Here is a 71842-nt window from a genome sequence, read left to right as displayed (position 1 = left end):
TGGATTTTGAGAAGCTTTTGAAAAGGATGTGTCTTTCAGCAGGTGAACACTGGATTCTTGCAGCATGAGTCCAACAGTCAGGTGTGTTTGGGAAAGAAGCTTTCCCTTCTTTCTCTGGTGCCACGTGCACACCTGAATGCCTTTATCAGAAAGGTGAGTAAGTGACACTCTTCTATTTTCTAGTAACAGAAGTTTAATTTTGCAGCCACATGAAGGCAGTTGGATCACAGCCACTGCCTGCCCATGTCAGAAATTCCTCTGAAGTCCCCAGTGTAATGCAGAGTGGTTCACAATGTGAAGAATGCACACAAAAGCTCTCACTGAGAGCTGAGAGAGCTGCAGCTGGGGAAGGTTTTGGCCCCCCTATATCTTTCTCCTCCTTCCCTCTGCTGAGCTAAAGCACCAGGCATTAAGATGCTGAGCCAAAATGTAGCATTTCCTGCAGGGCTCTGGTTTAAAGGCATTTGAAATATGCCAGAGCAAACTAAAACTCCTGTTTTCTTGATGGCAAATAGAGGAGGAAAAAAATATTGTCAAGGACACAGCATTGCTTGGGTTATCTGGTCAGCAGCAGAAACTTGTTAACAGGACAATGAACACTGAATATACCAATATTCAGGTATTCCTCAATATTTATGGATGGTGTTTTCCCTTTTGAGCCTTAAAGAAAGCTTATGACCTTGTAGTTGCACATCCCTATGGCAGAGAATCTTTTCCACTAATTCTTGCATTAAACCTGCATCTTATCACATTAAATGGCAGGGCAGGGACTAGGAAAGGTGCAGGTTAGTATCTTGCCAATTTAGCAATAGTTGAACAAAAGTTTAATCCTGGGTGTGTCAGCCCATCACATTCTGGGCTGGGAAATGTTCTCTTTAATATGTTTTCTATTGTTTCCCCAACAGCACTTGAAACCTTACTGAGGCGGCATTTGCTTTTTTTACAGTTCATTTCTCTGCTACAAGTATCTTTAAAATCAGGCAGTTCAGCAGTGTAACACCACAGATGGACACCACTAATCTTTGCAAAAACGAGCAGAACCCCCTTGTTTTCCCTCAGTGGTGCAGCCATATCAAATGTGGGTGTGAGCAGGTCAGCACAAGGCACACATTGCCAATGTTCCCAGCTTTAGTGCTCACCTGCCCTTCACCAGCCCATCAGAAAGAGGAAAGTGGAATTTGCCATCCTCTCTGGACGACAATTGCAATTCTGAACTTTCACACCTAGAGCTGAGAACTTGATTTGGAGGAGAACCACAATAATGAACGAGGCAAACACTGCCATGCTGAAAAGAAAGCTCTGTCCAGCACAAAACACTTTGTCTAGTCTAGTGTGATACATGAGACTCCTTTTGGACTTTACATGTTGACTGTTAATTGTTGACTGATTTAATTTCAGTTTCAAAAAGCTGATGGAGATCACACCTCAGGGTGAGGTGTGTTCAGGATAGTTAACTTTGCTATTATGTCACTTAACATTAAGACAGGAAAAAATAGCTTTTAAAATGAAAATACAAATATTATCCAGCAAAGCAAGCAGCTGTTCAAGCTTGGCTTTTTTCTTGACGTATATTTAGTCAAATGCACTGAGCCTGCAAGGGACCAAAAATAAAGTATCATTACTATGGCTTTCTGCACCTCCAGTCCCCCAAACTCCCAGCAGCTCACAGATACACAAAACCAGCCTCAAATCTAAGCAGCATCCACTAGCATATACTCGCCTAGCTCAGTAGCTGGACTTTTTTTTAACACAAACCAATAACCAAAACCTGGAGAAAGCTGCTACAGTTCTCTCTGTGCACTGCTAGCTCCACCAGGGTGTAGAACAAGCCTGCAAGTCCAAGTGTTCTCAGATGGCCACAGTTTCTAGTATTTAATCATGCCAAAACTCACTTAGCCCTTGAAATCAGACAAGATCAAGCTTATGAAGTGTGGGAAGCTCCTCCAGCATTCACTCAGTGGCAATTTACTGTAACTCCAGTAATGAGTTCCTCCCATGAGGCACTTGCATATCTGAAGTACCATTTCCTGAGGCTGTCATGTCATTAATTTCCAGTGTTTATAGGCCAGTGGAGCTCTTGGATTTGCTCTGTGTAAAGGCTGTGAGATTCTAATACATCTGCTGCAGTGCAGAGCATGTGTGTCAAATCTCCAACACAACCTCTTCGGAAGGAGGAGTTCAAGCAGCATTTAGGAAAAGATGGGGAAAGGGGAATGGGAAAAGGAAGGACAAGGGGAGAAGGACAGTGTTGCACTGCACCCTCAGGATACAAACCAAGGGCCTTTGTCAGAATCTGCAGCATCTCCTATTTGCATTCTCAGAGGTGTCATTTTTGTGACTAACACACACCTGGTGCACTTGATACCAGGCCTGTTGAGCTGAAGCTTTCCTCCAAATGATGATGGGAACTGGAAGGGCTGGGCAGCCCACAAAGCTGACTGTGCTCATGCAAGAATTTAGTTTCACTGGAAGAGTGAAACTGAGAGAGGACAGCAGAACACCAGCTGGGGACTGTGAACTAGAGCCCCAAAGCCCTGCAGTCACTGGCGATCAGAGTGACAGGAAAGCCACTTTGAGATGCCCTGGATGCATTCCCTGATCACACTGAAGTTTGTTATGTGTGGAGGTGTTGGTTCAAACACAGATACTTGAAGACCTTTTTCTTTGTGCCATCTTTTCCTGCTCTCCTCTAGGATGTAGCACTAAAATATTTCCAAATTTCTTATCAGTTTTTCCTTGGCATATATTTCATGTATGATGCAGAGACAAAAGGCTCCAAATGCTGGCTTTTTAGTAAGGTTCTGAGCCTTTTACAGAGGGCTTAGAAATAATTTGTGTCAGATCCAAGTCATTCTAAAGGGTCCTGCTGACCAGAAACTGAATGGATTTAATCCCTTAATCCTGTGGTTGTAAATTCTTATCATCCAGCAGACTAAGGAAGTCCTGAGGAAACAAGAAAGGAACCAAATCCCTCAGTTTGTTGTGACACAGAACAGAAAATAATTTTTAAATATTCTATTAAAATGACCATTTGACCATAATGCACCCATTTTAATGTCCAAAGCAACTCTCTTCAGTTGGATAAAGGAGAATTACTTGAATTTCAGTCAAGCAGGGACTACACCAACCCAAGGACTGGCTGTTCTGTTGCAGACCAGGTCTGAAAATGACTCAGGTCTGTGCATTCAAAAATTTTAATTATCAGCTTAAATTCAAATATTTCAAAACAGAATACACCCCTAGAGTTGGGAATACAAGTATCGTGAAGAAATTTGCTTTCAAATTATCTTTTAAGCAGAAAGCTAAAAACTTTCTTATCAAAATTAGGTCTTTCAAACCCCCTCTAAGACAAATCAGATGGAGTAAATTTTCTTATATTCACCCAACCTGAGTTCAAAATTTTCATTGTGAACCATTTCAATCTGAGTAACACTGAAAAAAACCTGCTATTTGTTGGTACTGTAATGAAACATTTTGTTTCAGCTTAGAGCAATATCTCTCTTTCTTCTTCTTCTTTTTTTTTTTCATTTAAAATCAATTGTCAAGCCTGAGTAGATTTTTTTCTTTACCTTAAAAGTTTTTAATCAACCAAGTAAACCAGGAATGCAGTACTCCATCACCTTTTCTATGAGGAACTACAAAGGGATTTTAAGGCATCAGCAATCTGCCTGTAAAGCTGTGGATTCTGACCAGAGGAGGGAAGATGCTGAAGGCAAGGCAGAAGGTTAAACAGTAGAGTAAGCAGCATGTCAGGAAATGCAGAGAACAGTGTCATTTATCCTTATCCAGAAGCCTTTTCGCTTGAGAGAACTGAAGAATCCCATTTTATAGGAGGGACCCATAGGACTTGCAGACTTCAAGTAATTCCATCTAAATTTTCAGCCAGAATAAACACTATTTCCATTTAGGTGTGTGTATTTGGTGGAGGGGTGGCACCCATGGGGTTTTCAAACCCCCTTTAAAACAAATCAGATGGAGTAACTTTTCTTATAGTCACCCAACCTGAGTTCGAAGTTTTCATTGCAAACCATTTCAATATGAGTTACACTGAAAAAAACAGTGCTATTTGTTGGTACTGTAACGAAACATTTTGTTTCAGCTTAGAGCAGTATCTCTTTTTTCTTTTTTTTTTTTTTTTATTTTAAATCAATTGTTAAGCCTGAGTAGATTTTTTTTTTTCTATCCCAAAAGTTTTTTAATCAACCAACAGAGCAGTCCTACCTTGGCAGGATGATCTCCACAGGTCCCTTCCAACCCACACAGTTCTGTGATTCTGTGACCATAAACCATGGCATAGGATTTGGAGCACAGCAGGAATTTATCACCAGAAAATTCCCCAAGAAGTCTAAGAAGTCCTCAGAGAACATGTGATGATGTAACTGCTGTTTGATTGCTTACTTCTTGTTCTTCCCTGTATTCCTCTCTTTGCAAATCACATTTTTAGTTTTTGAAGGTCCTATTTTTTGTTTTAGAGTTCTCTTTGAAATTACCTTTTTTTCTCACCAAAAACAACCCCCCAAAATCTGTGATTTATACCTACTTCTCCTCTCATGAAGTTTTGACTTTTACAGCCTAGAATTTTTGTGCCTTTCCATAAAGTTAAGGATACAGATCATTTATCTGTTGATTTCTAACATTGAAGGTAGTGAACTTTTAATGTATTGGTTTGTGATACCAACCAGGCAGTCCAGATGAGTCCCTGCTTAAATATCCTACAATCCTACAAAGAGAGGATGTTTTATGGGAAAATGAGACATGGATTGATCACACACAACATGTGATACACACCTGAATGCTGGACACATCAGCCTGTCTCTGCCTTGGCTGAGTGGGATTTGCTTCTGCTTTCCTTGCACAAATGGAAAAAGAAGTGCCAATGCTAGAATCCTGCAGCTGTTCTAAAATAACTTCCCAAGTTAAAAAATAAAAAGTAAAAAGAAAAAAAAAATAGACAGTGTTGTCTGGAAACTAACTGGAAAGACACAGGAGACTTGTGAAATACAATTTTTTAACAACATACGGCTTTCCTGATACCTGCAGCTCTCCTTTCAGCCTCTGAAAGCCTCTGAGCCTCAGGAATGTCTGCTTTTCAGGGAGATTGGACAATGCACAACTTTCACTGGTCCCCTTTGCCATCTTCCACAGGCACTGTGCCAGACAAATGAAAGTCATTAGCCTCCTTTCAGTCATGCTCACTCGGAGGCTGAGCTCAACCGCCCACCTACTCCCCAGTCCTTGTCAGCTGCTGATTTTTCACCTCTTCTCCCATCCTCCTGCCATCCCCAACATTCCATGGAACCCATGTGTCTGCTGCCTTGCCTTTGCCCAAGAAAGCTCAGCACTGCAAGCCTCGATAAGTGGATTTAACCTTCAGCACGAATATCAAGTCTCACATGACTCAGGCACACAGTTAAGCTTTGCAAGATAAGGGGCTAATTAATTTAATTGCCAAACAGAAAGAGGGAACTCCTACTCAGGCTTGCCTGAAATCATGTTGTTAATTAATTAATAATTTATTTTTCCATTTTACTTTCAAACCAGAAGGTAATGGAAATGTGAACAATAGCTCCTCTCCCCCCCCTTTAAATTTTGATTTTCCAGGTCAAATGTAAGCCTCTCTTTTAATGCATGTGGGAGGAAAAAAAAGGCCCAACTTTCTGATGTTTCAGATAGAATTTTAAAGACTCTACTTTTACTTTAATCAAGAAGTAGTGAGATAAACAACAATTAATACATTATCCTCTATAATGAGACCTTTGCACTAAATGTGAACATAGAACAAATTGTTCTATGGAAAATGTTCTGAAATTGGGTGGATTTGGCTAATGTTTATTAGTGATTGACTCAGGATTCTGATAACCAAGATGATTTAGAACATACCTGATTGTAAGTGGAACTGTTCAATTAATTTATGTAATATCTGCTCAAATGGTTAAGCTTAAAAATTGCATGATAAGCATTTGAGTAAACCACAGCTTCAAATCTAAATCTGGTTTTCAGAAGACATGTTTCTATGTTTTTCCCCCCAGTTTTCCCTAGAAATTTATTCAGGCTTTTTGCAAAATTTGTGTGTTGGAATAAATGTTGTTAGTACTTTTCAGCCACAGGGTATAGAAGGGTAGACAAGAGCAGGCCAGCGGGCAGTGCTCCTCCTCAGCTGGTTTTCCCCAGTAAGGGAATCTGTGGCCTCTCCCTCTCCAGGAAATGCCTAAACACTGTCCCAGGAGGAGAAAGGAGAGGCTGGAATCACTCTTGTGCACTGGGTTTCTGTGGGAGATGGAGCAGCCATTAAGATCCTGAGTGGCAATTTGAACAAGGCTCTGCAGCAGGATACAGGACAGGGATAAGTTAGTCATGAGCACAGATGAAGAGTAATCCTGCATTAGTCACACCACAGATAATAAGAGCTGGAAAATGATGACATGTGAACCTCATGTTAAACCCACTTATGCTTAATTCTCTGTGCTGAATATAAATTGTTCTAAAGAACAACGCATTCCTACAGAACAATTCTTCACATCATGCCACTAACATCTCTGTCATCTTGATTCAGGCCATTTAAATGTCAGTAAGACAAGTTAACACTGCCTAAAGGCAGCTCTGTCCCATGCACCAGGAATCTTGTTCTATCATATTTTGTTTTCCTGCAGTGCTTCATGAAAAGGTACAACTTTGGCACGCAGGGGTAGATTTGCAGTGGGGTCACAGGGCATAGGGGGGTGAATCCCCTTTCCCCCCCAGTACTCCTCCCAGTGCAATGTGTAATATAAAGAATTAAGATCTAATGTGACTTGTCTACTACCCTGCCCTTGCTGTACCCACCCTGGAAATGCTTCCCTTCTACTCATTTCAGCCCTGAATGCCTTAATTCTCCAGGGATCTGTTTACATGTCCCAAAAAACACCCAGCTGAAAAGCCATAGATGATGAGGGAGCACAAGTCAAGTTTTCCACACGAATACCAGGTGTCCATCTGCCCTGCAGCAGCTTTGAACGCCGAAAGATCCACAATTTCTACCATCAGACAGGATTATTAGACATTGAAAACACAGAAAAAACTATAAGCCACAGAATCACAGAATCACATCACAGGTTGGAAAAGACTTCTAAGGTCATCGAGTCCAACCTTTGACCAATCCAACCTTTGACCATGCTGGTCACAGAGAAACTGAGTTTTGAAGGGCAGAATATTCCTGAGGGAAAGGGGAGTTGCTCTGTTGATTTCTGAGGATGTAAGTTCAACACAAAAAGCTATAATGAATTCTTCTTTTGGCAAAAGTGGGTGTAGATCCTGACAGCATGAAAACCTCCAAGGTGAAATTTGAAAATGTTAGCAGATTATTAGCAGTGTGAAAAAAAAAAAAGTGCAGAAAGCTGCAGTGTTGAATTAATAAAGTGCTGCCCTCTCAACCATGTGCAGCCTGTTTGAAGAGAGGCTTTGAACCCCTTGCAACAAGGTCCTCTCACCTGAAGCCATAGGGTAGCATGGTGCAGACAACACTCAACCAGGTGCCTTCCACCTGCTGAGGTTCCAGCTTTGTCCCACCTGCAGGAGAATTTCAGAGCAGGTACTCAAAGGCACACTTGAAGGAGAGTTAAAACTAATTTTATAAACAAACAACCTTTGGGTCCTGGGAGAGCTGTACCTGCTCCTGCAGCTTTCTCTAAAGGTAACGTGTAGTCCAAGCCTCACAGGAAATACACTTTGCCCACCCTTCTGGAGCCTGAACTTTTGAAGCACTGTCACAGCATTTTTTTCCTTTGTGTATTTGTCCTTGAAGAACAACAACAGCTTTGGGGGGGGGGGGGGCAGGGAAGAGAAAAATGTTCTCTGAAGATGCTGTTTCTGGAGGTTACTTTCAGGAAGCCTGGAGTCTGCGCCCACTAATATCAGCAAGAAAGTTATCACTGGCATCAGTGGGAATGAGACAGTGGTTTTACATTTGGACTGGGTCAGGAATTCTTTTGTTCTTGTCCCTGGTTTGCATGTCTTGTTTACACAGGGCAGTTAATGCCAATAAAAGGACAAACCACCATTAACAAGCAGCTGTAACAGATAACCCAGTGAGTATGGGATGGATTGTGTTACAGCAGGAAAGGGGAGATTTGTAGCTCTGTGTTCTACTAGGATGCTGTTTTCCCCATAAGGAGAGCAAATTCTCCAGTGGTTGAATTGATGCAGAGATCTAATTTATTTGTACTGAATCACCCCTTCTGTCCCCAGCCCAGAGCACACTCCCTGGGAACAAAGCAGCCTGAAGGTATCCATCTCCTAGCACCAATGCCTGGGTGGAGAATACACCAAGCACCTTAGCAGGAGGTTTCAAAGGCATTTCCCTACAGCAGAGAACTGATAATGCTTCTGTGTCTTGGCTTTTTATCATTCTCATGGAAATAAAAGTACTGTGACTGACACAGTAGCATCCACCCATTCCCTGCAACCACCCCCCACACACACATGCTTCAGCATTGCCATTTTTCCTTTGCCACACCCTGGATTTCTCTCTGGGCTCTTTCTCTTTCCCAGGCTCTTCATTTAACCATACAAAGGTCTGCTCTCTTGTCTGCTCCCTTCTCTCTCAATCTGTTCTCAAACTCAGCCCTTCCTTTCCCCTTTCCAGTGTCTTTATTTACCCAAATTCACATTCCTCCATAACCCATCCTGCTGCAGACCCTCTTTCACTGTCTTCTGGCTTCCCCTTTCTGTTTCCATCAGCTTGCACTCTCAGCATCCCTTCCTTTGTCCTTCTCTCTCAGGGTCATCCTCAGTATGCCCTGTATCCCCTTTTGCCATGACCTTTTAGCTTTCCCACACCAATATCCAACAGGTGGCCTCCCTGCCACCTCCAGCCATGACTAACATCAGGTTGTGCAAAGCATCCCTGTGAAGGTTTTTAACCTCCAAGCAGGAAACCCAAGGCAATACTATATGAACTGAGTTCTCTCCAAGGGTATGTCTGGTCCCTTGGGGCCTGGGCTCTGTTTTGTTCCTACAAAGACTTGTGACTCCAACCTGGAGCACAGGGCATCCCTGCCCTCAGAAGCACCTTCAAGCTTTGCCATCAACCCACAACAAGGGTAATTCTGCATTTTTCTTGCAGTGTCTGCTTGGTGCCAACAGGGTCTCCTTGATTTGCAGTAAGGAGTCCAGATTCTACATTCATCTGAGGCCTGGCCACAAGATTGGAACATGCCCTATGCTGCTGCATAACTTTCAGTGTCTTCTGAAGGAAAAGCTATAAAAGAGTTTAGCTTTTGTTGCAAAAGGGTTCCTGTTCTTTTCTCACATCTGTCTGTGCCACTAGTGTGTCTTTCATTAATATCTTCTCTCACTAATATCTCCTTTTCATTTCCTCACTTCCATCTCTTCCTTCTAGTCAATTCACAAACCCTATGGCGATGGCAGAGCCTTTGGGGAAATGGATGCACACAGACAGAAGGTTTAGAGTGGATATGAGGAAGAAATTCTTCCCTGTGAGGGTGGTGAGGCCCTGGTTGCCCAGAGAAGCTGTGGCTGCATCATTCCTGGTAGTGTTCCAGGATGGGTTGGATGGGGCTTGGAGCAACCTGGGATAGTGGAAGATGTCCCTGCCCATGGCAGGGGAGTGGAACAGGATGAGCTTCAAAGCCCCTTCCAACCCAAACCATTCCATGACTCTACAAAGGGGTCAGGGAGGCAGCACCCAGCTTTGCACATGAGGTCATTACAGGCAAAGCTGGAAACTTAACCCAGTCCCCATAAGGACTGGGCTGACTCCCACTAGGTTGGTTTCTCAGGATACACCCAGTCTGGGTTTGGTCACTCTGTCTGTAAACACTGCTTTAACTCTTAAGCTTTTAAACCCTGCTCTTCTTCCCCACACAGACATGAAATCCAACAGATAAAAACTGGGATCCTCTCCCTGTGCTTTCTCCAAGAAAGGAGGAATGTCTGTTTCCTGAAGAAGGCTTGTGCAGAAGATGACTGGTCTATGTGTGCTGCTTGCTGCTCATTCAGCCAGAGTGCCAGGCTGCAACAAGCTACAAGCAAAAAAGTTTGTGTCATTTTTTAAGGAGTTTTCAGCAAATTTTCTGCTATAAAATTTGGCCATGACAAAAAAGAAACCTTTCATGGCAATGTTTTCATTCAATGAAAACCCTGGGGAGACAGATTCCTGGGTCCAGGAGGACAACCCTGATAAAAAGCAATGTGGAAGACTCTATTTTCCTTGTGTATAAAAACTAGGTTTATTTCTCAACACCTGGATTAGGCAGAGATCTTCATCCTGAGTCTCCTGTCTCTCCTGTACTCAAACAAAGCTACATCCAAAGGTATCCTTCTACCCCAGGGCAGGTCTTTCACAGTTTTCCCTGCTAGAGCCTATCTAACCTGCATAAATATTTAAACATTTGCTGAGAGAGGAGAGCGTTTTGCAACAGATTGATTTGACAGTGCTGTTGTTCAGGCGTTCACACAGGATGTGGGAAACTGAGGTTCAGGTCCCTGCCTCAATGAATATTTAATTATTTATGGAAAGTGGAGCAGCTGCAGTAGGAAGAAGTGAGAGACAGTAATGCCTGTCGAATTGGGGCACTTACAGGGGATGCTGGAGAAGGCAGAGCAAGATCTCAGCCCCAGGTCTCCCACATTCCTGGGGACTGTCCCAGCCATGGCTGGTAATTGCTCTGGTAATTGAGGGGAAACTTTCAGAGCTTGCTCCTGTCCCACTGCAAAAGTCTTAAAACCTCTGTGTAGCACAAATTCCTCCAGTTCTGGCATTTTTCAACTTCTCAGGCCTCTGATTGTTCAGTGTTAATGCTCTTTTATGCTGTAAAAATATTTAAAATGTACATTATAAGATTTCTGTCTTCCTTGTGACCTGTCAGGGAAGCAGTCTGAATAGTTTGCTGTATTTTTGGCCTGAATTCCAGGGTCTATTGGTCTGGGCTCCTGTGGGTGAGCAAAAAATAATAATTTTTAAAAATTAATGGTTTTTAATTTTGGTTTGGACAGTCGTAAGGCTTGAGGTCAGGCTTGCAGGAGCCATTTCCGTAGACTAACACTCCCAAGCTGTGTCTTATAATGTCCTTAAGGATAGGGAAAGGAGGTTGTAAAAATAAAATACCCACTCTGGAGAAACATGAATATATGTTCTCAGGCCTCACCACAGAGATGTGGGTTTATCACCTACAGGCACTGCTCATGGAGTCCAAGAGGTTTGGCTCAGTGTCCCACAAGAAGTCCAGAGGCAGGGGAAGAAGTGGCCATTGTGTGGCAGGTGGGGTGAACTTTTGTATTTCAGGGTATCTCTGGACTTCCATCCCAATCCTCTACTCTCCTGCAGTTTGTCACCCCCCTATTTATGCTTGCTGCTTACACCAGGTCAGAGAATTCCTTCCTTTATAGTATCTCATGATGTGAAATCCCAAAGTTTCATCCTTGCTCGTTTTCCCATAGTCATTCCAAGCCGTTTTCACTTGGCTGCTGTAGTCCTCAGTGTGGAATTTAAGCCTGTCAGATCTAACTTTGCTGCTCCTCCCCTCAAATACAGGTGTCTCTGGCTGCCTGACTTCAGCAAACACTGTTTTTCTTCAAAGCTTCCACCAGCTAAATGCCTTCAAACCATAAAATTCTCCTCAGAGCAAATAGGTTGTACAAACTCCCCCAGCTTTCTGAACTACCTGGGAGCTCACATTCAGAAAACCTCTCACTGGTGGGGAAGGATAGGATATGTCCTATTGTGCTGCTTTGTGAAAGGCCATTTAGCAATAAACATGTAGCAGAGGAGGTAAAATTTGTTGCACAATCCATCACCCTGACCTTTGCAGGAAACAAAGCTCTGCTTCAGAGCTCATCAACAACAACTCATGGCTTGATTTACTGCTGGGGCTCCCTAATTTTATGCTAATGTAACTCTATTGATTTCTGTAGATTTGCAGTGGTATTACATGGGAGTAACATGAAAATAAACTGAGCAGTGTGACGAGGGGACTGTGTGACAGAATGCTTGCCTGTATTTTACAGTTTTATCAGCTGGCCTAATGAAAGCCACTACTTCTCTCTGCAGTCCTCAATGCCATCAGTCCACGTATGGTGTTAGTTTAAAAAAGTGATAAATTACCTTCTCAGGATCTAAAGCTATTTGTGAATTACTGCCAGGAGGTATTTCAAGAGAAAAATATAAGAAGAAATTAAAATCAATTCAGCAAATGCCGCTAAGTAGTACAAACAGAGGAAGATTTGTAAATGACCTGTGCTCAGCATATCTGTCACCAACAGGGATGACAATGTTTGGCTGTATTTTTCCAGTTGATTTATAACCACCCTGGAGAACAGCGAAAGTTGGCTGAAATTCTTGTGCTGCCACTTATTTCTCTATTTGTTTGTTGAGTTTTTTTGCCTCTGTACTGAACACAAAGATTTTCCTTTGGGCTGCTCCTCTGACTTTTGGTTCATGCTGCAGAAGGAAAAACACGAATCCCTTGACAGCTGCTATTCTGGCTTATCAAAGACTTGCTTAAAACACATTAGAGTCAAAGAAAGGCTGTTTTCAGTGCAGCAAACAAGCACAGGGCAACAGGGTGAAAAGATGCAAAAACAACTCCTTTGCCAAGCAAAGTTTAGAAAGCAGAGTTTAGTGTGAAGCAGAAGACATGCACATTCATTTGATCATATGACTGGGAATAAGAAGCACAGAGATTCTTCTTGCTGAGGAAAAATAAATCCATGTCCTCAGCTGGAAGAACATACTCATTAAATTTCTTGCAGTGGATTCTCAGTAAGATAGAGAAGGGGTGTCTCATTTTTTGACAGAACAAGCTTTGTACCTCACACTTTTTCCAGAAGCCTGCTTTGGACTCAGTGTCTGGCAGCTGAGATCTTCATGGATTCGTTTCCTCCACAAGGTCCTGTGTACACCTTTTTTCAGGACAATGCCTGTCCAAACAAAGCCACGAATTCAACCACTGGCACTTCCCTCACACCATGACATTATCCCTAATGCAAACTAGGAATGAAAGCTGTGCATTTTTTCAAAGGAAGTTTCTGGATTTTGGCAGAATATGGAATATGATTAGGGCAAAATTATTCTCCACTGAGCAGAAGAGGAGCTAATTTAATACTATGGGGGTAGAATAAGGGAAGTACTAAATTTCTAGGGAATAGTAGGCAATCAGCAACACCATCTCTGTGAAAGTTCAGGTGACCAAACAGGAAAATGATCTAGAGTTACTGAGTTTCACTGACCAAGGCCAAAACTGGGGACTCCAATGGGAGGATGTTAGTTCAGGGTGGTAAGGGATGGACCTGCAGTACCAGAAGCTTTTTGGATTCAGCTGACAGCAGCTCTGATTTACAGATTAGGTGGTGGTCATAAAATGGATGGAGAACTGACATTCATTTATTACCAGGGTCACAAAGGAATCTTTTCCTAACCCTGCATCCATCAGCTCAGTCTCTAACAGCTGGTAAGACCAGTGAACACAGGCATGGCTACCCAGAAGCAGGGAAGAGTTCAGGGAACAAAGGAGAAGAGCTTTACTTTGGTTCCCACCCTAGCTCCCACTTAGCCTTAGAACCTGCTGTAAAGGCTCTTGTCTCTTGCCTTTCACCCAAGACTTTAGATGCTGCCTGTGGAATATTTAGTTCCACAGATTGGTTGGTCCTCTGATACATACACACACTCTTGGTGCATTTCCAAAGGTTTTCTGGTCTGCCAGACCATGAAAGGGAAGTAAATAGCACACACAGGCTGCCTTCCCACTGCAAGCAGATAGGATCAGACCCTCAGACCACAACAGCAGAGTGTGGTCAGTCCCTTACAGCCAAACATCCCCTCGGCCAAGCTGGGCTCGTTGCTGGCTGCTCTCCAGCATTATCAGGGAATATTATCACTTGTATCAGCCCTCAAATCCTTCAAATTCCACTGCAAGATGTGGCAGACTGTAAGACGTCACCCACCAAAGTAAAGTGAACCCCATATCTCTGGGGGCTGTGACAAGAGTAAGGGTGTGGGAGCTGCCCTTTTTCTCAGGCTGGGAGGGAGGTAGTGATGAGCACAGGGGAGCAGCTGCAGGAATCCCAGGCCGTGCTTCCCATTTCTCATTCTGCCTGGGAAACCAGGAGATGGTCAGGAGTGAGCGTCAGGGGTGGGAGCAGGAGGATTAGGGACAGGAGGTGTAGGTGTGGGAAGCACAGGCACGGCAGGACTGTCACGTTCCCCACTCTGCCTGGAATTACCTCACTGCCAGCATCTCTTCCACAAAAGCTCTTTCACACCTTCTACAAATGTGTAACAGTAAACAAACTCCCACTACGGGTAAAAAAACTCTGCCAAGTGAAAGAAACCTCAAGCAGTTTTGTTTTCTTTTCCTAAGCTGAGGAAAGATGCACAAAGATTGTGGTAGCTTGTTAAGCTGTATGTGCATGAGGATTTTGTGACCTGCTCCCACTTTTCACAGGACTTATCCTGGCTTCCCATAAGTTTACACAGGTATTTTGCAAAATATCCCTTTCCCTCCCTTCAAAGGGATATATTTTTTCTTCAACAGTATTTGCTCTACAGTGAGTCAAGCTCATCCTTCATATTCCACTTACAGTTTCTGCAAAACTGAATGGAGAATTACATGGGATCATGTTTGGGTGTCTGCTGAGATTTGGTGGGTAAAATGGCATATCCACAGGGTGAACCAAATTGCACTGTTCCTTTGATTTGTTCCGAGCCACCCAGAGTGAGGCAGTTAAACATGTGGCCACAATTGGGATTTTAATCCAAGTTTTCCACTGAAAAGTTTCAGGGCTTAAAATCATGTCTTTCTTAAAACAGCAACATACAAGAAAGTACAATAAACACCCCCTGCCACTAAGCAAAAACCAAAGTCTACAAAAACTTCTGTGTTTTCAACAACTCAAACACTGGGAGCCCTTGGGCCCAATGCAAGCAAAATGCACTTTGGTTTGCCTCGATTCTTCAGGGTATTTCTGTCTGAGTGCTCAGGGGGAATTAGAATATGAAATTACCTGAGAAAAAGCTCAGAGCATCAAGGCCTACATATACACCAAAAAGTGGTAGAGAAACTGTTGCCATAAGAAAGTTCATCAGCCTTGCAGCTGGAGTAGAAAACAAGGGAAAAAGATTTTCTCATAACTCTGAGAAGGACCTTTACTATATAAACAGCTCAGGCTGATGCTGAGCAGAGGAGGGTTAAAGGGTTTGGTGAAGGCATGCACAGGAACACCACCTGCAGCACATGACTGTTGTATCACCTCTGCTTTGCACTGCAGAAAATCATAAAATCACAGAATAGTTTGGGTTGAAAGGGACCTTGAAGATCATCTTGTCCTATGCCCTGCCACAGGCAGGGACACCTTCCACTATCCCTGGCTGCTCACAGCCACATCCAACCTGGTGTGGAACACTGCCAGGGATGGAGCAGCCACAGCTGCTCTGGACAACCTGGGCCAGGGTCTCAACACTCCCAAAGGAAACATTTTCTTCCCAATATCCCCTCTAACCCTGCCCCCTTTCATTTTGAAGCCATTGCCCCTTGTCCTGTCACTCCAGGCCCTTGTCAAGAGTCTCTCTCCATCTCTCCTGCAGGCTCCCTTCAGGCACTGCAAGGCCACAGTGAGGTCACCCCAAAGCTTCTCTTCTCCAGGTGAACAATCCCAATTCCCTCAGCCTTTCCTCCCAGCAGAGCTGCTCCATCCCTGTGATGCCCTTGATGTCCTTGCTGTGCTGATGGCAGCTCTGCAGGGATAACTCAGCAGAGCAGAAGGGCAGAATCCCCTCCCTCACTCAGAATATCTGCACATTACTCCTACTGATGGTCTTTGTAGTGGTAACTGCAGGCTTGGGAGTCATCTCCATGAGCTCCTCAGAGCTGCGTAGCAGCAGAAGTCTCACAAGAAAGAATCAGCCATTGCTCTGTGAGAGCTGGTTGCCAATACAGACCTGGCACGATGGGTGCTGACAAAGGCACTCCTTGGAGCCCAGGCCTTGCTTCTCCAACAAACTGTCAAGCTAAGGGAAAGATACATAAAATCACTGCTTCTAAAAGGAGATCTAAGCCTCCAGAAACGGAAAGTGGGGCCACGCTCCTGGAGACTTTGGCAATCCTCTCTGGGAGCAATCCTGATACAATCCCGCTCACCAGTACAAAGAGTAAGAACTGCCTGTTTTACATTGGAAAAGACACATTCATTTGTCAGAGAGGAGCAGAAAGGATAGAAACTAATCAAGAAAATATTGCATTTCAGGGAAAGGGGAACACTGGAGCTGTGGCAGTGTTTCAGGTCTTGAAATGTAGGTGACAGAAAGAAAAGGAAAGTTTGTTTCATCTAGATGTGGAGTGTAGAATAATTACCTGGATATTCTATGAAACTTTTCCCAGCAAATCTGCAGCAGGTTACAACATAGAATGAGTCCTCGATTTCCATTTATAGCCTGATTTCCTTGATTTTTCTAGCACTAAGTGGTTACCACTGTGTCATGCAGGTCCAGATTACAGCAGCTCTTCCAGGCAAGAGAAAGATGATGTCAGAATAGTGAGAAGACTTTGGTTTCTCCGAAGGCTACAATGAGTTCAGCAGGTGCAGCATTCCCATTTCCACACACAGATGGGAAGATGGAGCCAATTCCATGCAGATGGTGAGCTGTGTGAACAAGAAGTTCCTGTTCTGCATCAGCCTGCTGATGTGCCTCCTGCCAAAGGGTATCTGCAGGCTGAGCACAGCCAATTTACAGCCTGACCGCTTCCCCCATTCCACCAGCACTGCTTGTACAAACAGGGAAAAGGCACCACATCCCACCAGCCTCCTCTGCTCCTTCAGACCCAGGGAAGCAGGAAATCTACACATTTATCACTCAGAAAGGCACTTTGGTGACAGTGGAAAATATTATACACAGCCATAAAAATAGTCGTGTCTCCTACCCAACAATAGCATTATTTCAATGTGATGGATGGCTTAAACCAAATAAAGTTACTTTCAGAGGCAAACCTCGACCTTCAGGGCTCTTTATTAGATATGTAAAGCTTCATCCACCAGGGCTCTCAAGCAGCTGTTTAAACATGCAGAGTCTTAATGAAGTCAGCAATGCTCCTGATGTGCTTAAAGCGCCCTTTGCTGGATCCATGCCCATAAAACAGCAACTCTGCTGCCCTTAACCACACAGGTGTTCAATGGCCCAGGTGCTACACAGTGGAAATGGTCACCATTCCTGTCCCCCAAAGGGTGATGAGGGCATGTTATGGGCCAGGTTCAAATGGAACTGGTTTTTCAGCAGTTTCAGCAGGGTTACTTCCACTCCAAATATTAAGAGGCATCACAGAGTTGTGCCTCTTCCCAAAAGCTTAGTTAGTGTTGATGTATTATTCACATATTCAGCCAAGAGAAATTCACAATGTAGAGTCTATTTTAGCCCTAGTCTTGGAAGGGGTCTGCTATAGCTGACTCTATGAATACATGAAATTCCAGGTGCACATCTGACCAAAGTCCCAATGAGTATTTTTAATCTCCATGGAATGCCTATCAATGATGTTCCAAAACATCTTCCTCAGACTGTCTACAGATCTCATTCTTCTTTCTGTTCATTCTTCCATCTCGTACCAATGAAAACACAGGCACGTTCCTATTTCCCAACCCCATTTGCCATCTCAGCTGGGGAGAGGCTGATCTCAAGCTGCCAGCCAGGCCTGTGGCAGTGTCTGTATTGCAGGCTGGTTGTTCAAGTTGGGTCTGCAGATGCAGGAAATCCAGGCAGTGCTGGCTCCTGGAGCCCAGTGACACAGCTGATCACCAGCCAATGCTGCTTCAGAAAAGCAGGAGCTCTCTCTTGGCTCCACGGGCCATCAACAGGATCTCCATGGCTCAGAGCAGTTGCTTAATCACAGACATCTGATACCATCTGAGGCTGATGAGGATGTCCCTGCTCTGGCTTTCGGCTTCTGCTGCAGGAGAGTGCCATGCTCCATGCTTGTAATTCCCCAGGGATATATCTGGGATACCCTAGGAAGCTCGCTGCTTATTTATTTCAAACCTTTTTGCTCTAGAAGAGTTGGTTGTGTAAGGACCAGAGTGTTTTGCTCTGTCCTTTCAAGAGACAGGGGGCCAGAGGAACACATTTACCACTGACATTGACACAAGTAGGAGTGGTGTTTGCTTTGAAACCAAAAATCCTGTACCAAGAGTAACACTGCTTATGAGAGTCAAGCTTCAGTTTTAAACCTTGTGAATATAGTAATCTGTTATTAAATTTAAAAAAAAAAAATTAGTGGTCAGAAAGTTGAAAGAAGCAGAATATTCAAAGTCAGTTATTCAAAATATCCAAAGGAAGTCCATTTTAAAGGTATTGATGATACTATTTCTTCCAGACCACCAAGAGTCTGAAACATGCAGATATCCAGAAGCAGAATAGACTGTGCAATTTATTTACCTGATCTACTCAGGCTAACGTAACAAGGGTTTTAAATAATAATTTATTGATAGCCACCTATTTGTGAGCACTATATAATCCCCTGAGACTGGGGCTTTTTTTTTTCAGACACAATGGGTCAGACAGTTAAGACAATCTGAGAGCAGAGGGGATGCAAACACAACGATTTTTTCACATTATTTTTGCAAAGCAATATAGAAGACACCAAAATAACAAGATCATCACTTCTATACAACAGTACAGCCACTGTTCATGGGTGTAGGACTGACCTCTGCAAAGCATTTTGATTTGCTGTAGCTCAGTTTGTCCAGTCAAAAATGGCCACTCTGCTGCCACAAACAAGAAATGCTGTGTGAATTAAGCTGCTGATGCATTATCTCTGATTCTGTTTACAGCTGGTGAGGGTTGTTGGCACAGCAGACTTGTGTGGGTCGGGCAGGCATCCTGTTTTCCACACGGTGCTGGAATGCTGGTGTGCAGAGGTGGCTGCGTGGGTTTGCAATTATGGTGCTGTTGACTCTAATCCATCCACAATGGCTTCATTTGTACACAGCTCTGAAGAGAGTCCTTGCCAGGCTTGCTACCATCTGGGCAGAGAGTCATTCCCTGAGCAGAGCCAGCCTGGATGTACTGACAAACTGGGGGAGCAGATGCTGGGGAGCAGTGCTGTGGAAAGGGACTAGGGGCCCTGGTCAATGGCCAGATGGACATGAGCCAGCAGTGCCCTGGGGAATATCCCTGTCTTGGGGGCACCAGGACCAGCATGGCCAGCCAGGCCAGGGAGGGATTGTCTCACTCTGCTCTGGGCTGGGGTGGCCTCACCTCAAGTGCTGGGGCAGTTTTGGGTACCACAACGTAAGAAAGATCTAAACATGTTAGAGAGTGTCCAAAGGCAGTATATGAAGAGGGTGAAAGGTCTGGAGGTGAAGCCACATGAGGAGCGGCTGAGGGCACTTGGTCTGTTCAGCCTGGAGAAGAGGAGACTGAGGTCAGAGCTCCCAGCAGTTCTGCAGCTTCCTCCCGAGGGGAAGAGGAGGGCAGGCACTGATCTCTGCTCTCTGTGACAGGGACAGGACCCAGGGACAGCTGGAGCTGTGTCAGGGAGGGTTAGGGTGGATATCAGGAAAAGGTTCTTCCCCAGATGGTGCTGGGCACTGAACAGCTCCCCAGGGAATGGTCACAGCACTGAGCCTGCCAGAGCTCCAGGAGTGTTTGGACAACTCTCTCAGGGATGCACAGGGTGGGATTGTTGTGGTGTCTGTGCAGGGCCAGGGGTTGGGCTGGATCATCCTTATGGGTCCCTTCCAGCTCTGTGAGTTCTGTAATTCTGTGGCCATGTCAGCTGCAGGGAGCACTAACCCAGAATAAGTTGATTTTAGGACAACAAAGCACAAACAGGTGGGTTACAAACTCTAGGACAAGGAGGCTGATCGTATATCCTGAGAAGCTAATGATGATATGCAAGGAGATAGCCAGATATCCCACTGCCTGGTGAAGGTGAAGACAGGTAGGAAGGTGGGCACCTTCTTACTTGAAACTAAAACCCAGGCAAAACTGATCTCTGCTTAGGTTTGATTACAAGCACGAATCTCAGGTTGGGTTCATCAAAGTTCCAGAACAGGAGCTGAGTATTGAGTGAAATGAGCACTCAGATTTCCAGCAGGTCCAAGTCATGTTTAGACTTAAGCTCAGCTCTCAGGCTGAGGATCTATAGCTGCAGAAAGGAAGGTGAGGAACCTAAGAGATTTTAACTGGAAACCACTCCAAATGATGACCTGTAAAAGTGCTGCTTCCTATTCTCTGCTTATATCAAGAATAAAATGGTGTCAAAGTGAAAAAAAAAAAAGGTTTTCTAATAGAGCTGCTTAAAAGTGGGGTCCTACACAATTTTGCTCTGCCTTTCCTCAGATTCTGGATCCATGTTAAAGCTTTTGGTAACATACACTGGAAAATGGAGGAGAATTCTGATTTGGTTTGGTTTGGGCATTGTTATGTTGGCATTTGTTTGGCTTGGGTCCGCTTTCCAAACTGGGAAATTACATCAACATCTGCACTTTTTATTCTAGTTTTCACTGATTCTCAGGCTCACCTTCAAGACAAGGGCTTGAGACCCTACATGTATTTCAAATCTAATCTTTTTTTCTTCTTCCCATTCTCCCAGAGCTTCCAGGCAGCTTCCTGCTCCCTATCTGGTGGGTGGGCCTGCTGCTGTGCCAGCACTGTGTTCTCCACATCTGCCAACCCATTTCTGTGCACACCAGACCAAGAAGGTTCTCCAGTGCCACACCTGCATGGACAGAGCCACCCCATGTGCCCCACTCTGCAGATTTGGGATGGTGCTCCCTGCCAGAACAAGGCCAACTGTGGTACAGGAGAACACCTGAATCACAGAATCACATAATCATTCACATTGGAAAAGACCTCTGAGATCAAGTCCAACCTGTGACTGAAGAGCATCCTGTCAACCAGACGATGGTACCCAGTACCACATACAGTCTTTCCTTAAACACTTCCAAGGATGCCAACTCCACCACCTCCCTGGACAGCCCATTCCAGTATTTAATGTATTTAATCACCTTTACAGTGAACAAATTCCTCGTGATGTCCAACCTGAACCTCTCCTGGCACAGCTTGAGGTCATTTCTTCTCATCCTGTCCCTGTTCCCTGGGAGCACAGCCTGACCCCCTGGCTGTCCCCTCCTGTCAGGAGCTGTGCAGAGCCACAAGGTCCCCCTGAGCCTCCTTTGCTCCAGGCTGAGCTCCTTTCCCATCTCCCTCAGCCCCTCCTGGCTCTCCAGACCCTTCCCCAGCTCTGTTCCCTTCTCTGGACACTCTCCAGCCCCTCAATGTCCATCTTGCAGTGAGTGGCCCAGAACTGGACACAGCACTCAAGGTGTGGCCTCAGCAGTGCCACCACAGGAAACAGTCACTGCCCTGGCCCTGCTGGCCACACTGGTGTGGCTCCAAGCCAGCTGCCCCTGGCCTGCTTGCCCACATGGTGGTTCACATTCAGCCCCTGTCGCCAGCACCCCCAGCCCCGCACCCCTTTCCCTTTCCAGCCATTCTGCCCCAGCCTGTGGCACTGCAGGGAGTTTTTGGGGCCGATTTGTAGGGACCAGCTCTTGGCTTTGTTCAACCTCAAATCCCCCCAATGACCACAGCAGCCTAATTGTCCCCTATTTTTGAGGCCTTTCCCTCCTGGAAACAGTCGATGAAGAAAGACCTCTTGCTAAGGCAACACCTCTGGCCACATGGGGAGCCCTCTCTGAGTATCCATCATCTGTGAGGACAGCCAGCACTGCTCTGGAAGGCAGCCTGCAAAAGGTTGTGTCCTCTGGGAACAGACTCCATGCACTGAGACCACCCCCAGCCAGTCAGTCCTGTTATCCTCAGCTGGCATCCTTTTGTCATGCAACCTAGGGGCTTTTCTTCGATGCCCCCAAATCCAGGGCTGGCTATAATTGATGTGATGCTGCTCCAATTTCTTTTCCTAATTCCTGTTTTCTCTAGGGGTTGCTCCCTGTAAATAGGCTTCCTTGAGCAATGATAGAACAAGGTGTAAATTTCCCACCTCCTTTATGAGCCCCTCCTGCCTTGCCATATTTTTTTAAATGCTGTTCTGGCCTTCCTGTGCTTGCCTAGGTAATACTTTATCAGAACATATACCCCTTCAGCTCTAAATTGCTTCCCCTTTCCTTGTGCCTCCCCTTTTGCACTTATTTTTTTGGCTTTTTAATTAATCTCCCTGCAATGCTGAGATCCTAATAAAATCAGAGGGAGAAAGGATTTTGTGGGACCCAGAGCTTGCTTGAAAGCTAATAACCTTGCTAAAGCAGATTTAAGAGATGCTAGGTGCAGCCTTGCTCTGTGTGCAAACCTTGACTCAGCACATATGCAAACAGGCTCCAAAAATAGCTTGCACTTTCCCAATTCACATGTGATACATGTGCCATAATTCTGCACTGTGCTTTCCAAAAATAGCACTCACACACCATTGGCTGGGCTAAATCCGTGGACATTTAGCATTCTCAACCCAGGCATCAAAGCACGGGGCTGCACAGCCTTTTCATAGAGGGATTTGTCTCATGGGTGCCTCCCCCTCTATTCACAAAAATAAAGAGATTAATCCCCTCCCCTGTGCAATTGCTTAAAATCCCCGTGGCAACTGCACAAACCCCTCGTGCAGAGAAGTGACATTAGGTGTTGGCTGGGAGGTATTTTTAGTTTCTCACCGTGCTCTCTAGCAGCTGGAAGCAAAGAGGTAACCCATTACCTTGAAGCCAACCAATTCCCCTGGAACAGCAGCAAGGGCTCTGCAGAGCAGCAACCCAGAAGGCACAGCCTGACAAGCAGGGCTTGTGTGCACAGGAACCTGAACGAGGAGCTCGGGGAGAGGCTGAATGAAAAGCTTCTCTCCTGTATTTCAGGGGATCAGGTGAGTTTCTGGGAGAGCACTGAAAAGGCAGAGTGCTGGGAAAGGCATCACTAGGATCAAGGCAAGGTTGGATGGGACTCTGAGCAACCTGGGCTAATGGGAGCTGGCCCTGCCCATGGCAGGGGAGTGGAACAAGGTGAACTTTAATGCCTTTCCAACTCAGACCATTCTGTGATTCTGTGATGATCATTCCTTTAGAACAAAGCAGCTAGGGAGCTGGGCAGTAACAGCTATGCCAGTGCCATCCCTTAAGGATGGCCCTGAACCCACACCCTGGCTCTGGCATGTTTGCCTGGTCCAGCACAACTCCAGGGCACTGTGGATCCAGGGATGCCTCACAGGTTTCCACCCACACCTCAGATCTTGATTGCACACCCACTGTGGCACAGGCACAAGAACATGACACAGCAGGAGTCTACCCCCTGTGAAGGGACACTGCAAATTCCTTTGAGGACTTCTGTTCCACATAGCAAAAGCACATAAAGTGTCCATTCAAATGCAGCCCAAAGTGTATGGGAATAACTATCCCACCAGGCCTTATATCAGAGCAGGTGCTGCAATTCCTCCAGCTGTAGTCAGCAACTCCCTCGTGTGCTATCAGTAGCGCAGCAGAAACGTGAGGAACATCCATACCTTTTTCCCAGGGGTCCTGCTAGATGATCCAACACTTCAGTGATCCCATAGCAGTGGTCATTAGCTGTGCAACTGCAGCCAGAGGGGAAGAGAAGACAGATGTGATACACGAGTCTTATCATGCAGCAGATAAAGTCTTCAAATGCCTGTAGTGGCAAGAACAGATCTGAAGCAAAGGACAGTGTATCTTCTTGGGGCTGTGCTGTGCAGGGTGAAGAGGTGAACATGATGATCCTTGTGGGTCCCTTCCAGCCCAGGAGGTTTTACAATTCTGTGATTTAACTCTGCCTCCCATCAGGCAGGTATCACTGATATGTCCTCCAAGCCTGAGGAAAGGAAGTTCACCTGCAGAAAATCCAGGGACTGAGAGACAGCCAGGGCCAAACTCATTTGGGAGCAATACTGCAAGGTGCCAAGTACTTACTGACAGCATATCACACCTCCTTTCCCTTATCTAAACAGCCTGCTCGTACCACTACCTCACTTATCAAGTCCTGCTTTATACTTCTTGAACTCCAGCAGCTTTGCTCCTAAAATATAGCAGCACACAAAATATGCTGGAATGACTCAGAGATGGTAACATCAGTAGGGTTTTTTTGCATAGCAGGAATCTTTAAAGATAAAAATTAATGCAGCTACTCTAGGGGCAGAGAGAGAAGTCAAGGAACTGCCAGCTCAAATTCCATTACCTGTGGGTATCTTTGCAAGCAGTCACAGCCTCTGACCAAGGGCTCTTCACATCTGCTTCACCTCATGGTGGAGATGCTTAACCCATACAAACAGGCATTGAAAGGGAAACTTCTTGAGGGTTTGCAGCTTTCCTTCTGTTCAGCCATCTTCACTGCAACACCAGGGTCTAAGATAGCATTATTTCCCAGGAAAATAGAGGGAATTTTTTTGCCAGAAATAACTTGGGGGTGTTGTGGGTGAGAGCTGGCCCTGCCCTGGCTGTGTGTGCTAGGACCCAGAACCCTCCTGTGCTGGGCTGAGCCCCCAGCGTGGGCAGCAGGAGAGGGAAGGATTCTGCCCCTCTGCTAAGCCCCACCCCTGCAGAGCTGCCTCCAGCCCTGGGGCTCAGCACAGCAGGGACATGGAGCTGCTGGAGCCACAGCAGAGACACCAAGGGCATCCCAGGGATGGAGCAGCTCTGCTGGGAGGAAAGGCTGAGGGAATTGGGATTGTTCACCTGGAGAAGAGAAGCTTTGGGGTGACCTCATTGTGGCCTTGCAGTGCCTGCAGGGAGCCTGCAGGAGAGATGGAGAGACAAGGGACAATGGCTTCACACCGACAGACAGTAGGTTTAGATTGGATATTAGAAATTCCTCCCTGTGAGGGTGCTGAGGCCCTGGCACAGGTTGCCCAGAGAAGCTGTAGCTGCCCCTGGATCCCTGGCAGTGTCCAAGGCCAGGCTGGATGTGGCTCTGAGCAGCCTAGGACAGTGGGAGGTGTCCCTGCCCATGGCAGCGGGGCTGGGACAAGATGATCTTTAAGGTCCTTTTTCTCACCCAGCCATTCTATGATTTTATGTTTCCAATGCCTCCTGTCCCAACCCTTCAACCCCCATCAGATTTTCAGATCCCCACAAGCCACTCCTTTGGAAAAGCAGTGCTACAAACTGCTGACACCCAGTTCACAGTGGAAGCACAGCAGTGACCTAGGGCTGCTGACTGGGCACTAAGGGTGTCCAAAAGGATGATATCCCTGGGATGGAGCCTCTGCACCACGCCAGCCCTGCTCCCCCGTGAGCAGAGTGGGTTCAGCTATTGCTGAAACACCTCCGCGGCTCAGCGGTGCAGACGGAGCCCACAGCCCTGCTGAGCTGGCACAGACTGTGGGCTAGAGCAGCACAGAGGAGTTGGTGTGTGACAGACAGGCTGGCTCCTCCGCTCCTGGGTCACCACGGAGCTCTGCGATGTCACCGTGCAGATGTGGGTGGGGATGTGAGCATGCTCTCCGCTGCCATTCTCTCTGAGGAGAGACAGCCTCATTTATCCATAGCTCTGAATAAATTCCCTGCTCACCTCCCAGCCATCTGCTGTGGCAGTTGTACCTTCAAAGGCAGCCAACCAGCTCAGCTGCCAGCAGCATGAAGCAGAACCAGTGCCTTCTCAGAGCATGGGGGGTGGTGCCAACAGAACTTGAAGTCAGGCAGTTTTTCTGGGCTCTTTTCTTCCAAAAAGTTGTTTTTCTTCCAAATGGTTGTTCTTTGCCCAGTGGGATGAGACGTAAGAAGAGTGTGAGGCATCTGCAATGAAGTGCAAACCTAGGCAAAACTCCCTGGTTTGGTTACAAATGTGAGTCTCAGGTTAGGTTCACAGAAGTTTAAAGGTCTCCTGGTGAACTTGAGATGGGCCTTTCGAGAACCAAAACTGAATGCTGGGAAGATTAGAGCCCTGAGCAACCCTGGGAGATCAAGATAAGAGGGAGGAGGCACCAAATGAAGGGACAGGTCGTGCAAAAAGAGGTGACTCTGCATTCACGAGGGCTGAATTGTAGGGCTCCTTGCTGCATGATGCTGTGGATGATAGTTGTTTACAAGGGTCCAGCTGGCCAAACTCATGGAATAGAAATCCCTGGGAGGTTTATACTTGAAAGAAATTCCACCAACTTGTGAAGCTTCTGGATGTTTCATGGTTCAAGGAATGGACTCAGAGCAAGAACAGCACAAAGAGCCATTCCTGTGCACTGTGGATTATTTCCTTGACCAGCACTCAGGGTTCAAAGGTGCAAAAGTATTTATGATCTCAAACGTTACTGAAACAATGCAGTTGACGTTTCTAAATGCCTTTGTGATTCTGCAGAAGGGTGGCTCACCACCTCCCACAGAAAATTTTCCTCAGTCTTCCCATGACATTCACAGGAGTGGCTCAGGGAGGATGTGCTCCACATGTTTCTATGGTCTGTAAAATCAGTGCCCAAAGGCTCAGATGAGCTACTACAGCCCAAGGAACAAATCCACATGGTTGAAGGGCAGGAATTGTCCTCTTGGGCAGTGTTGTCTGCAGCTGGAATTATGGAAGAGACATTGGCTTAAGCATCCATGAAAAGATTGAATACAGATATCATCCCTGCCATTTGTGAGGGGATCAGAGCATGTACTATATTAAGCTGATGTGTGATAGCTCATCATCCCCTGTGAGGGTGCTGAGGCCCTGGCACAGGTTGCCCAGAGCAGCTGGGGCTGCCCCATCCCTGGGAGTGTCCAAGGCCAGGCTGGATGGGGCTCAGAGCACCCTGGGATAGTGGGACACCTTCGTCCCTGCCCATGGCAGGGGGTTGGAACCACATGATCCTTGAGGTCCCTTCCAAGCCAGGCCATTCAGTGATTTCTGTGGAGCCACCACAGCTCGGTGATAAATCTTGTTTCCCTTGTAGACAAATGTTCCCCCACATCAACTACTTTGACTGACATGAGTGGAGCAGTGCCAGCTTACACCAGCAGTACATCTGCTCCCACATCTTTACATAACTGTTCCTGACTTTTTCCCCTTTTTTTTTTTCTTTTTCTCTCCCCACAGGTAAAAAAGAAGCTGTGATTATGCTGGATTCATCTGAGAAATTCCACCAAAATTGATGATACCATGATGATTATTACCAATATTTGGTACTGTTTATATTTTAACCCCTTTAAACTCTCCCCTATGTTGCTTTCAGAGCTGGGCTGTTAAATTCATTCCCAATACAAAAGGCTAGAAAGAAAAGCTTTGTAAAAACATTAAACATGCTGCAAGACTTGGACCAAACCTGATTTACAGTCACTCTAGATGATCTAATAATGTACAGATCAGGTTCATGCAGCAGTGAGCAATTTGACGGTCAGACCAACAGCGTTTCAGAAAAGGGGAAAGCCACCAGGCAAGCAAAAGGATGCTCTGTGGAAATAACACACTTCACAGTGGGGCTCTGCTTGCAAAAGCATTTTTCACCTTCAACATTAATGTTTATCTGTTCTAAAGCATCACCTATGGTAAATGCCAGGCACGTTTACTATAGGCACTGTGTTGACATCACCCTAGAGAAAATAACAATGGTTTGGCAGCCTGCAATGTCTTTTTAAAAATAGTCTGTGAAGCCCCTGAGAAAACGACAGGCTCTAAAAATAGCACTAGAGCTAAGGAAGGGAAAAAAAAAAAGGATTTAAAAAAAAAAAAGCTTTCCTGATGCTAAAGCTCAGGGTCAGCTGCAAAATGTGGGGTTCCTTCAAGGACACACAATGAATGCATTGCAGTGTTCTGCAAAGAATGAAATCTCCCTCTCTGAATCCTTCCTGTGCTGTACTGGTCTCTGAATGAGGAAGAGAGAAGGGGAAAAAGGCAGAATTTTAGCAAATTCAAGTGGGTACAACCTGGGTTTTCCCCCCCTTCCTTCGCTGACCAGCTCTTGGTTAAAACATCTCCCAGAAGAGGTGTGGATCTACCTTTGCTTCTCCCTCCACACACCCCTGCCTCTGTTCTCCAGTGCCACTGTTTCCTCTGATAAAAACAGATTTTGTGAGCCCATCCTTGCTGCACTGGCACAGAGACAGCCCTCAGGAGGCTGAGAAAATCATTGTAATAACCCAAATAATTGCAAGCAAGCGTCCCAGATTCTTGGTTATTCGTGATGCAGCAAGCTGGACATCCCATTTTCAATTTTCAAGTATTAGGATAAGGCATGAGGCTTCTGCAGGATTTTAGACCCTCATTTTGGCCCACTACGGTGGTAATTTTTAGTATCATTCTCTCACAGTTATGAAATAAAACCAGAGCCCTCCAGTGGCCAAAAGCACACCAGTAACCTTGCTGGAGGCTAAGCAGGGATGGACTCCAACTTAGCTGCCCTACTTTACCTTGGCACCAGCCAACAACCAGGATGGGAAAAGCTCCACAGCTGCAGTCAGTGGGATATACTGGGGCAGGGAGCAGCCAGCACAGACACACGTGAGGACTGGGGGATCCCACGGGTTAAAATCCTGTCATCACTAGTGGAGAAGACACCAATGGAAATGGAGCCACTTCAAATGGCCCTGGTCACATGTTGGGAATAAGCTGATCCAGCTCTCACTTCGGGAGTTGCAGGAGAGGAAGGAACTAGCCTGAGTTTTTGACAGGAGTGCAATGAGAAGGCAAGCCACTAGTACAGCCATGGGTCAGACACCCCCAGAAATGCCACTCTGTCACCTTAGAGAACAACTATGAATCTCCAAGGAATTCTCTTCCTTTAAGGTAGCCACCAAATTCAGCCAAATGAAGTTGTGCCCGTGCTTTTGGCAGCTGCCTTACAAACAACTGCTCGGTGTCAATGCTCTGTTTCCTTGAGCAGTTACCTAAATGTACTTGCTCTTTCTCCCATTCTGTGTTATTTACCAAGGAGGGGTTTCAGCAGAAGCTGAACTTTGTGTTTGTGTCATTCCAAGTCTCAGGGTCTCCTAATGGGGGATCCTGGAGGTGTGACAGCACTTCCTTTACGGGATTATCCTATTCCTGTGACCCTCCTTGCCAGATGCCCTCTGTTGCAAATGAAAGCAGGTTTGCTTGTCTGTGGTTTCCTTCCCTTAACTTTGATCACCCCGGTTTTGATTTTTTTGCCCAAAACCACAAGTTACGAAGCCTGATACGGCTTTTTGCAGATGAAAACCCAAGAGCCAGAAGAAGGTTAGTATGAAAAGTCACTTGTCCATTCTTTTTTTCTCCCCCACCACACATCTCTCAGTTCTCAGACATCAGTGAGCAAAACTAATGATTCTTTGTGACCCCCCCCCAAAGCCATATCCATAAATAGCATTAAAATTATCACTTCCATTCTGGAAGGGCTACCACGAAAGAAAAAGTTTTTCACTCTGCCACAATCTATCAGCAGAATGAAAGTGGTGTCTGCATTTGGAAGAACTCAAGGGAGCATTTGACAGAGTTTGTAAAACAAAAAGAGAAGATCAAACAGGTGGGAAAGAAGAGAGAAATATGGAAGAAATTTTGAAAGATTCCAAAGGTACAGCTGGAGAAACTTCCTGTGGGTGAAAAAGCACCAAACTGGCCTAGGAAAAAAAAATATTCAGGTGTGTTATATCATGCTTTGAGATCAAGATGACAGTGAGGAGAAATGACCATAATTGAACCAAGAAAGCAATTCAAGTGTCTTTAGATACCTTAAAAGAAACTGTCTGCCTGCAAACTGGAGTTACCCTGGTGTTATACGGCAGAATTTACTGCAATCTGAGACAATAAATTACTGTTCTAAAAAGAACAGCTTGTTCACCATGCATGGAACCAGTCATTCCAGTTAATGATTTGCAGTACACGAGCTCTAGAGACTCCTGACTGCATTATTCAACAGCCCTTGGAAGAGCAGAAACAAATCCTCATGTCTGCAGCATACAGATGATATTCAGGTGGGCAGGTACAACAACACTGAAAAACAGGTGATCAGGAAATCCATGTCACCAGGACCAAGGGACAAAGGCGTCTGTCAGACCTTGGTTAGGAAGGAAGGTCCCCTTAATTTATAATCACAGAATCATAGAATAGTTTGGGTTGACAGAGACCTTGAAGACCTTCTTGTCCCAACCCCCTTCCATGGGCAGGGACATCTTCCACTATCCCAGGCTGCCCAGAGCCACATCCAACCTGGCCATGGACACTGCCAGGCATGGAGCAGCCACAGCTTCTCTAGGCAACTTGGGCCAGGGCCTCAGCACCCTCAAGGGAAGAATTTCTTCCCAATATCCCTTCTAACCCTGCCCCCTTTCATTTTGAAGCCATTGCCCCTTGTCCTGTCATTCCAGGCCCTTGTCAAGAGTCTCTCTCCATCTCTCCTGCAGGCTCCCTTCAGGCACTGCAAGGCCACAGTGAGGTCACCCCAAAGCTTCTCTTCTCCAGGTGATCAATCCCAATTCCCTCAGCCTTTCCTCCCAGCAGAGCTGCTCCATGCCTGGGATGCACTTTGTGTCCCTACTCTGGACTGGCTCCAACAGGTCCATCCCACTACACAGCCTTTTAGCACGGGATCCTCTTGCTTCACTCCTGACTGGCTCCTGTGAAAAAAGTTATCTCCAGTCTTGGGAGGGAACTGTTTGGAGACATTTTTCCTGGCATGCATCCCATTCCCACTACTGCAGTCTTTAAAGGTAAGACATAGACTGAAAAGACAGCCCTAGAATGAACCCTGGACATTAGTCTTCAATGTTTTGGTTGGCAATGCTGGAGAGTGCCTTTACCAGGACAGAGCTCTGCCATGGGTATTCAGAGCACAAATTCTTTGATTAGCAGCAAAGAACTCTGTGCCACTCTAATTGCCAGATTAAGCACCTTTGTCAACTCAACCATCCCCAAAAGATGCAGATCAGACCGTAACAGGATAACCATCCCTAGCACAGTCCTCCTCCAGAACTGAGACCCAGCTGAGTAGGGAATGTTACTACGGGTCAGAGAGGAATCTTTTTCCTGCATCCACCCCAATAGGAGGATATGTGGTGACACTGTCAGACTCAGCAGCATCAGCACTGCTGGTGTGTTCAACATAGCTAAACTTGGCCAAGGTAAGAAAATGCTTTCAGCCCTGCTTGGCCTGACTTTCAGAGTCAGATAGTAGAGGCTACTTGTTAGTTCCTTAAGAAGTTCATCACAGCCTTGGACTCTGCTCTGTCTGAAATGATTTGCTGAGGATCCCCATATCAGACCACCATTGCAATTCACATCAGAAATTAGTTCCTCAGTGAATGTTGTGAGTTTGCTCTGCTCCCTCTACAACATTAACTGGAATCAAGACCACTTCTCTGGCTACCCAGACAGAACAAAATGTAGACATGTCCCACCACCACCTTCTCTAAGCCTCCCTATATGTCCTTTCTCCCACACCAGCTTTTCCAGCCTCTCACAATAGGATGTGGCTGCCCCATCAGTTCCACCCCCCGGAACCAGCCATTTTCTGACAGAGAAAGCTGCAGCTTCTAGATACAGCTCCATTTGCTGCCACTCACTGCTTCAGTTTTTGTGCACGTGATTCTATTCACTGAACTCCTACTGAAACCTGAAAGAAAGATTTTAGATGCGCCTGAATCTGTATTCCCTCTATTCCTCCCAAAGACATTTCCTTCTTGCAATGGATTTCCAGGGAAGCAGGGATTAAGGAGCAGTTTGGGTATCCTCTAGTGGCACGAAATGGAATTTCAGCCACTAAAACCTGAATGCCTGTAATAGCTCACACCCTTTCCCATGTCAGCACACATCCTCCCTCCCCTGCATCTGCTTTGCTGTGCTCCTTCGCATCCCTCACAATTCCAAATTCAGGATAACTTCAGCTGTGACAGCCACGAGAAAAGAAAAAAAAAGAGCCTTTTGACACCAGGTACATTAAGACACAAAGGCTCTGGTTATTCTGTGCTCTCTTGCCATGTACAAGCCTTGGCCACACTTGTGTTTGAGACTTTAAATGAGAACGTCTGTGTTCAAACAGCTGTGTGAGCATGGGGACAAAGACTTGTTACACACCATAACAAAGCCATCTGCTGCCACTGCCCCAGAGAAAAGAGGCAGGTCCACCATGGCAGCCAATTTCAGAGCAAGGCTTTGGTCACAGAATCAGAGAATCACAGAATCAACTGTGTTGGGTAAAACCTGGGAGATCATCAAGTCCAACCTATGACCTAACACTGCCTTAGCGACTAAACCATGCCACAAGTGCTACATCCAGTCTTTTTTTAAACACCTGCTCCATGGAGTCATCCCACCCTCCACTGATAAGAGGAGTAAAGACTTCGGTGTAAAAGAAGCAGAAGAGCACCTGCTGCCACATCTCTAAGCTACAGGCCTGTCTATAAGATGACATAATATTTCATCATGAAAAAGAGTTTACACTACTACAGCACTGTAGTTATTTTAATACATACCACTGAGATTAATTATTATTATTATTACTAATAATAACTTAAAAATTTATAATGTGATGTGATAGAATACTTTCAGTTTGAAAAAAAAAAGGAATTTTAAATTTTCTTTCAGAGAAACTTTAAGTGTCACTGCTCTGCCACAAGAAGCTCGGTGACAAATCACAGTAGCACAGTTCTTGGCCCTTTGCAGCTCTGTGCACTTCACATATGAGGAACATTCCTGCCTTTCCTAGTCTACAGAGAGCTTTCAGTCATCCAAAAGCATTTGCTTTAGTGTTGGCAAAGTCAGCTCTGTATTAACCCAGGTTCCAGAGGCTGAGTGGAAAAGAATAACCTTTCTTTAACTTTTTTTCTTTTTGTGTCATCGTGTAACCTTTAAATTGGAACAGCACTTCTACTATCAAATTCAACAGAAGATTCCATACAGCTTTTTTATGATACTCATTATCTGGGGAGTATATCTGCCATCAATTCTAAAGCCAGGAAAGATTGCTATGATCATGTATTGTACTTAAAGGGAAGAGATCAGTGGAATCTCAACCTACTGGCACAGCAGCCCTACAATGCAGCTAGCACTTCTCCCACTGTAAGCCTTGCACCTTCCCTGTCCTCTAAACCCACAAGTTAAAATCCACCTTCACTGGACTAAAACTGGCTGGATGGCCAGCCCCAGGGAGTGGTGGTGAATAGAGTTACATCCAGCTGGTGGCCAATACCCAGTGGTGCTCCCCATGGCCCAGGGCTGGGACCAGTTCTCTTTAAATGACAACGTGGATGAGGGGATCAAGTGCACCTTCAGTTCCCAGGTGACACCAAGTTGTGTGGGAGTGTGGATCTGCTGGAGGGCAGGGAGGCTCTGCAGAGGGACCTGGACAGGCTGGATCCATGGGCTGAGGCCAATGGTTTGAGGGTCAGCAAGGCCAAGGAGCAGGCTGTGCCCTTGGGTCACACCAAGCCCTGCAGCTCCAGGCTGGATTGGAAAGCTGGGAAAGGCCCTGGGGGTGCTGGGGACAGTGGCTGGACTGAGCCCAGGTGTGCCCAGCTGGGCAAGAGGCCAGTGGCACCTGGGCTGTCCCAGCCATGGGGTGGCAGCAGGGCCAGGGCAGGGACTGTCCCCTGTGCTGGCACTGCTGAGGCCACACCTCGAGTGCTGTGTCCAGTTCTGGAACCTCAGGACAGACATGAGGGGCTGGAGAGTGTCCAGAGAAGGGAACAGAACTGGGGAAGGGTCTGGAGAGCCAGGAGGGGCTGAGGGAGCTGGGAAAGGAGCTCAGCCTGGAGCAAAGGAGGCTCAGGGGGACCTTGTGGCTCTGCACAGCTCCTGACAGGAGGGGACAGCCAGGGGGTCAGGCTGTGCTCCAGGGAACAGAGACAGGATGAGAAGAAATGGCTTCAAGCTGTGCCAAGGGAGGTTCAGGTTGAATATCAGGAGGAATTTCTTCACTGAAAGGGTAATCAGACACTGGAAGGGCTGCCAAGGGAGGTGGTGGAGTCCCCATCCCTGGAAGTGTTCAAGAAACAACTGGACATGGCACTCAGTGCTCTAAGCTGGGTGATATGGTGCTGGTTGGTCACAGGTTGGACTCGATGATCCTACAGGTCCTTTCCAGTCTGAATGATTCTATTATTCAATGATTCTATGATTGTAAAGTACCCCTAATGGAAGAATCTCAGCAGGTAAATACCCCACACTTCCATCAGCAATGGGAAAGTGAAAAATCTAGACTGTCCTAGAGGCAGAGTCTGTAGAGGCAAGTATTCACACACCTGAAACTGCACTTCAGAGGAAAAGAAAAAAACATATAAATAAAAAAATCAGGAATTGTAATGCTGTCCAGCTCATTCCTGAATGGATCTCACGCCCTCTGCTGGAGTGCTGTGCTCATCCCAGCCAAGCCAGGGCGGAGAGAACAGAATACCAGGTGTGCCAGGGGAAGGTCAGAGCTGGGAACGGGCAGAGGCCAGTTAGGAAGGAGAAAGCTCAAGGGATAAAATGCAATATAAAGGCTATATACGAGAGAAAATTCTGCAATCAGTCTCTCTTACACCTTACCAGGTGTCCCCTTTTTCCTCGTAAATTACTTGCATCCCCACTGTCCTTTCTCAATGAGCTCCCCAGTTGAGTTTCTCTTTGCAAGAAGTGCCACCTCCTTCGTGGTGTTTTGGACCTGTTTTGAACCCAACAGTCTCACTGGGTTACTCCAAATCTAGGTACCCAAGAAGAAACAGGGCACACTTAATACCTACTCAAGCTCTCCATACCATTTGTAATTAGACTTCTGTCATACTTTATGTCATTGATGAGCCTCCTTGCCTTCTCCAAACACTTTTCAGTTATGGTCTGAAGATGACATCCAACAGTGACTTTGTTCTCTCAGCTGGCCATAGACTCTGCCCACTCTTTCCCCTTTTTAACCATACCAGGATCATCTCTCTTTACCCTGTGACTGAACAGTTCCCTCTAAAGCTTTCTGACCTGATCAAAGAGACTCACCATTACCACTGTGTTTATCCCTTCAAAGACATCAGCTCCCTAAATCACAACCTTTCATAACAGAAATCGTGCTGAATTTTATGAAGGACATTTTTTTGTATTTATCAGGCATTCATTGATTCAATTCTTTGTTATACTGTTAATTGGCTAAGTACAAATGTCAAATTTACCAGACTGGAGTACCTTAGATACATTTATGGAAATTGTTTTAAAGAAATGCACCACCCTTGCTACTCTGCAGACTTCAGGCACCAATGAAGGATTAAGTGAATTAAGTGCCATAAGTAACTCCACTATTGCCCTTCAAAGTCATGAGTGACTATCACTCAGATCTGATGATCTGTCAGCATTCAATCCATCTGCAACACAGTTTCTGCACACAGTTATTTAATAGGAGAGATGCTACTCTTTGATTGAATTTCTTCTAATTCGATGACTCTCCAAATTGTATTCTCTACTGGGATCGCTAATTCACCTCTAGGAAAATCATTTTAACAGACCAATTACAACAACAAATACAAATGCTGTACTCAAAATTAATACATTTACACTCCTCCCTGGTGCTTCTTCCTCCTGACATTTCTTTTATACCTGTATTGCCACGAATGCAGTTTAATAATCTGTGGGCTTTTATGGCAGATGTAGCTCAAGTGGTCAGCCTTGCACAGCTTATGCCTTTATAATTCATTCCCCAAAAATCGTCTCCCAAACTTACTCTAAGCTTGACTGGATAAAAAATCTGTCTGTCTCCTCTGCAGTAAGTCAGACTGAAGAGGGTGTCACAGAACTTAACACCATGCAAGGGACTGAGAAAATGTAGGAAGACACATTCCTGGGGCTCACAGACCCAGCCCTGCAGTGGCCTCACCTTTTGTTGGGACTCTCTAAATCCCAAATTTCAGAAAGAAGCTGTGTAATGAGTATTTACAAGAGTGGAGGTCGGGGTTGTGCATGCAGCCTGACTGAAAATGCCTTTATCTCCATCACCCATTTACAGTTCTGATGAGTGACCACCTGCAGCAGCCTGAGGCAGGTGAGATGACCACTCCTCCCTTCAGATCTTTGCTACCTGCTGGATAAAAAAGACATTTTCAGAGGAAAAATAGGTTTTTTTTAATAGAAGCATTTTGAGTTTTACTTAATAAAAGTACAAAGGAGGAGAAGTGGTGATAGGGAGGGAGATGAAGGGGTTTGCATCACTGTAGCCCCAATCAGATTAATTATAATTGATTCTTTTTTGCTGAAAAGATTATTTATCTGATATTGCCTGGATATTTTGCACCCACCTGTAAAATGTTTTGGCAGTTGTGAGCCATCTCAATTCTACACACGTTGCTGCAGGTTCAGAGCACTGCTGATGCAGGCTTGTAGTGATGGGGTCTGTAATGATGGGATCCAAAACAGTGTTTTGGGGCAGCAACTTTCCTCCAAAAGGGGAGACAAGAATCATCTGGGCTGACCAAAGAAGGGAAAGGGAAGAAGTGAGTAGGCAAGTGGGGTTTGAAACATGGCAGGTGAGAGAACAAAAGACTATAACACAAACAAGAGATGTAGATTAACTCATATGTGAAAGTGGGAGGGTCCAGGGCCCAAGGATTTGAGGCAGTCAGGGCTTTGGGTGAGTGACAGGGAGCAGACAAGCACATGTACTCACCAGTAAGAATGCTGTCACAGTGTCAGGGGAGAAGAAAACAAATCTGTGTGTGAACCATTGCCCTTCAGCAAGACACAGACTCCTGCATCCCGTGGGGAAACAGGGCTTTGTCCTCGACTGTTGTCTCCTTTTCCTCTTGCAGTGTGACTGTGAGGCAGACACATGGATAAAGGCCATGTACATAGGCTTACTTTTGTGGCTTGCAAGTCCAGAAGGAAGCAAAAGATGAGTGAGGAGTAATTTGGAGGTTGCCACTGAGCATTCCCACACGCAGCAAACACGATGGAGCAGGGCAGGTCTCTTGGAAGGTGGCAACACTCTGGGGAGTGCCCAAGGTGGCTCCATTTCATCTTGTATCCAACCAGACACAATCTGGGATATGGGAAAGCACCTCAGAGGTGCCTTCAAAAACACCTTTCCTTGAGCAAGGGCTGGAATGGAGTCAGACACATCCCTCACCACCACTACACTGATCTCCAGCCAGGAGATCACTTCAATTTGATGGCTGGCAGAGCTGTCACCAAACAGAGGGACCACCCCTGCAGGACCAGCAGGGGGATATGCCACATTATCTTCACATCTTCCCCTGTGGCAAGAGGTCAGTGCAACACTGCAGCAACATCTCTGAAGAAGAGAAGGTGAAATTGTGCAAATGGACATGGACTGTCTTAAAAAGGCTGCACAGCCACATTAACTCCACATAAAAACAGTTCATGTGAACACAGTAAAGTCCAAGAGGGTAACCAGCCTTTTTGACATAAAAAACCCCACACAACACTTTAAAAAATACTGATTTTATTCATGTCTAGCCTATTCAACAGTGGATCACACTGGTAGGAACAACCACAAATACCAAGTTACAAGGTTTCATCAGGTTCTCACCTGTGGAACGCTGGATTTGAGTCAACCACATATTATGGCACCACCACTAATGACAATGATTGCTGTTCAAAGCTCACTGGAGTCCCATTTCCCTGGTCCATTTCCAAGCCCAATAACCTTGTCTCCCACTGTGTGGGATTGTCTGCAGAGAACTTCTCAAAGCCTGAATCCAGCAAACAGCCTGGAGCACATGCTCCAGCTAAAAATTCCCTATACATCTCGTTCTTTATTTGAAAGGCTTCAAGTTTTCAATGAAACAAACAAAAAAACCCACCATCACCAATCTCTCAGAAATACTGGACCTGACTTGTAAAAATCAGCTCCAGCAAGGGAGTTGGAATTACTTATTTCACATGATCTGGCCTGCAAATTCCAACCATCTTCCTGGGAATAATGCATTGGAGAAAAGTTTCACACCAAAAGCAAAGCATACCTCTCACTATCATCCCTGCTGATGGTGTGGGCACACAGCATGGCCCAAGCTCTCTGCCCTGTGGATTCTGCAGGATATTCATACTTTTCCAAAGGCAGCCTGCACATAGGCTGACTCTAAAGACAACTGCCCTGGCAAGAAGGGTCTGTGGCAGCTCTGGTCACTCATGGTCAGCCCTCATGGCCTTGATACATAGATCAGGGTACTGCAACTCAGAATGCCCCCAGCTGCCCTGCACTAGGAGACACAGCAGGTCCCTTGGGAATGTGGAGAGTATATTCCCTCCCAAGGACTGCAGAACAACTTGGAAGACCTGCACCAGAAGGAGCCCCCAGAGTGGCAGCTTAGGGCTTCTCCAAGCCCAGTCCTACAAGGCTGTGGGAGCCACAGGTAGTCAGGAAACTCCTCACAGATCCAGATCCTCAGCCAGCAGCCACAGGGACATATTACAGCCCCAGCCTCTCAGAGCTGCCAAATCAGAGTGAGCAGCTTTCTACCTCTGTTCCCTCACACACTGCCTCTGAGAACTGCCAGACAGGATAAAAGTCACTCAGGAAGATGTAGAGGGTGCTATTGATAAAGAGTTCTAGGAAGTTGGATGCTCAGCATCCATCAAACCACTTTCTGAAAATCCCAGTTGTCACATTTAACTCCACTCTTCCTTTCAAGTTCTTCCCTTCCAGAATCAATTCTTCCTACCCCCCTTCCCCCTCTCCTATGCAGAGAGCAGCATAGGAGACACAGGCTGGATCCACATGTGGTCAGGGAAATCTGGCTGCACAGCTGACCTTTGCTGCTGCCAAAGGGAGAGAATTCCAGGCCAAAGCATCTCTCTCTGCCCTTCACTTTTCAGAGTTAATTGGGTTTTCTATCACTTTCAGCACAGCACAGCATGGACTTGTGGAGCTTGAAAAGCAACAGAGGTTTTTATCACAGTGGTGCAACAGGAGAAGACTTCAGAGCATTTTCTGGGAACACCACGTACAATTATATTCCAGAATGGTCTGGCTATTGTGTCTCCTAAATCACACAAAAGACTACAAACAGTGCTATTTCAGTGAAACTCTCTACGACCACTGAAAATAAGTCACTAACTCCTTTAGAGCAGGCAATAGACTCACGTGTTCACAAGTATTGACTGTACAGATGCTAAAGCAAGACGCTTTGCAGGTAAATGAGAAACACCTCTAGTTTGGGCCCATCCCTTGGGTAGCAGGTATTTTGCATGAACAGGATGATTACTACTTGTAGAGCTATGTGAAACGTCTACCTTTTGATCTGAGTTATGACAACACGGCTTTGAAAAGCACAGTAATCCAAGGCCAGAAAGACAGGCAGACAAATGGACAGACTTTGGCCACTCGCTTGATTTTCCAGAGAGCTGTTTGCCCTTCTAAGGGCTGACTTGATGCATTTGCCAGGCCTGGATGCTCCACTTGAAAAAAGGCTGAAAGGAAGTTTCGACAGCCGACTCTTCTGGAGGTGTCCTGTGTCAGTCTTCAGCTTCCCACAGGACTCGGTGCTTGTCTGGGGCTTTTGAGGAACAGCTCTTAAATTGCTGCTATTTAGCCACTGGCAGTTCAATCCTGCTTTATTTAGTTTTCCCAGAAATGAGATGCATTGGAATCTTGTAGGGGATTTTCCCTGCTTCCTTCCTCCAATCCCTGTTCACATTTAGTTTCAGTTTCCTTCAAAAGCAACAGCAACAAGAAAACCACAGAGCAAGGAAAACAATTGCCTGACCATAAAGATTGTACCCCCTGCACACAGGGAAACTTCACCAACTCTACAGGAAGAAGATGCAACAACCTCTTTTGCAGCATCCAGAATCCAGCCTAGCAAGGGAGGGAAAAAAAAATAAAAAAGAAGTGTTAGCAAAATGCACAAGAAAAAGGTGTTATTTTACATGGATCACAGTAAAGCCACATCAACCAAAGGGTTCATTTCTTCATAAGAATGTTTGAAGGGGCTGAATTTGAAATGTCTTGTCAACTGCAGCTGGCTAAAATGGAAAGTGTTACATTTCTTTGCTTACCTGGATGCCTACTGGGATTGGATTTGGGGGTGATTTTTCCTTACAGCTCCTGGGAATTACACACCTGTCTTCTTGCATTAGATGAAATATGTATATTAGAATGTTGCAAAGTTTGTTAGGATATGTTGCAGTGCTGTGTTCTTCAAGGACAGAGACACAAGGTCTGACTCTTACTGCAACTGGGAATTTGGGAATTCCCAGATCCATTTTCTTGGCATCTAATTTTAGGTCCTTTTAAAACAGATCTGTAATGACAATTTGGCTTATAGGCCCCTCCCTCCATGCTTAGGGCACAAAAATCTATCAAAGCAAGTAAGGGAAATTAAAATTGAAAATTTTTATTTTATTAACTCCCATCTGAAACAATTTATTAGACAATGGAATGAAAAAATGTTGGGTCTGCAAGAACTTTTCTTCCTGTAGAGACTTCTCCATTGTCACACTTTTGTGGAGTCCATTCCAACTGCATCTGCTCTGGTGACTCATGAAACCTAAAGGGCTATTAATAAGTTATTAAAAGTATCAGCAGTCTTCCAAAACAAAAGAAGGAGAAAGAAAAAAGGTCTGGAATAAAGGAAGGGTGGCACCCTGTGGAAGGGATCCACACTGGAGCAGGTCATGAAGAACCACAGCTCAGAGGAAAGGCTGACGTTGGAGAAATTCGTGGAGGACTAACTCCCGCGGGAAGGACCCCACACTGGACTAAGGGAAGAGTGTGAGGAGTCTTTAGTGGTATTTTCTCTTCCTTGTCAAGCTGAGGAGGGAGAGTGACAGAGTGGCTTTGGGGGGCACCTGCCTTCAAGCCAAGGTCAACCCACCACAGGTACACACATAGGCTGTGATCTTAAATCCATCATTTCAGGGCACTTAAGTGCTAAACAAAATTTTGAGGTCCAGACTTAACTGTGTGAGTAGCTGACAGGGCTAGTAACGAGCTTAAAGAAGTTCAGCTTGTGCCTCCCTAAATGCTGAGCAGCTCAAGCCTTGCACTGCAAGGAGTTTGCACCCCTTGTGTTTTTACACAGCATTTTCTACCACAACACTTCCATTTCCCACTCAGTGCAGGAGTTTGAAAGCAGCTTATTCCACTATGAAAGCCATATACTTTCCAGTCCCCGAGCTCCCACAGCTCCTGCTACTGCTTGGCAATGACTCAAGTAGCCAGAAAAAGAACAAGCTGCAAAAAGTGTGGCAGTGAGAAAGCCCTGGCCCAGAAGGTTGGTTGTCACATTGCCAAAGCCCAAAGGAGGAGAAAGAAGTGGGAGAAACATCAGAGAAGGGAGAAGCCGACAAAGTGAACAAGATTTGTCAAGAGCTCTGTCTAGGTTCAGAAAGGAGAAAATGTCAGCAGCACAAAAAACTTATAAATATGCATCCTTAGAGAAATACAAATATAAATATACATCAACACATTTGCATCTGCTCTTTAAAACGTTTTCTAAGACAAAGAAAAGCCAACTCTACCAACAAAACACACAACTTGCTTGCTTTGAGTTCACCACCATTGTGAGAAATCTCTGCTTAACATGCAAAATATGTGATGATCTTCAAAGCAAAATTCCCTCAGCAAGTTTTCTTTCATGTCAAGCTTTTTCCTGTGGATTTGTATGTTGGAGAGGAGAGTTTTGACTCCAGGGATTACAGAGGATGAACAAATTGAGATGCTGAGGCCAGCTCAGAGTTTTCAAGAGATTCAGAGCAGCAATAATTGAATCCCAGTGATTGTTTGGAGTTTGATAATTCAAAGACCCCATCACACAATTCAGAGGCAGAAAGCTATGTCTGCAACATCTACATGAATTGAACCTATGACAGACCCCTGGATTTCCCAGCAGAGTGAACAAGCACAGTGGTGGTTTGGTCTGACCCTAGCTTTAGTTTTACACTGATTTATCTGGCATGGATCTTCCCCAAAGTTAGTAGAGATGTTTTACTGCGAATGGTTAAAGGATGAGAGTCTAAATATTCAATATTTGATATCTAGCATCTCCTTTTATCCATCATGTATATTAATAATAACAAAAAAAAATGCTTAAAAATTGCAAAATATACTCTCTTACAGCTTGTTTCTAATATGCAGAGAGAATATTCCTGCTCCTTGATGGTTTTTAATTCATTTAGTAAAGCCCCTTAGCAGCAAACGTGACTCCTTGTGAACTGGAAGGGCTGCATGTTTAAGGTATGAAATGTTACCTCTCTGTCCACAGCAAGGGTTGTGCAAAAGAAATGGGCCCAGTAAATGAAAAGATAATGAACTACATAAACAGGTTTTTAAGTTCAGCATGAAAAATTTTCTTGAATTACCTGCAAATTGAGAAGCCCAAATCTAATTTTTTCAGGAGAACCTTTCATCAGCTGTTCTATAAACAAAGCAACTGCAGGGATCAAACACTGAAGCCTTAAGCAGATCTCTGAAAACAGCTTAGATTGTATAACTGAGCTGTTTTATTCAGTTATAGCAGAACAGTCATTCAACACTTTAAATATTGGGGAAAACCCAACCAGTGTGGCCCCAGGACAGCAAACCTCACATTTTAAACTTGTCAACCAAGGCAGGTTTATCCAGCACAGCACAGCACAGCAGAGAGGGACTGGCATGAAACCATCCTATATTCAGTTTTATGGCAGTGCTGGAAAGCATCATTAAAATACTGATTACTGCCCCTCACACAGAGAAAACAATAGGAAAGGTTTGGACTGGGCCAGAAGAGTGGCAGGTGGACCAAACAAGATGGCTCTATCTCTGTAGCTATAAATGCAAAAGTAATGAAGTGCCTAAAAGGAACGGACATGAAGGCAAATGTGAAACATAGATAAATAAAATACCAAAGTACTCCTCCTCTATGACTTACTCATTACTCAGTCATTGCTTATGCACTTTTAAATACTATTTCAATATAAAGCACAGTACTAAACCAATAATTTGCCAAATGGTGAATGACACTGGATGCTCAGCTTCAACTCTAAAGGGACTGAATTCCAGAAAGCAGAATGCAGGTCTTGTACAGAAAAAAAAACCTACTCCATTGCTGTCATTTTTTACAAGGTGGACCTCATGTGTAGAGGGATGCAAGGGATTAATTTCGGACACCCATTTCTCCATCCTTTATTGCCCTTAATTTTGAGAGCCTGATGGTGATGCCTAAATTCATAATAAATAGCTCAACACTCCTCAGTGAGGCTTTCTGAAACCAGAGACATGATAAATTGGACTGTTCTCTGGAATGGGACCTAACTCTGCTGGGTAATTTTTCAACCCCATTTGAGACACCTTCTATGTTAATGACTTGAAAAGATGGAATAAAATTCATGTTTCAAACAAAACTGCTGCCAGCTGTTTCCATGCAAGATCCTGGAATCCCTCCTGAATGGTGAGAGATGCAATCCCATTCAGACTATACATGCAAGTAAGAAGGAGATCTACAGACAGAAACAACTTCTAGCAAGTTAACTGAGAATAATTTCAAGCTCTGAGCATCCCTGGGTATGGCAATAATGGAGAAAGTTACTTCAAGTGGATGTAACTCCACTGAAGCAAATTTTACTCACATTCATTAGGACAGACCCTGTGGCAGGCAGGGTCTAACACTGTGCAAAGAAAAGGGAGAAGGGATTTAACAGACCAGATCCAATGTATTTATAGTGCCCATCTTAAAGCAGAGAAGCAGAAAAGAGCAGCAGGATTGTAGAGTGAGCAGCTCTGTTCCTGTCAAGAGGATGAACTCCTTCCAGTGTACAGCTACAGTGATGGACACAGATACAATGGACACATCAAATCAGCTGACATAACCAACTGGAAAGATCCAGCACAGCCTCATGTGAGATTGATTGTTTTAGCTTGACTGAGTGAAGCAAAATATTCAAGGAAATCCCCAGTACTCCACCATCCTTCCTTAAATTAAAACCCCCAGTTTAACCCCACACAGCCCTGGCCATATGCAGCTCACACTTCTCTCCCTGGGAGCCATCTGGAACTCCCTTGAGGAATCCTGACTTTCCAGCACATGTTGTGTTTAATTGTGACATTAAAAGGACATTGTTGGGTTTAATGACATTGTGCAAAGACCACATTGTCTCACTTGAGAAAATGCACCATGTGGCCAAGTCCCACATCCATTCCCTTTCACGTGTCTGAATCCAACCCAAGGCTAAGTGCTTGTCCTCAGCTGCCACCAAAGCAGCTCCCTCAAAGCTAACTCTAGAGACAAAAAACACAGAAAATCTTTAATTTCTCCACATATCTATGGCAAACTACAGTGCCACTCATGCTGTCTCACGCTTCAGGCTTGCCCAGCACATGCCAGCAGCCCATACCTCACTACATACACTGCTTTAAAGCCTTAAGCAAGAGGCCCAGCTCTGGCCATGCTGACCACTACTGCCTCTCCCATCACACCAGAAGAGGAAAGCAGAAAGGGCAGTTGCTTCTCTTATAGAACAGCTCAGAGGTGAGAGCAGTCAGCCAGGACACGAGATACCTTTTTTCTGTGCTCTCCTGTGCTACAGCTGCCTGCCAAGAGAGCCCCAAAGCTCCAGACGTCGGCAGTTTGGCCACCAGCTGCTCCCAGAGCTGCCTGGTTTTGCACAACTTCACAATTTCAAGACCTGCTGGCAGAATGACAACACCAGGCACATCCACCAGGTTGCTGGTGGAAAACCTCTCACCCAGGAAAGAAGGAAGAAGTGAAGAGCAGGAGGCCTCATTCCATTCTCCAAGAAGGACTCCAGAGCCGTATTTCCTCTTCTGCACCATTAATCCTACATCCCATAGAGCTTCAGGAGCAAGAAGAGCATCCTGCTGCACCCCTAAACCAGCATCCTCTGGTGCATGGTGCCTGGGGGGCTCTCCCAGCAATGCTCACTGCACAAAAAGAAACTGCCCTCTCTCTCAGGTCTTCAAAGAGCCAGTCCATGCCCAGCTTTAAAAAAATAAAACAAAACAAACCCCCCCCCCAAAAAAAAAACACCAAAACAAAAAACAAACAAAAAAACCCCAAAAAAACCCCCAAAAACCCACCAAAAAAACCCAGTAAGTGGCAATTTAGGTAGAACTGCAGCCACAAAGGAAATAAATTAACAAATGCTGAGAGCCTTCGTGGCTGGGCTGGTTTTGGCTGGAGTAATTTTCTTCACCAGGGCTGTGTTCCCAGGTTTGTGCTGAACACAGGGCTGATAATACAGAGTTGGTTTTGGCTGTGCTGAGACAGAGACAACTGTTTTTCCGACTGCCATGCTGACAAGGTGGCTGGGGGTGTGTGGGGAGCTGAGAGGAGACACAGACAGCACAGGTGTCCCCAAATGACCAAAGGGACATTCCAGATCTGATGGCATCACGATCAGTGTATAAACAGGGGGGAAGAAGGAGGAAGGGAGGGATGCTTGGAGTGATGGTGTTTGTTTTCTCAGTAACTGTTGGTATGTGGTGAGGCTCTGCTCTCCTGGGGATGTCTGAGCACCTGCCCAGCCATGGCAAGCAGGGAATTCATTCCCTGCTTTGCTTTCCTTGTGTGTGTGGCTCTTCCTTTCCCTGTAAAACTGCCTTTATCCCAACCCAGGGCTTTCCCAGCTTTTACCCTTCCCATTCTCTCCCTGATCCTGCTAGTGGGGAGTGAGCAAGCAGCCCCGGAGCTGCCAACACCCTCTGGCAGGTGGGTCACCCGTGCAGGTGTCCCTTGTCTCATACCTCCCTGGCCCACAGGATGGCACTGCGACACCCCACAAACTCCTCCCGGGCTCTCCAGGGCGCTTCCCGGCAGCAAGACACACTGTTCTTCCGAAACTCAGGCTTCTTCCCACTGCAATTCAAATTTCCGCTGAATTTTCAGGGTTTCCAGAAAATTCAGTAGAGTTCTACGGATTCTCCCATCCCCAGTGAATGTCTTTGCCCAGAAAGATCACCTCCCTTTCTGTGGGCATTTTGCTGGAATAAACATCATGATCCTCCCCCCCAGAAAACTGTTCATTGGAAGTTATGCACCAACCTCCAGGAAAACTACTGTTTTTTGCTACTGAGAAATGGTATTCAGTAAATCCTGAGATTAATTAGTAAGAGAGAAGGAAATGGAGCTGAGAACGGTCTGGAGAGCCGGGAGGGGCTGAGGGAGCTGGGAAAGGAGCTCAGCCTGGAGAAAATGAGGCTCAGGGGGACCTTGTGGCTCTGCACAGCTCCTGACAGGAGGGGACAGCCAGGGGGTCAGGCTGTGCTCCCAGGGAACAGGGACAGGAGGAGAGGAAATGGCTTCAAGTTGTGCCAGGGGAGGTTCAGGTTGGATATCAGGAGGAATTTGTTCATTGAAAGGGCTGTCAGTCATTAGAATGGGCTGATCAGGGAGGAGGTAGTCTCCATCCCTGGAGGTGTCCAAGGAACAAGTGGATGTGGCACTCAGTGCCATGGTCTGGGTGACACGGTGGGGATCAGACAGCTGGACTTGATCATCTTGGGGGTCTTTCCCAACCTGAATTACTCTGATTCTACGACCAGCTATTGCTTACAACACACTTCAAAGTACTGCACAAAACCAAATCCACTTGGCAACCTTGTTATTTACCAAAACCCCATTTGCATTTTACTTGAGACCACTGCCAAAACCTTGCTGTTTGGGGAGCCTACAGCTTTCCAGCACTGATATCCACCTTCTCATGCATGTGTACAGACACACTTGGCACATAACCTCTGGCTCAACAGATACATCATCCACACAATTTCCCAATCCTTTCCCATTTATGGGAAACACAGATGTTAAAATTTGTGCTGTTCATCGGATTTCAAAGCCTTCTCATCAGTGCCAGAGGAACCTATGACACAGGGCTTAGATTTCTCCCTTGACTCACAGAGCATCCCTTCAAGGGAAGTATTCTGGGAGAACTGCAAAGCCAATGACTTTAAATTAAAATTCAACAAGACATGCTTGCCCTTATTAAAATTTTTGGAAAGGACCACAAAGGTCAATGTTTTCAGCTTAAAGTAGTTGAGAAGATGAAGCAACCAGAGTTTTACTCAACTTGAATCCAACCTTCCTTATCAGCTTTAACGTCAGTTGCTAGCCCTCATTAAATCCCTACCACTTTTCTCTTCACTGCTGTTTTAAATGCTTTTTTGACATATCCCAAGGGAACTAGCACACAAAATCACACAAAAATAACCCCTGAACATACCTTCCCCTTCCTTCTTCTTCCCCCACTTTATAGACTGAGCATGATGCCCTAAGGTCTGGAATATCTCTGTGCAGAAGAGGCAAAGAGAGCAGCTGCTAAGAACAGCCTGCTGGGGATAGCAAAACAGCCATGCTCCTGCTGCCTGCTCAGCTTCCACACCAGCCCTGTGAAGCCAGGGTTGCAGCTGCTGATGAGAAACGTGGGAAAGGACCTTAGGAACGAGGAAATTCCAGCCATGATTGTGGCAGTGACAATAGACATCTCCACTCTTTACCTCTCCCTTCCTCCCAAGGGTCTCTGGGGTTCCTCTGTGATCAAAACCAGCAATGGAGATAAAAGCAGCAAGTTCATGTCTCTGGTGAGGGAGACTCATTCACTGCCCAGGACAGAAGTTGTGCCTCCTGTGCAGGTGGAGCTCCCTGGGCTCAGTCCCTGCTGTTCTCTGGTGCCATTGCTGGGCACTGCAGCAGAGCCTGGCCCTGCTCTGACCCTCCCTGCACACAGGGACACCCAGGGCTGAGGCTCCTCTCAGCTGGGCTCCTCTGGATGCTGAGCAGCCCCAGCTCCCTCAGCCTTTCCCTGGCAGAGATGCTCCAGGCCCTAAATCACCTCCACAGCTTCTGCTGGCCCTGCTCCAGGAGCTCCATGTCCCTCCTGTGCTGATGATCCCAGGACTGGACACAGCTGTCCAGATGTGCCTCACAGGGCTGGGCAGAGGGGCAGGATCACTCCCTGAACTGCTGCTTGGAGCAAGAGGCAGGATTTTCAAATGTGCTTGCTCTTGGTTCATCTCTGTTCCACTAAAATCACTAGAAAAAAAATTCCTAATGGCCAAGGTGTGTTTAGGTATTTTTTTAAATGCCATCTTCTACCAAACTTCTGGTAGTGTGAATTTATGGTATCTTCTGAGTACCTGGCTGCTTAGTTAAGCATTTATACTCTCACTATAGTTGCTTGAAGACTCACTAAGGAGGTTCCAATTATTGACAGAAAGCATGGAAAGAGGCGTAGGGGCACAGGCAAATATTCAGAGAATCACAGAATGGCCTGGGTTGGAAGAGACCTTAGGGATCATCCAGTTCCCACCCCTGCCATGGGCAGGGACACCTTCCACTATCCCAGGCTGCTCAGAGCCTCATTCAACCTGGCCTTGGACACTGCCAGGGATCCAGGGGCAGCCACAGCTGCTCTGGACAACTGTGCCAGAGCCTCACCACCCTCACAGGGAACAATTTCTTCCTAAAACAAAAAAGTTAACAGAGGCAATGTTACTGAAGCAAGTAAGCAGGGCCAACATTCCACCTAACGTGTTTACCTGAGAAAATAATGATGCCCTTTATAGAAGTTAAAACTATGTGAGATCAGAGACAGATCAGAGAAGCTCCTTGAAGGTCTCAAAGAAAGCAGCTGCCCCAGCTCCATATTCAGGCTCAATCCCCATCCCTGGCAGTGTCCAAGGCCTGGCTGGATGGGGCTCTGAGCATCCCCATCCAGTGAAAGGTATTCCTGCCCGTGGCTGGGGCACTGAAATGAAATCATCCTTAAGGTCCCTGCCAACCCAAGCCATTCTGTGATTCTATGATTCTAATTTCTCAGGCCTGCCTCACACCATCTGCTTGTGATTCCCTGCAGGAAAAAAAAAAAAGGCTATTTGCATTATCTGAAGACAAATGAGTGTACCAATGGACACTATGAATGCTCCTATGTAACTCCTATTTTCACTGATAAACACCCAACTGCACGCTGAGGAGAGAAAAACATTATTTCTCTTCCATAGCTAGAGCAATTAAGGTACAAGAAAAATAAAATTTTAGATCCATACCAGATCCAGACCTGAATGTGCCTGTGAGCATCAGTCTGTCCACAGAGTGGCACAGTGCTGTGGCACATCTTGCAGTCAGAACTCAAAGAACATTCAAATGGGAATTTTAGCAACACTTCAAAACACTGAACTTCCAAGACAAACAGGTCTTGCTTCCAAATGATATGGTAAATAGACCAAAAAAAATCCATAAATGATAAAAAAAAGGCTTCTAAAGCACTCTGTACCACACTCCCTAGTTGGCATCAGAAGAAAAATGTGCTGATGTATGAACACCAGCTGAGAATTTGGCTCCATCTGTCTGAAACCAAGTCTCTGCATCAGCAGGGCTGCTAAAGCATTTCAGCCATCAAAAACCACTCTTCTCACATCATGGTGGACACAAAGACATGGCAATAGTCCCTCTCCAAAAATATAAGGTTTTTGTAAGACTCACGCATTGCTTGTAAGATTCCAGCACCTAAATGTGCTGTAGGACAGGAAAGAATTTGCAAGAGGATTCATCTGGGTCTTTTTACATATGCTTGCTTCTGAATCACCAATATATGACTAAATATAAACCATGAAGAGCTGTAATTGCTATTCTATATATCCTCATATTCCTCTGAAATACCATAAAGGAAGAAAATCTAGCAAAGCATTTAGGAGGATTAGTTCCTAACAATGCCAGTGAAAATCTGTTAAAAAAAAAAAATCCAATCTTGCCAGATTCAAAGTGCAGATTTGGCTGCTCAGTATCAGTCCTTCATGCTTGGAGAACTGACAGAAATCTCTGAAAGAGATGGTGAGCTCCTTCCACCTCCAGCATATTTTTCTCTGCTGTTTTAACACCTTGGTCCCTGAGAGCATCTCAATGGGTAGAAGAGAAAAGCTTGCTTAAATTCCCTTCTGAACTGGCTGTGAAAAGTGATGTCAGCCTCTGATCTCCATGGAGCATTCAACAAGCTTTCAATTTACCTTACAGTTAAGTCAGCTCTGGGCTTTGTCATATTTTGCATGCTTTTAATTATCAGGCAGCCTGCAAGGGAAGGGAGAGTCACAAACAAGGGGCCTGCTCCAAGGATTTTGTGTCAGCCTGGAAAACAGGGATCAGATCACATGGCCCAAGCCCAACACAGAGCCAGGTAACAGCAGAACTTGTCAGCATTTGGGTATTCCAGGAGTCCCATGCACAAACATTTTCCTGTGGTTTTTTTCTGGTCCTCACTGCCCATCTGTTTTTTACTGCTGTTGGGACAGTGACAACAAGAGGTCCCCAGCTGTGCCTGACATTATCCAGGTGTCAGGGAAGAGATGAAGCATGCTCAGAAAGATCTCCTTGTCTAGAAGGTTTAGGGAAAAGAAGGAACTAAATAGTGTTACACTGTCCCATCTTATTGCCCTGAGATTGGTGGGACATCGAAAGGCCATGTGACAGTACTGGGGACTGTTCCCTCCCCTCCAAGCCCAGTATTTAATTACCTTCCTTACTAAGTGGTCTCTCAACTAACAAAAAACCCACACAACCTTTTGATGCAATCACTAACAAGCAGAAATGCCAGGGCCAGAAGTACCAGTGGGTGGCTTTTCTACACAGTTTCCATGATTGGGGATGGAGGATGGAGAAGAAAGCTGTATCAGCCTCCAGAACTCCTCGCAGCTGCAGCTGGCTTGATCAATATGTATTCAGACATCTTCTATGGGGATGTTGATTAGTGGTTACTGTGCAAAGAACTCCCAGCTCATCTCCTCTGAAATCTTCTTAGCTAAGTGGTAGTGGAAGTTCACAGATCTGCACAGGTTTGGTTTTCAAAGAGACAAGAAAAGAGTAAATAAGGGGGGAGCTACAGCACTCTGCAGATAGCATCTTTTCCTTCCGTTCTCAATTCACCCCGAAAATTTTAGAAACAACTTTTTTGTAGGTGTTGTTTTCAATTTTTTTTTTTTTTTAATTATTACATAATCTCAGAGTAAAAAGATCCTAAAAGCTGACCAGCTGAGTGGGAACAGGAAAAGCTCAGAATTCAGAATGCCACGATCTAACAAGTCAGACTGCACTGGAAAAGAAGCCTAGTCTCACAAAAAAAAACTTTCTCACCTGGGCAGGTGTTGCAGCTGCAAAAGAAGAACAACTGGCTTGGCCCAGCCACAGCCACAGCCAAAGCCAAAGCACTGGAACATCCTTTCTGTCCCTGGTAACACCTGCTGTAGTATCCATGAGATCTGGCCTGCCATTGCATCTCTTCTGGAGCATTTGAGCATCACCCAGCTGAATTCAAGGAAGTATTGGAGCTGACACTGGAACCACACCGATAATATACAGGAATAACCAATGCCTACCACTACACTGCTTAAAAAAATCTATTCAAAATAAATTCTCCTAAATCAAGGACGATCCCTTCCTTTCCAATAAAAAAAAAAACCAACCCAAAACCACAACAAAACAAAACAAAAAAAAAACCAAACAAACAAACCACAAATCCCAAATCCATATTATATCTTTCATTCCATATCAAAGTAAAAAAAAAAAAGGCAGACTTTTCTATTTTAATTTGTTTGCATACATTTTCTTTAAAAAAAATAAAAGGTGAAAAATATTCAGAATATTAAGAAAGGGATCATGCACATTATGAAGTTTTCAGAACATGCATTTTGTAAAGAGTACCAAAATGAACTGAAATGAAACTTCTCCCACAAATGTTGATGATTTTGAGGAAGGGGGACCTTTTGATGGAAATATGTCCTAGAGAAATGTTTGCAGCGCACTGCTGAAAACTGTAGTGAGCCATCAAACACCAGACTAATGCAATAGTGAATACTCTCCAAAACGTTTCTGAAAGTCAGTGTCATTTCCAAGGACAGACTACAAAGATCAATTGCTTTGTCACAAGCATGAAAGCCCATCGTCTGCAGTCCTAAAAAGAATGTGCCAGACAGTGCTATTTCTGACACACTGAAATATGAGAATAATTCAGAGCTTTAGCACTGTACAGTGCTAAGGGGTTCCTTCCAACTTGGGCTATTCCATGACTCCATGAGTGAAGTGAGATTAGAGATAAACGCAACAGTGAGTTCACAGTTCAAATCTAACTCCTTGGCTCCCTCTGTATTTCTTGTTGCTGCCATAACTCAAATGATGCCAAATGCTTGGGACACGCCCTTAAGACAACTTAGGGACCACCAGATTTGTGTGCATCATCCTTCAACATCACTGACAGAGCACAAGTGGTGCCCATATTCACAGGCTGTCATGATTTGCATGGATATTCATAACATTTCCTTTGCCTGGCTTTTCTTTTTTTCCTCGTTGAATCACAGAACAGCTTGAGCTGGAAGGGACCCACAAGGATCATCCAGATCATCCACTCCTGGCCCTGCACAGACACCCCAACAATCCCACCCTGTACATCCCTGAGAGAGTTGTCCAAACACTCCTGGAGCTCTGGCAGACTCAGTGCTGTGACTATTCCCTGGGGAGCTGTTCAGTGCCCAGCACCATCTGGGGAAGAACCTTTTCCTGATATCCACCCTAACCCTCCCTGACACAGCTCCAGCTGTCCCTGGGTCCTGTCCCTGTCACAGAGAGCAGAGATCAGTGCCTGCCCTCCTCTTCCCCTCGGGAGGAAGCTGCAGAACTCCTTTTTTCTGACCTCAGTCTCCTCCAGCTGAACAGACCAAGTGCCCTCAGCCACTCCTCATGTGGCTTCACGTCCAGGCCCTTCACCATCTTTCTACTCACAGGAGGAAAGCACAAGAGCAGAACCAGATAGTCAAAATAGACATAGAAATCACAAGACAGTGGTTTCCTCACTGGAGTGAGGAAAAACAAGCTGGAAAACTCAAAGACAAAGCCTAAGGACAGATCCTTCCTGGCACTTCTGTGACACAGAGCTGGCTGGATGGGTGAAGCTCCCACCTTGGTCAATGCTTTTCCTGCCTCCTGAGCTTAAGGGGATATTCACATCCACAAGGTGAAATGATTTGAAGAAGGGAAGAGAGGAAATGTGAAGCTTTGTTTTCTCTGTGTCAGAACAGTGCCTGCAATAGGGAATGATTCTGCTCAATTCTTCAGGGCAATGTGGCCATGGGGATCAACTGCTCTGACCTCCTATCCAATAAAGCTGCTCCCCACAACTCCCTGACAAGTTCTCCAAGGGCACAAGAGACAGGACAAGAGGAATGGGCCTCAAGTTGCACCAGGGAAGATTCAGGCTGGATATTAGGAAAAATTTCTTTACTGAAAGAGTGGTTAATCATTAGAAGAGACTGCCCAGGGATGTGATGGAGTTCACCAGCCCTGGAAGTGTTCAAACAACAAGCGGACACAGCACTTCACAATATAGTTTACTGGGCACTGTGATACTCCACTGAAGGTTGGACCTGATCATCTTGGAGGTATTTTTCAACCTGAATGATTCCATGAGCAGCAGCTGCTGAAGATCCTGCACTGCTGCTTATTTCTGCACACAAATCACGGAATCATAGGCCTGTTTGGGTTGGAAAGGACCTTAAAGATCACCTCATCCCAACACTCCTGCCAGAGAGGCAGGAACACCTTCCACCAGAGCAGGTTGCTCAAATCAGGTAATCTAACTGAGCTACAGCAGAGCTGCTTCAAGGATTCTCTCAACATCAGATATAGTGCACTGTTCCAATGATTCCTCACTCCTCATGGCAGTGAGGAATGGCCACAGACTCCAGAAAGGAGGAAGATCAGCATCTGTAGCATCAGAAACAGAAGATCAATATCTCTCTGATCAGTTTTCTCTCTGATCGGGAGAAAAGACTGGACAATGTGAGCAGAGGTTTCAGATTGAGAGGAAGAGCAGTGAACAGAGTTTGGTGGGTTTTTTAAAGGGTGTGAATTTCCTCTGCCTCCAGACCAGCTCCTGGAGGGATATGGTATCCCCAGAGCCATTCTACCCCACTCCTAGGACTTCTTTTTCTCCCCCATCCCACAGAAAGAAAACACCTCCCAAGACTCACAGCTCCTCCCCCAGCTCTCCCTCCTACCCACAAACCCCAAGTATTTAATAGTAAAATCACCAGGATTTGGTGTTTTGTAGGTAAATGCCTGCAGTATGGCAAATGAGCTGGAGAAACAAGAAATGTAGGAAGAGCTTACAATTTCTCATATTTTTCTTCTCTTTTGGTTACTTTGCCCCTAGTATTTTCCTAACCACAGGTCTTGTCAATCTTTTCCTGGCCTAGAAACGTCAGGCTCTTCCAGTTTCCATCCACCTGATCATTCTTGCTGTTCTTCTGTGCATCCTTCCTGACCAAATTTAGGTCACCAACAATGCACACAGCATCCCAGATGAGGCCTTACAGTATTAACATTACTCAGGTGGTACTGAACGTGCTTGTTCTGAGATTTTCAAAGACCTGCACCTTGATTTTAATGGCTGCATGACTCTGGTGGCTCAGTAAGTGGCACTTGCACTCCTGCAGAGTGAAGGACAGGGAAATGCTGGAGCCAGTCCAGAGTAGGGACACCAAAGGGATCACAGGGATGGAGCAGCTCTGCTAGGAGGAAAGGCTGAGGGAATTGGGATTGTTCACCTGGAGAAGTGAAGCTTTGGGGTGACCTCATTGTGGCCTTGCAGTGCCTGAAGGGAGCCTGCAGGAGAGATGGAGAGAGACTCTTGACAGGGGCCTGGAGTGACAGGACAAGGGGCAATGGCTTCACACTGACTGAGAGCAGGTTTAGATTGGATATTGGGAAGAAAATATTTGCTCTGAGAGTTGTGAGGCCCTGGCCCAGGTTGCCCAGAGAAGCTGTGGCTGCTCCATCCCTGGAAATACTCAAAACCAGACTGGATGGGGTGTCCTTGGCCATGGGAGAGGGCTGGGACAAGATGGTCTTTAAGGTCCCTGGCCATTCTATGACTATGATTCTACAACTATTCCTTCTATTGACCCTCATCTGTCCCATCTCCAGCGGTATTTTTCCTTACAGCACCCTAATACTTTTACATGAAGCTTTCTGTCCAGTTTCAGTGAAGGCATGACTGAGATCAGAAGGCTTAGAGCAGGAAAGTTGCATTTTTTCCAAACCTAGTACCCTCTGAAAATGGAGACTCTGAAACCAGCAGATGTAGAAGCAACCTACCAGGGCTGCAATGATTTTCACATAGCCCTAACAGCAAAAAAAATGTAGGAGGCACAGAGCTTGTCTCCACATCCACCTCTGCCACCCTTCTGTTGTTCTATTCCTCAAGAATTACAATGACATTTCTTCAGCTTGAAAAACTCTGTCTCCTTGGAAAACACATCCAAGCAAGAGGAAGCTAAGACTGAGAGTGGTCAGGAATCCAGAGCCAGCAAGTGCTCCATTCAGCATGAGGAATTTGGTGACCATGCATGCCCCAGGCCAGCCTGGCTCCTGCTCCAGCCAGGCACGTGAGTGGGGATGTCAAGGACACAAAAATGCTGAGCACAGCACAGCAGACAGGCACTCACCCTCACCTTATGGTGTGGCAGTGGCACACCTTCCCCAGAGCTCCAGAGCAGAGAGGCAAACAAAGAGACTGTGGTCCAATTCTGCTTTCACCAGGGATAAATTTGGAGTCACTTCACTGACGTCAGTGGAGTTATTCCAGAATTGCACCAGTGTAAAAGAGGGCAGCATCTGCTTTCTGAAAATGGATGCCATCAAGCTAATTGAAAACAACAGATGCATCAAGGAGCAGCAAGAAGAGACAGTAATGTTCCAGTTTTCTTGTAAAATATCATTTCATTTCCCCCCAGAGAATGTAGGAGAATAAACCAATATGTACTCTAAAAGCTAAACATTTTGTTGGTGTAAAATTGTATACAACCTTTTAGGTGAATGGACCAATGTGTACCTACAACACCTAAAGAGATCCAGCCTAGACATCTGCACTGACAGCCCTCTTCTTTGGGCCTGATTCTTCTCTCACACTTAAATCAGGAGTCATAACACTCACAGTCCTAAGGAAACATCTATCTAACCTTGGGCAGAGAGCAGGATCAAGGCCCCTCATTTCTTTAAACAAACAATGGCTAGATTTGATAATTAAATTCATAAATCTGTGATTTATGCTGCTTTTCGAGTAAGAGTCTTCCAAAATTTTATACCACTGAACAAATACCTTTATATTAATTTAGTGAAAATGAAACCTAAGAAGGACTTGCTGAATTTTCAATGATATTTTGGGTGAAGACAAAAGTTTCCCGTAATTCTTATCTCTAATGAATAGTCAACAGAGCTTCAGTATTTATGGTGACCATGGAAATTGATGAGCTCTTTCCCTGCTGCAATTCCTTTTGTTGCTTCAGCCCCTCTTACTAATTGGCACTACAGACAACCTGGATATTTCCAGTGGTAAGGGTTCATCAGTGAATGCTGCAGGACTGTAAAACCCACACTGAACTCAACTATGAGTTTCCCAAAATGCAAAGCCATGTTATGATGTCCAAACTCTTTGCGCCAGCCAACAAGCCCCAGAACAAGTTCCCTGGAGCAAGGGAAAACCCACCCAAACAGGGAAAAGCAGGTGGAATTAACATGTACTTACAGCAAATGCTACACCATTAATTAGCACAGCTCCTGTCTGCTTTCCCCAACATCATTTTTTCAGGATTTATCTCCCTGGGTAGTGTCTTGTGTTACTTAGGACCCTAGCCTGAACAAGAGGAGCTCCTTGAAAGTGGCAGGCAATTTCCTCAGCCACTGTCTTTGGTGGCAGCTAAGGACACACAGCATCTCCCAGCTCCTTTCATCAGGGGATTAAGTCTCTTTTCATCCTGCCAACACCTGCTCCCCTCCTTATGCCCAAAGCAGGTGACTGCAATGCAGGCACACTCCTGTGAACCTGCTGATAACATGGCTCCAAATGTCTTCAGAAGGGGATCTGTCTCCAGTGCAAGCTTCAAAGAGCTACACTGAAGAGCTCAAGGCTGTGCTTTCGGTTACAGCAGCACAAACAGAGCTATCTTGTGCTCACAGGGCTGCCATGGAGGGCAGGGTCTTCTTCAGTCTTAAAAATCCCCATGAATCTGTCCACATCTTTCCACCACTGAGAAATAAATACATAAAATGCTGCCGCTCTTACTTTTGTCAATGTAAACTTAAAGTTAAGCTTAGCTCTGCTGAGTTTGGTAGGACTTACTTGGGCTGGAGTCAGATAAGAACTTTTGGGAAAGCTGTGGTTGACTCCTGCTGCAATCTGCAGATCTTTCCCTGATGTAAACAGGACCTCAAGAAAAGAACAAACAAAAAGAAGCAGTTGAACAAACAGTACATACACTTTAATTTGGTGCAAAAAACTGAAGTTGGAGCCCAATATAATCCTAGGTAGTTGTACTGAAAGGAGTTTTGCCAGCTTGAATCAGCAGATGGTGAGGATCTGGCTCAAACTGTATTTCTGTAGCTTATAATTATCTTTCTTTCTTCACCTAGAACCAGATTCTCCCTTTAGGCTGCAAATCTTAATTAGGAAATCCTTCCTCATTAATTTCAAGAAACTCTTAGTCGTTCATTTCCCAGAACAAAAAGAAACCTTACCTATTTCTGCTATAGCAGCAGATGCTGGAGCTGTTTGTTCCTTTGCTTTTAGGGTTGATGCTGTTCTTTCCATCACCGTATGGAAGACACTTCAGTCCTTACCCTGTCTCTTGTTGCCCTGAATTTTCTTTATACTCACTCTTCTTTATCTCCATAGGGACCTCTGAATGAGAGGGCCCAGGAGAGAACACCAAGTCCAGTCACCTTCACCCCCATGGCTGCTGCAGCAGTGAATTTTTATCCATGAAAGCTGGATCAAAAAGCCTAATCAGAAAATTACTCAGAAATCCCAAATTCCAACATTTTCCGAGAAGGAGCAGAATAGGAATTTCTTCTTGGAGGTAAGTGCAGGAATCCACCAGTAAAATAACACAAAACAGGTCTCCATGCCTTTCATGCTTCCAGTCCTTCATGTGGATAAAAAAAATGGTGTCCTCAGTAAAATTCTTCCTTTCCTTTCTTCCTTCCCCACCTCCAAGGAGATGATTTCTGCTCTGTCGTGCTTTGGTGCAAAACATCCAGTGGGAAAATTATCTGGGGAACCAACTGTCATGAAGCAGCCAGGGGATCAGGAAGGAGCAACAGTCTCTTCCACTGCAAAACTATTTCCTAATGAGATTGCTGCAAGAGGAATGTCTGTTTGTTGGGGTTTTTTTAATGTGGTGCTTAAGCTTGTATCCCTTGTCACCAGGCACCCAGATGACTCTACATTCACAGGTCAGCTGCCCCTCAGCTCCCTGACTGAGTGCTCAGATTGTCCTTCACACACTCTCCAGCTCTGTGGGCAAGGATGGACAAATTAAATCTCTTCCCATCTCCAGGTTGCTTTCAAAGGCTGGAGACTGTCCACCTGAAGTCAGACAGGACAGCTGTACATGAGATAAGGTGATGAGATCAGCTTCAGCAAGCAAAGAAAGCATCTGTACAGATAAGGTGCTGCTATCTGAACACAAAATATCCAACGAGTGCTTTTGCTTGTAGCCACAGTCACAGCACAGAGAGAAACAGTCCGGGAGGTTGTTATGGAAACCAGTCCCTGGAGGTGCCTGCTTGGCTTCACAGGGATGTGCTCTACCTTCAGAAGGAAACAGCTTCAGAAGGGAGCAGAGAGATTTGCATTTTGAACAGCCAGAGGGGAGTACTAAGGGCTGAGAGCTTGAGGTAAGATTTTTGAAAGCATCTCTGTGATTCGGCGGCACGAGACCTCTGTAAAGTCAATGGCACGGGTGCCACTACATCATTTCAGTCCCGTGGAAGAAAACCTGAAGGCTCCTCAAAAAAATGTCAGATTCCACAAGTTCTGTAACATATAGCACTACTGATGACTCTGGGACTTCACTGCTTTTCAGGAGGTGCTTAGAGAAGGATTTACATACCCCCAAACGAGTCCCAAGGTTACCGTTTCCACACTTCTGTTGGCTTTCTGTATTTCTCTTAGAGCCAACCCAGAAAACCCAGGGAACAAACACCATTCCTGCTTTACACACTCTCATGTGTGCTTTCTTTTTGGAACTGAAAAGCATGGCTCACAAAAGCTGCACAGAGCTGCCTTGGTCATCACAGAATTCTTTCACATCTTGGGTACAATCTGCGGGCAGGAGATTCCAAAACCCACTAGAAACTCGCTGCTGGATTTCACCAGGAAACTCACTGCTGGATCTCACCCGAGGGCAGGATACCTCTTTCCAAGAGGATCTGTGTCAAACAGGCCAGGATTGTGCCACCAGTGATTTGCCTCCCATCTTTTTTCTTGCTGGAGTCTCTGTGCTCATCTGTCGTGCTGGTCGGGAGAACAACCTGTTCTGGGCAGGGAGGGCTCCTGCCTGGCAGGGCCAACAGGGCCAGGCCCAGGGGGAGAAATGAGCACAGGAATTTTCTGACTTCGACTCAGCCTGTCTCATGACTCCTCCTGAACTTGTGTTCAACCTGGGTTTTTTATATCTTACTTTGGGGAAACTTTTATCAGCTGATAGACTCAGGAATAAAATATCCCCAAACATGGGCATTGTGCTGGGAGAGGGCAGCAGCCTCGAAACATCCCTCTTAAATAGCAGCTTCTTTTGCTAGTTTATAGCTACAGAAAATTTGAAGAAAAGCCCCTCTCTTGGCCTCACAGTAAAGATTTCATTAAAGTGACCCTGAAACACAACTGAGAAAACCCCCAAGACTAAGACACATAAAATTAATAAACTCAGTGAACTGGACAACTCTAACAAAAATCAGAGATTCCACCATGCCCCTCAGTCCCATTTATTCTCCAGGACAATTTACCCACCAGCTGATTACACATGTCAAGGGATGAAGAACAGTTCCCAAGGCTCAGACCTTCACCAACCTTTGCCTCAGTCCCATGAAGCAAAGAGAAATGAGGCATTATTCAGGCGAACCCCTCTGAGCTATGAGCCCTCACCACACCAAAGTTGCGTCTCCCAGACTGAGACAAGTGGCATTTTCCTCCTGATTTCAGAGAGAGAGAGAACAGAGGTTTTAATATAATGGTTGTGCGCTGACCCCAAGGGAGATCCCTGCACACTAAAAACATTTGAGAAGGCAACAGGACTCTGGAGAAATAGAGTAGTTAGGATTTGCACAAACAACTTCTACCACATGAGCAGGGCCAGGATGGAGAGAGGCCACAATAAAAGCATTCTAAGCATGGAGCCATTATCTCAGGACAACTGAAAACAGGCAGGGGAGTGAAGATGCAAACAGATCCCATCTCACAAGCAGTTCTATAGCCAACACTGACTACATTAAAGTGTAAGGATGGGGCTCTGAATAGCCTGGTCTGCTGGAATGTGTCCTGCCTGTGGCAGGGCATTGGAAAGAGATAATCTTTAAGGTCCTTTCCAACCCAGGCTATTCCATGATTCTATGATATGTCTTTAGCATTCTTATGGCTGCAAAGCACAATACATACATGAACTCTATTCTCTGTATTTTTGCACCTTGGCATTATGTGTCTGGTTTCTGTATTACATGTGTCCCATGCAATATGTAGTACATTCTAATATGCATTTCATACAGTATGATGCAAGGCATTAATGGCTGCCTTTGCTTTCATACACATGCAGACGTGTGAATGCAGAATAAAAACTTAGAATTAAAACAAGAAAGGCTTTTCCTTGCAGGAAAATTTGCCAGTAGAATCTGAAAGCATCCATTTCCCTTTCTCACCCACTGGCAGCACTTGAAATGTTTTTAAAGTTAGGTGTAAGGCAGAGCTGACTGAAAGTAACGAAATGATCCAGGAAGCAAAACGTGCATTTTAAGACAGAAATCTCTGGTCCTTTGGCGAACCTGGCACTGCAGGCCAAGCTATGCATATTTTGCATGGCTAGCACAAATTGCTCTCATAAAACCAAGTGCAAAAACACTGCTGTCCCTTCTATCCATGAAATACCAGGAACTGGCTAGACCAGTAATACAGCAAAAGCATCTCTTCAGCGCTTGCTGTTTCTCCCCTCATTCACAGGGTCTGGAGGATGCTGCTGGCTTTGTGCAGACAGCTCAGGGAAGTTTGTATCCATGCCATTCTCAGTCTCAAATGTTGACATGCTCACCCTGGGGCATTTTATGCCTGTGACTTGCTACACCAGCATGATCTTCGCACAGCACAGGTGCAGAGCTGTCTGCGGTCAGGATTTTCCTGCCATGTCAACAAAACCCCAACACACAAGCTTCCCTCAGCTACACAAAGGCTCAATTAAAAAAAGCAGTGGAGTCAACTGCTCTCACATGCCCGAATACAGAGCTGGGTATCTGAAGCATAAAGCACATCTCATTAAATGCTATTGTGTGAAGATGAACTCTGCAGATAACAAATGAATTTACTCAAATGCACCTTGCCTTGTATTGGAAGGCACTTACCACTATGAAGATTAAGTTGGTACCATAAAAGCCAATTAACACCAGGGCACTGGCATAAATAAGGCTGAGATAAGCTCAAAATACAGAGAATCTTCACCAAGCCTGTTGATTGCTTTAAGCCTGTTTTTGATACATGATGTATGGTCACAAGTAGCAAAGAGCTTTTAGATTTATGCAACCTTTTTTTTTTAAGACAAACCAGGAGGATCTTTAGCATGCCAAGGGTTGCAAAGAAGGCAGGCATCTGTTTGCTGGCTTTCCCCTACAGCTGCAGAGCTCCCTGTGATCCTGGCTGCAGCGTTTCCATTATTCAAAGGCAATGGCATGGCAGGCGTGACTGATCCCACAGCCAAGGGCACGGCGCTGGCAAACGGACTGAGGGCACAGCTCAAGCCAGATGTTTGTAGCCCCTTTAACTGTTTGCTCTGCTGAATCCTTCAGCTGAAGTAGTGGCAAGGGCTTCTCTGCTAGTGGAGTAACGAGGCTTGGTTCCGGAGCAAATGTTGGATTAAAGCAGTCATCAAAAGCAGAGAAGGAAATGTGCAAGGGAGTGGGGATGACAGCTAGCACTCCACAGAATAAAGCAAGAACATTTCTGGCTGCACACAGTAATGAGAAACAGCAAATCAGGACAGAAGAGCCCATTATCACAATCATTCTGTTTACGGTATCACAATTCACAGTCTGGCATGTAAATGCTGAATAGATCCAGCTGCTTGTAGGAAGACAACTGTAACAGCAGCTTGCAGCTCCATGTCTGGACCCAGGACAAGAAAACCCATCACACCTCTGTCAGCATTTTCTTCTCTTTATATCCCTGGTTATTGGGAGGAATGAAGTTGGAGTATTTCATGGACTCCAGGTCTTCTGCTTCCAGGAATTCAGATTTGCTGAGAGACTGATTACTGTCCCCCTTCTTGGGCTCAGAGAAGGGTGACTGTTGCTGGCCACAGGTGACATGGGTGTACTGGCACTGCTCTTCATGATCAGTCTCTCGGTGGTAGAAATAGTTGAAGTTGGACACGATGACAGGGACAGGCAGGGCGATGGTCAGCACACCTGCAATGGCACACAAGGAGCCCACAATCTTGCCACCAATGGTCATGGGATACATGTCCCCATAGCCCACGGTGGTCATGGACACCACAGCCCACCAGAAAGCATCAGGGATGCTGGTGAACAGGGAGTCAGGGTCATCAGTCTCTGCAAAGTAGACAGCGCTGGAGAAGAGGATCACCCCGATGAAGAGGAAGAAGATGAGGAGGCCCAGCTCCCTCATGCTGGCTTGGAGAGTCTTCCCTAAAATCTGCAGCCCCTTGGAGTGCCTGGAGAGCTTGAAGATCCTGAAGACTCTGACCAGGCGGATGACTCTGAGGATGGCCAGGGACATGGCCTGCTGCTGGCCCCCATTGTTGCTGCTGCTCCCGGGCTGTTGCTTCTGCTGCTGCTGCTGGGCCAGTTCTGTGCCCAGGGTGATGAAGTAGGGGATGATGGCCACGATGTCGATGATGTTCATGATGTTGCGGGAGAACTCGGGCTTGCTGGGGCAGGCAAAGAAGCGCACGAGGAGCTCGAAGGAGAACCAGATGATGCACAGGGTCTCAATGAGGAAGAAGGGGTCTGTGAAGAAGGGGCCGGAGCCGGCGGCGGGGCGCAGGGGCGGGGGGGTCCCGCTCGGCGGCGGCAGCGGCGGCAGCAGCAGCGCCTCGTCCCCGAGCGGCACAGCCTCCCCGAAGCCAGGCTGGGGGCCCTTGGGCTCCTGGCGGAACTCGGGCAGGGTCTCCAGGCAGAAGATGACGATAGAGATGAGGATGACCAGCACGGAGACGATGGCGATGGCCCGGGCCGGCCCGGAGCTCTCGGGGTACTCAAAGAGCAGCCAGACCTGGCGCTGGAAGTGGTGCTGGGGCAGGGGCTTCTCCTCCTCTTGGATGAAGCCCTCGTCCTCCCGGAAGGTCTCGATGGCCTCCTGGCCCAGCTGGTAGAAGCGGATCTCCTCCAGGAAGATGTCGAGGGGCACATGGACCGGCCGGCGCAGCCGCCCCCCGGACTGGTAATAGTAGAGGATGGCGTCGAAGCTGGGCCGGTTGCGGTCGAAGAAGTACTCGTTGCGGAGCGGGTCGAAGTAGCGCACCCGGCGGCTGGGGTCGCCCAGCAGCGTGTCGGGGAAGATGGAGAGGGTCCGCAGCTGCGTCTCGAAGCGCAGCCCCGAGATGTTGATCACCAGGCGCTCGCTGCTGCAGCAGCTGCCGCCGCTCCGCTCCTCGCCCGGCGCCTCCGCCTCCGCCTCGCCGCCCGCCCGCGGGGCCGCCAGCGCCAGCGGCTCCTCCGCCCGCATCCCGCCCGCTCCAGCCCTTCCTTGCCTGCCCTTCGCTGCCCCTCCGCCTGGCCCCGCTCGCCTTCAGCGCCCGCCGCCCGCCGCCATCCGCCTGTTGCGCCTCGGTGCGGCCGCGCTCGCCCGGCGGCTCCGCGGGGCTCCCGGCGCGGCTCCTCCTCCGGCCCCGGGGCTGGGGGCACCGCGCTGCTGCTGCCGCCGCGCCGGCCCCGGGCTGCGCTCCCCGCGCTGCACTCACACTCACACACACACACACACACACAGAGCACAGAGACACGCACAGACACACAGAGACAAGCGGGAGAGAGAGGAGGAGAGGGAGCTGTACGAGCACACACGCACAGTGTCACACACGGGGAGAGGGGCACACGCACACGGGCACCCGCACGGATACAGAGACACAGAGACACGCGCACCGCGCCAGCGCCGACACGCTCAGCTACGGACGGATGCGCGCACCCGCGGACGGGGGATGCTCGCCCCACCTCTCCCCCCGCCGCGGAGGACGCAGCAGCCCCAGCTCAGGGGCGCCGGCTTTTGCGGGTGACCCTCCAGGGGAAGCAGCCACGGGCTCAGCTCTCCGGCCAGGAGCTCCGCAACAGCCGGTCCAAAGGGCGGCACGGCCGCCGCCCCTCTTTCCCCCACCTCTCCCCCGCGGAAACCTGCCCTGGTCCCTTCAGCCAAACCCCTGCCATGGGCTGGCCAACACCGCGGGCTCCGGGCAGGGCTCGGAGCTCAGCCGTGGGACCGGGCTGACCTCGCTGCTGTTCCCGTCCCCGCCGCAGGCTGGAGTTGACCTTGAGCCAGTCACTCCATGCCTGTGGCTCGCGGACCTCCATTTATAAATGTCATTGCCATGATGCAAGCACGACGGTGGCATCGGACCATCCACAGATGGAGACAACCTGTCACGGTAAACAGTGCGACTGGGGAAAGACGCAGGTAAATGCAGTTTCTCTCCTCATTTGGGGTGGATCGAGTTTGCCTCTTTTCCCACATACCAAACGTGTGAGATTGCTCTTTTTTTTTGTCTACCACCATACAGTCAACACTAAGTCTCCCCCGAATGAGAATCTGCATTTCACAAGCAATCAGACCACCAGGTCCTCTAGCTTTAGAAACCTGTGGCTTGCTCCGTCCCTGTCACACTCGGCATCTGAAAGCACAGAGAAACTCACGACACTGTACTTTCTCCTGAAACAACCCGAAAATGGGGGTAACAGGTGACTCTCCTTCCATCCCTTCCCAGGACAAAAGTCTGTCTTTCCCTTTGTCGGTGCTAAAATGTTATTAACCAGGCTTTTACCATCGCAGCATCTGATGCCTTTGCTGGCTGCAAGCCATGCACTTAGCCTACACCATCTCTTAGCAGCACGGATCTAGAGGAAAACATTCCCATTTTTACCCCTCCTCCCAGTGCCTCCTAACTAGCTAGCAATTCCTGGGTTCAGGCTCTGGACATTTGGACCAGCTGACTAGCTGCCTTCTTTGGCTCTGTTCTCGGGAAGGAGGTGAATATAATTTAAACGTCACTTAATCCCTTTTCCTTTCTTATGCATTAGCATTGAAGACGGCTGTTGCAAAAGAAAGCTTTTTTTTTTTTCATTTATGGGGAGATGGCTGTCACACAAGAGATCTTTTTTTCTTCATATTATACATAATTGGGGTATGGCAGCCAGATGAAAAAGACTTTGCTGAAGAATATACCTATTCTTTAAAAAAAAATAAAAATCGATGTTTGCCTTTATAATAGTAAAATGCTTCTTGCTGAAATTTCTTTTTCAATTATTACAATGAATTATTCATTCCAGGAATTATTCGAATCAGAATTACCATTTATTCATTCGCAGGGTTAACTATTGAGAAGTCCTTTCAAAACTGCTTTCGGGAGGGATGGGAAAGCTCCCGAGATTTCTAGGAGGTCATATAGGGCATGTCTACATGAGGGAGCTCACCCCGTGCTGGGTTTGAACCAGCACGCTCCAGTCAGCAGGGCAGAGACAGCGTGGAGCTCCAGCACGGTCTGCAGGACCATTTTCCAGCCCACACAGACATTCCATGCTGCCACAGCTCTGGGCTTCCCGTTACCTGGGCGAGCAGCGCTCCAGACAGCCGAGGTGCTCCCTGCATCCCATCTCTGCATCCCACCTCTGCCCTCTCTGCTCACCTCCTGCCACAGCCCAGCTCCGAGCGGGCGCTCAGGCTGCTCTGCATCCCCTGTGCTTGCTCCTGACAGCCCTTCAGAAGCCGCTGCCCTTCCTTCGGGGTGCTCACAGTGCACCTCAGACTCGGCATTAAACACAGAAGCCTTCGCAATGTGCAACTCAACTCTTTTTAGCACGCAGCCTGTTCCCGAGCCGCTCTGCACCACGGTGCCTGTGCAGCCACACCCCGCACTTCTATATTAAGAGGCAATGCCAGCTGCCACAATTCAGCCTCCGTGCAGATCCTGCTGGGCCAGCAGCTCCCAATGGCACACGATTTGCAGAGCTGGAGGCAAGGGAGACCTGGAGGTGTCGGGAGGGACAAGAGGTGAACCCCAGAGCAGCATTCCTGAAAGCCACACTGCTGCACCATAACGCTCTCTGGAGAGAGATTTGGGGGCTGGCTCTGAAGCCAACACCGTAAGGCCAGTGCCACCTCCGGATGCCACTGAGCTTCTCTTTGAGGCAGGGGCTGTGACCACATCTCCAACTCATGGCATCTCACTGTGGTTCAAGAGTTTATGACAACCACATCCTTCCCTGGGCTCTATCAGTCACTAAAGCCAAGGTGCACAAAAATCCCTCCATGGATACATGAGGAAAAATTGTTCTGAATAGCACAGGACAGCCAGTTCTGGGCTCTCATCCTACTCCAAAAACTGGAGGAGCATTGTCCATCCAAGCCTGGTCTGTGCAGCCACTGTGAATCTGCAGCAGAGTTCAGTTGCAACCCTTCCCTCAGATGTCTTATGTACCCCCAAACGTGGCTCAGCATTTTGGGTAACACTGCCACCCTTTGGATTTCCTTTAGCTCCCTTTTGCAGGATTTGACATGATCAGCTCTGCAGCTGCAAAAAAGTTCTGTCTGTGTAGCATTTTCTCAGGAAAGCCAAACCCAGGGACCCTCACTGCAGAACTAAGATATCCCAAGTGTCAATCTAGGTTTGAGGCTAGGGCATGCAAAACTTCTTAGCCACTTCCTTGCCTTCCTGCATTTCCCAGTTAACCCATCTTCTGATCTTTCCAGTTCTCTCCTCCATGACTCCTGTGCTACCCCTGTTTTCTGCTTCCCACATCCAGATACTTTCCCCAGTTATGGAGCTTCTCATTCCTCTAATCGTACTACAGTTTCTTCCCTTTCCTGCAGCCCAGTGGTCCCCAGTAGCAAAAGACTTTTCATATCCCTTTTCCAAAAATCCTTTTGGGGCTGAAGGCCGCCCAGTAAGCAATGGGGATGTTGGCTGACCACCTGGGCCTTCAGCAGAACAGCTTGACATGCTTTACTTGTGCAACATCTTGTAACACTCACCCCCATCAAATGAAGAGACAAGAGGAACACCAAGCAACCCTCCATACTTGCAGGATGTTTGGGTGATCAGCGCACCTCTGAAATCATCCATCAACACCTTAATGTGCAGCCTGGGAGGCACAACAGAACCTCCCACAGGCAGGAGGCCCTGGGGTAGGATTCATCTCCCAGGAGCCAAAACATTCCACACATCAAACAAATCCCCACAGTCTAAAAAGAGCAATAGACAGGGAAAATAAAATAAAGAAAAAAAATGGAATAGCTGGCAGAGCATCCCCATTTGAAATGGTAATTTACACTTATGCACAGTACCAATTACAGCCAACTTCATACTTCCCTACTTACTCAGAGCCATAAATCTATAAATGAGAGTGCTGAACACGGAAGGGAAGCAGAATTAGCTTGAGCCCTGAAGCTGTTAGGCATACCACTCGGAAACGGGAGTTCTCCTTGTTTGTTCTCTCACCAGAAAATGGGAGAAGCCTGAAGGCTGTTTATTAACATCCTTCCAGGCATCAGAGAACCAACTGCTATTCCATCAAATGTTCCCGGCCAAACTCCCGAGTGCATTCAGCCTCTGTATTCTAAAGAATAAAGTGGAGGAAAGAAGAAAATGTAGGGCTGAAACATTACTCTGCATCTCACAGAATGCTAGACTCACTTAGGATAGGAAAGAGCAGTGATTACACTGAAAATGGGCAATGAAACCTTGGCTTTCCCATTTGTGTTACACTCCAAGAGGGAAGAAAATAGACAAAGAATTCTCAATTTGAGTAACTGCAGATCTCAAAGCACAAGGTGAAGAGGGTTGGGGCATCTAACAATATCCGTGTTTCTGTCACGATGCAGTTTCATCCATTATCACAATGAGAAAGGATAAAAAAAATCCCAGTTTTCTCAAAATAGAAGAAACCCTGATTATTCTCTGATGGGAAACCATCCATCCCAGTCATAGAATCACAGAATGGCCTAGGTTGGAAAGGATCTGAAAGATCAAATCATTCCAACCCCCTTGCCATGGGCAGGAACACCTTCCACTATCCCAGGTTGCTCAGAGCCACATCCAGCCTGGCCTTGAGCAGTGTCTGTAGTGCACTTTGAAAAGGATGCTTGTACCCCTGCTGACTGATGGAGGAAGAAGAATTGCACTTCCATGAAGTGAATGTGACGGTCCCACTCACTGGATGAACCCAGACTATTCCTGGAACACTGTCTTTTCCGTGTGTTGAATGAGGACAGGTTCTTGTACTGGAAAAAATATACCATGGTGTAACTAAAGATTGTGTTACATTACTCAGATAAAGGGAGGAGGGGAAGGAAAACAGGTTGTACCAGAAAATTTCACACAAGTATTTCCTGGCTTTCAAGTACTTCTGCTAACCTAAGTGCCTTTAACACTGTGTTTGTCTTGGGTTTTTCCTCAAAATTCTCTCTACCAGCTGAGTAACTTTTAAACCTCTTTTAAACATCTATTTTTAAATCCCTGAAGTATTTCCCATGTAAATATATGGGATTTTTTTTCAGATGCCATTTCACAGAGAGACACTGTAGATGTATTTCAGGGACTTCAGGTTTCTGTTTATCACAGGAGGAAAAACATTCTGGCCTGCTACAATTTTTGTGTTCACAACACAACCCTGTGCTTTGTGAGCAAATGAGTGTGACAGAAGATGACAGCAGTGTGCAGATCCATCGCCAGGGAAAGATGGAAGGTTTCACAGCTACTTGCTAGGCAGCTTAAAATGACTGAGCTCTACAAATACTGTGTCACATTCTGCAGCATCAGATGCAACTGCTTTGACATCTCTGTTTTCCCTTAAGCTGGGCTTTATCCTCTTGTGGGTCTGTTCAACCCCTTTTGCTCCTGTACTCTGACATTAAAATTCCATTCTTTAATTTATTTCCATCCTAGAGGCCCTGAGCTGGTCCCAAGTGTTTATCCCTCCATCCTGTGCCTTGGCTCCTCCCCATGTCTCATCCTCCTTCCCATTTTCTATCTTTTCCCAGCCTTTTCAGTTCGCTGCTCTATCCTTCCTCATTTCCCAGTCCCTTCTGCTCCTAATCCTTTTATTTAACTTTGGCTCACACCAAAACCCAAATATTTCAACAAACACCCACACTTCCATGCAAAAGAAAGGCATTATTTCCAAAATGACAAGCGATTCTTGAGAATTCTGCTGTGGCATTTGGTGCATCCACCCTGGGATTACGGAAGGTGTCTCTGTCCATGGCAGAGGGTGGAACAAGATGATCCTTAAGGTCCCTTCCAATCCAAAACATTCTGTGAATCTATGATTTTATGAAAGGTGACAATAAAGGATAAATAGAAAGAAAACCACAGAGACACAAAGGGATAACAGAGGAATGACAAAGACCAAAACTCTAAAGTGGCTAATTGCAGTGGATAAGATGGGGGCAACAAGAGGAACAGGAGGAGTTGTGACAGTGGAGGGGAGCCTGTAAAACTCTGCAAAATTTGGGGAAAGTTTAGGAGCTGCTGGCCACTTACAGCATCCCTTAACCACCATCCCTGAGAGCTTGGGGTCAGCCAGTGAAACTTCCACTGAAGGAATCTCCACAGTCATGTGCATTTGCAGCCTGTTTAAACTTTATTAAAAAGTGAAACAAAACCAAAACAGACAAAACCCAGGAGAAAAGCAAGCAAGCAACAAACAGCAGCAAAAGAACACCCCAGCTGTAGAAATATTTTTACATTTAAATTTGTTAGTCATCACAAGTTCTAAGAGGCTGTTAGATGTTGCCTGTATTGTAACAAAACTCACTTTATTTTATGCCACCACTGCACGTCACTATGAAGAGGTAACAATAAAGAAAGATTTCAATGAGATTTGTGCTGCTCTGATGTGAAGGGGACTCTGTCTGCAAGGCAAGCCCCCATCCTGTGTGTGTCATGCATCCATCCTGCCCCATACACTGGGCCTTGAGGAATATCCTATCTGCACAAAGACCTTCCCCACTCCCAGAGATTTCATTTGTCCCCCCAAATGCAGGTCTGTCTGCCTCTACAAAGATCATCTTTGCATTTTTCTCAGCAGGCACCGTTCTGGTGAGTGTAGGCATTGGACTGACCAGGTGCACACAACAGGGAAAGCTGAAGGGAATGCTGCTCCCTGGAGCCACACAGCCCTTCCTCCCTGCTCTCCCTGTACCCAGCCACAAAGAGGAGGGAAAGGATTTGGCCTTTCTCCAGTTTCTAATTGCCCTTCACAGGGACTTCTGTCCACCCCTAGAAGACAAGTGATGAGACTTCCAGAGGTCATCTGGCTAAAAAAAGGTCATGTCCCCACCAGTGAGGACACAGCTGGCAGCACTGTGCTCCTTCTCTCACCTCAGGCTGCTTCTCCCTTCATCCCCTTCTGTGACTTCTACACCTTTCCATTTCCCCAGTGTCCTGTCTGCAGACATGGAGAGCCCTGGAGACACAGAGCTCAGTCTGCTACCTGTTATCCCATCCATCCATCCCTGCCAGGAGCAGCAGGTCTTGGCCACCCCCTACAGTCCCTCCCACTGATATGGGAACATCTGGTCTTTTCCAGAGCTGAGAAATCCTCAGGGATTTCCATGGCAAATCTCTGACAAGTCTCTAAAGAAATACGCGTTTACAAAAATGCATTGAGAAAACTCCTTCAAGGATGGCAGAAAGCACACCGTGACGTCAGAATAGCCTCCCTGCCAAATTTTCTGGCTCTGCTCAAAAAGCAGGAGAGCTTTGTTGCAAAATGAGTGTAATAACTTCTGACAGGCAGAGCAAAACATTTTCCACCAACTTTGTTTCAGGGACAGCCAAACCTTTTTTTTTTTTCCTGGTATGTTTTAGCAGAAGCTTTCCAAATAAAAACAAGCAAGCAAATTAGCCCAGAGGTAGACAAGCAACATGAAAAAAAAAACATATCTGAGCAGTCTTAAGATCAGCAAGAAGCCTTCTAGCTGGGGCAGAGAGGACTTTACCAGACTCCTCAAAGGTAACACTAGTATGACCATTGAGCTTAGTGACAGTATTTTGGGATTGTTGTTATTACTGAATATAGATCAAATAGGCACCAAACTCAATTAAAGCTCAATGTGATGTAGAAAAAACAGTACCAGACTAAATTCATACACACAGCTCTTCCACCTTCATTGCTATAAAGGGCAGAAGTAACCCTCACACACACTTCTTGACCACTGGAACATTAAGTGAATCTTCAAATACAAAGCAATAAAAAAAACAGATGTAAGGTCAGCTTTGTAACATAACCTATCTCTTCCCCTGCATGAAAATTGCAGAAAATCAGTGGGGCATTGCAGAGAAGCTGAATAAAAAACTGTAAGAACCACAGATAAGGTGAGGATAAAAAATGTCTGACAGGAATCACCCATGCAAAATCATCTGTGTCTGCTCCTGGACTTTCTGGAAACCACTGAAGAGCCACAAGTTCTGATTCTTTCAGTCTGAATCAGATTTCAAAGCAAGAGGAACTGGCTCCATAAGTTAACAGGCAAAAAAAAGGAAAGCTAATACATAAATGATCCCACTGCTCAGAGATGTAGGGAAGGTAGGGACAAAAGACAGCAAAATGTCTGAGGAGTTCACTGCTTTTTTGGGGTTTTTTTTCTTTCGTTATTCTCAGCAAAATTGGCCATCTGGCCCCTCAGGACACTGAACCAAGCAGCAGAGTAAATGAGAGTGCAGCATTCCCCACAACAGAGGAAGATGGAACTAGGGAGCACACAAGTCCACTGGACCTACACAAGTCTATGGAATCAGTGGGGATGATTTTTTTGGTGCTGATGGAG

The 71842-nt window shown here is 46.2% G+C and overlaps 1 protein-coding gene and 1 long non-coding RNA gene across 5 annotated transcripts; both read right to left on the bottom strand.

Moving 5' to 3' along the window:
* Window positions 1-37269: 37269 nt before the first annotated feature.
* LOC146443844 (uncharacterized) lies at window positions 37270-58960 on the bottom strand. 4 transcript variants are annotated; one of them, XR_014849331.1, is made up of 5 exons: window positions 57328-58960; window positions 56933-57019; window positions 55266-55456; window positions 45525-45636; window positions 37270-39641 (listed from the first exon to the last, which is right to left on the bottom strand). It is a non-coding gene; the product is annotated as an uncharacterized LOC146443844 (long non-coding RNA). The 4 variants fall into 4 exon arrangements; XR_014849330.1 differs by having other exon boundaries at window positions 55266-55435; XR_014849329.1 differs by lacking the exon at window positions 55266-55456.
* A 138-nt stretch (window positions 58961-59098) lies between these two features.
* LOC146443843 (potassium voltage-gated channel subfamily A member 6-like) lies at window positions 59099-65011 on the bottom strand. Its single transcript, XM_085048920.1, has one exon. It carries the CDS (start codon window positions 63533-63535, stop codon window positions 61979-61981), a length of 1557 nt encoding a protein of 518 aa, XP_084905046.1. The 5' UTR covers window positions 63536-65011; the 3' UTR covers window positions 59099-61978.
* Window positions 65012-71842: the final 6831 nt, after the last annotated feature.

Source organism: Lichenostomus cassidix, chromosome 1Aa (assembly GCF_008360975.1).
Source record: "Lichenostomus cassidix isolate B80296 chromosome 1Aa, HeHo_3.0, whole genome shotgun sequence".
Classification (NCBI taxonomy): Eukaryota; Metazoa; Chordata; class Aves; order Passeriformes; family Meliphagidae; genus Lichenostomus; species Lichenostomus cassidix.
This window is presented reverse-complemented; position numbering and strand designations above follow the sequence as displayed.

What these genes read in the sequence shown, in the direction of transcription:
- LOC146443843 (XM_085048920.1), bottom strand. Translation starts at nt 63,535, where the DNA reads ATGCGGGCGGAGGAGCCGCTGGCGCTGGCGGCCCCGCGGGCGGGCGGC.